Source organism: Peromyscus eremicus, chromosome 11 (genome assembly GCF_949786415.1).
Source record: "Peromyscus eremicus chromosome 11, PerEre_H2_v1, whole genome shotgun sequence".
Lineage (NCBI taxonomy): Eukaryota > Metazoa > Chordata > Mammalia > Rodentia > Cricetidae > Peromyscus > Peromyscus eremicus.
In genome coordinates, this window is record NC_081427.1 from 51,832,814 (window position 1) to 51,896,639 (window position 63,826).

The 63,826-nt window shown below is 44.6% G+C and overlaps 3 protein-coding genes and 1 long non-coding RNA gene across 4 annotated transcripts in view; 3 read left to right on the forward strand and 1 right to left on the reverse strand.

Moving 5' to 3' along the window:
• Positions 1-15,319: 15,319 nt before the first annotated feature.
• Ccnb1 (cyclin B1) lies at positions 15,320-23,131 on the forward strand. The gene is made up of 9 exons (XM_059276382.1): positions 15,320-15,540; positions 16,009-16,179; positions 16,274-16,435; positions 18,454-18,636; positions 20,105-20,263; positions 20,458-20,694; positions 22,006-22,146; positions 22,559-22,669; positions 22,920-23,131. The coding sequence occupies exons 1-9, from the start codon at positions 15,520-15,522 to the stop codon at positions 23,025-23,027; spliced, it is 1,293 nt and encodes a 430-aa protein (XP_059132365.1). The 5' UTR covers positions 15,320-15,519; the 3' UTR covers positions 23,028-23,131.
• On the reverse strand, positions 19,463-27,355 carry LOC131921655 (uncharacterized). Its single transcript, XR_009382051.1, has 3 exons — positions 26,417-27,355; positions 20,584-20,680; positions 19,463-19,620 (listed from the first exon to the last, which is right to left on the reverse strand). It is a non-coding gene; the product is annotated as an uncharacterized LOC131921655 (long non-coding RNA).
• Positions 27,356-27,438: 83 nt separating this feature from the next.
• Cenph (centromere protein H) lies at positions 27,439-41,646 on the forward strand. Its single transcript, XM_059276379.1, has 9 exons — positions 27,439-27,613; positions 30,570-30,625; positions 31,587-31,635; positions 32,035-32,109; positions 34,702-34,758; positions 37,144-37,207; positions 37,781-37,832; positions 39,981-40,144; positions 41,529-41,646. The coding sequence occupies exons 1-9, from the start codon at positions 27,495-27,497 to the stop codon at positions 41,619-41,621; spliced, it is 729 nt and encodes a 242-aa protein (XP_059132362.1). The 5' UTR covers positions 27,439-27,494; the 3' UTR covers positions 41,622-41,646.
• A 19,581-nt stretch (positions 41,647-61,227) lies between these two features.
• Mrps36 (mitochondrial ribosomal protein S36) overlaps positions 61,228-63,826 on the forward strand; it is an 8,516-nt gene continuing 5,917 nt past the window's right edge. The window contains exon 1 of the mRNA XM_059276273.1: positions 61,228-61,349. Within this exon, the coding sequence (XP_059132256.1) occupies positions 61,311-61,349 (39 nt within the window). The 5' untranslated portion in view covers positions 61,228-61,310. The remainder of the gene's footprint in view (positions 61,350-63,826) is intronic.

The following is a 63,826-nucleotide window of genomic DNA, read 5'->3' on the forward strand; positions in this document are numbered from 1 at the left end:
CTCATATATTACATCCTGGCTGCAGGTCCCCTCCTCCCCCCACCTCTTCTCTCCCCTAGAATTCCACCCATTTCTCTTCAGAAGAGAGCAGACCTTCCAGGGATACAACCAAACATGGCATAACAACTTACAAGTACCAGGTGGTGGTGGTGCACACCCTTAATCCCAGCACTCGGGCGGCAGAGGCAAGCGGATCTCTGTGAGTTCGAGGCCAGCCTGGTCTGCAGAGCAAGTTCCAGGACAGGTTCCAAAGCTACACAGAGAAACCCTGTCTCGAAAAACAAACAAAAAAAAAAGTTTAAGTTACAATAAGACTAGGCACATACCATCTTATCAAGGCTGGACAAGGCAACCCAGTAGGAGAATTTTCAGTTTTTAACTGGATGTATAAGCTAAAGAAACATTATGATAAATATGTGCAGTTTTATGACTACCAAAGAATGTTGTCCAGTGCAAACTTTTGAATATTTTCATTACAGTAGGAATTTTGATTAAGTAGGATGATTTAGAATAGGTACTGTTTTCCTATCATGATGGCAGACATTTTAAACCATATTTTGTCTTACCAATTTTAATATATGAGGGGTTTTAGAAATTTGTTGTAAGTTACTTTGGTACTCTTCTCTTTGTGTGTTTTGGTCCAGAATTTTCAGCACATATTAAAATCTTTTTTTTTTTTTCTTTAAAGATTTATTTATTACGTATACAGTGTTCTGCCTGCATGTACACCTGCAGGCCAGAAGAGGGTGCCAGGTCTCATTACAGATGGATGTGAGCCACCATGTGGTTGCTGGGATTGAACTCAGAACCTCTGGAAGAGCAGTCAGTGCTCTTAACTGCTGAGCCGTCTCTCCAGCCCCACATATTAAAATCTTAAGTGGTGGGGCTGGAGAGATATCTCAGCAGTTAAGAGTACCAGCTGTTCTTCCAAAGGACCTGGCCAGCATCCTACACAGCAGCTCACATCCATCCCTAACTCCGGTTTGAGGGGGTCCAATGCCCTCTTTTGTTTCCTAGGACACAGTATGCATGTGATACGCTGACACATGTACTGGCAAAACATCCATGCACAGATAGATACATTGATGGATAGATTGACAGATCAGACAGATAGACAGATGAGAGAGATTGTTTTCTAAAAACAGGATTTCTTGGTGTAGCCCTGGCTGACATTGAACTCTGTAGGTAAGGCTGGACTGGCACTCAGAGATCCACCTGCCTCTGCCTCCAGAGTGCAGGAATTAAAGGCAAGTGCCACTACCACCTAGCAAAAAAATTTTAAGTTAAAGAAGTCTTGAGAGATGAAAAAATAATTATATGTTAATTTTTTGGTTTTGGCTTATGACTAGTGTTTTATTATTTTTCCCCAACATTTTTAATTATTTGAGAATTTCGTGCAATGCACCCAATCACACTTCTCATTCCTTCCGAGTCCACCCTTGTGCCCCCCCACAAGAAAAAAAATACACCAAGTCCAATTTGTGTTTCCCATAGACTACCATTGGAGCATGGTCAAACTCCCAGTGGCCAGCATCTTAAAGACAACTGAGTCCTTCCCCACCCCTACCCCAGCCAGAAGCCATCAACTGTGAAGAGCTACATTTCACATGTTTATCACAGTTTTTAAGGACTCTTTTCAATAGCTCCCTGTCTGGACTGTTTTTGTTGAGGTGGAAAGGCACAAAGCTACACAGAGAAACCCTGTCTCGAAAAACCAAAACAAAAAAATTGGGAAAAAAGGAAAAAAAAAATATGCTAGACAGTGGTGGCGCACACCTTTAATCCTAGCACTCGGGAGGCAGAGCCAGGAGGATCTCTGAGTTCGAGGCCAGCCTGGGATCCTGTAACTTGGAATGGAAATGTGTGGGAGGGCCCTACTGAAGCTGACAACTTTGAACCCTCAGATTTTCAAGGCTCGATCTCACCTGAAGAAGTAATCATACTACCCTCAGCTCCACCCCACATCTTAGAGAGGGTAGGGGTCATTATTATAGGAGGTTGGAGGCCAGATTGAGATAACACTCAGAGGTCCGGATGTCCTCAGTGGTGTGAGATACAATTTGGTGTAGATGGTAGTGATTGATATCCTGTCACAATGCTATCTGTATGTTAAGGGCCTGCATTCTAGAAGATCCCAGTCGTAACAGAAAGCTGAGTAAGACAGGGTCAAAGACACTTGGCAAATTTAAAACAAGAGTCTATGAGTAAGAGTAAAACAGTCACAGTGGCTAGAAGTGCCACCATAGGGTGATTTCAAGACTATTAAGTATGACAGTAGTGACTATGAGGTTGAGAAGGAACATTATCCGTCCAGTCTAGGGCCCAGCAATGTAATGTAAGGGAGTAAACATGGGGTTCATAACTCAATGTAAGCAAATACCCCAGACTCTGGCCACTTGTTGGAGGAGGTATTTAAAGATAAGTTTCACCGGGGCTAGAGAGATGGCTCAGCAGTTAAGAGCACTGGCTGCTCTTCCAGAGGTCCTGAGTTCAATTCCCAGCCTCCATATGGTGGCTCACAGCCATCTATAGTAGGATCTAATGCCTTCTTCTGGCATGCAGGTATACATGCAGAGCACTCATACATAAAACATAAATAAATAATGAATGAATAAGAGGGCTCATTTATTTTTTTAAAAAAAAGGATAAGTTTCACACAGTTTCATTAATTAAAAAAAAAAAAAAGGGGGAGAGAAAAGAAAGAAAGGTCTCCAAGAGAGTCATAAAAGGACATTTGAGCTTTGGGTGTGGAATTCTCTTGACTCCGGACAGGTGACCCCATGATAACAGAGCATGCATCTTTGCATCTTGACCAAGCAGGATTTGATAAGGTCTGGTCCAGACAGCATCCAGAGTCGTTTTGGCCTGTGGGAAGATTTTAAGAAAAACTCAAACCTCCTGGGTTATATAAAGAAGTGACCCTGGAAAGGTATATCAATACCTGGGCTGTCCTTATCCTAGTATTCAGTGACAGCCTTAATCTGCCTTGGATAGGACTCTGAAATGGCAAGGCCTTCCACCTGGTCTGAGACATTAGTTCTTGAGAGTGTGTGTAGAAAGCCTGTGGCTTCCCATCCCAGGATGACTGCAGCCTGAGACTTCCTCCCCTACAGGGACCCTCACCAAGATTAGCTAACCTGCCTCCTTATCCTGATGCATAGAATAGACCTGCTGAGTTTTCTGGCTGCTGCAGGTGCATCACCCTAAGAGCCTACATTGCACCAGACCCCAGCTTTTCTGAACATATTTCTGTTGTGGATTCATTATCTGTGATCCCATCGGGTCAGTCCCAAAGCCATGCATGTCCTGGCAAACATGACGGATTCCAAAAGGACCATTCCTTTAAGTGCTATTTAAATGTTACCAGGAGCCGGGGGTGGTGGCTCACACCTTTGATCCTAGCACTCAGGAGGCAGAGGCAGGCAGATCTCTGTGAATTCGAGACCAGCCTGGCCTACAGAGCAAGTTCCAGGACGGCCAGGGCTACACAGAGAAACTTTGTCTCAAAAAAAAAAACATCAGCAGAGCTGAGTGAGGGGGTCTCCTTTTCTTGCCGGATGCTCCCTAGTCTGAAAGCCTGTCTGTGTGACTTTGTACACCTCCCAGAGACCAAATAATTCCAAAGGCAGTTGGAGATCACTTTGACAGCAGACAAAGACTTCAGTTCAGTAGCTGAACCAACTTTGGGGCCAAGGCTTAGAGCCTAGGTATGGTTTAGATGAGCTTTTCTATCCTGTCTCTACCTGGAGAGCACGGGAAGCATCAGATCGAGCAAGAAGACACAGGCCTGAAATTCCAACATGAATATTTCTTGGCTGATGACAGTTGACTTGGTTGCCCACAGAAAGGGAAGGTGCTTACTATCCTTCTAGAGGTGGTGTGAGACCTCAAACTCACTGTCTCAGACTGTGTCACAGGCACTGTGCTTGAAAGACCGAGATTTGAGTGGCTCCCCAGAGCCTCATCTTGTCTTACTATCTGTAACTGCAGCATGTGTTAGGAGCAACCTGCAAGGCTTCTAAGAACTTGACATTCCTGAGCGCTGGTGGTGTGCCATGCATGGTTCAACCTCGGACCCTGTGTCCAGGTTTACATACACAGTCCTCACTGGTAACTCCAGAGCGCCAGACCAACTGTTCTCAACCGAGAACTTCTGGTAAAGCTAAAGACCCGATTAAGAGCTGTGTCTAAGGAATCCCAGAATGTAAGAGCTTTTAGGAAAAGGGAAGGATTGGGGAAGTCTCAGCTAAGCAACCTGAGACACAAAAGGGGAAGTTATGGCAGAGAGACAAGCCCACTCCTGATTTCCTTCTATGTTCTGTACCTTCACACCAGACTGCTGGCTAGATCAATGATTGGCGTGCTGGGTTGTGGTGGTATTGTGTTCCCCAAAATATTGTGCACTCTAATAAACTTATCTGGAGCCAGAAAACAGAACAGCCACTAGATAGACATAAAGACCAGAAAATGGTGGCACACACCCCTTTAATCCTATCACTTGGGAGGCAGAGATCCATCTGGATCTCTGTGAGTTTAAAGCCACACTGGAAACAGCCAGGCATGGTGACTCACGCCTTTAATCCCAGGAAGTGATGGCAAAAAGCAGAAAGGTATATAAGGCGTGAGGACCAGAAACTAGAACTGGTTAAGGTTTTAGGCTTTTGAGAAGTGGTTCAGCTGAGATCCATTTGGATGAGGACTCAGAGGCTTCCAGTCTGAGGAAACAGAATCAGCTGAGGAACTGGCAGGTGAGGTTAGCTGTGGCTTGTTCTGCTTCTCTGATCTTCCAGCATTCACCTCAATACCTGGCTCCGGGTTTGCTTTTATTATTAAGACCATTTAAGATTTGTGTTACACTGGGTAGTTTAATGTCAACTTGATACAATCTAGAGTCACTGGAAAGGAGAGAACCTCAATTGAGAGAATGCTTCCATGAGATCTAGCTGTAAATGTCTGTGGTCTGTGCTGCCGCTGGAGACCGTGTGGATGCCCACAGTCTGGGCTGCCGCTGGAGACCGTGTGGATGCCCACAGTCTGGGCTGCCGCTGGAGACCGTGTGGATGCCCACAGTCTGGGCTGCCGCTGGAGACCGTGTGGATGCCCACAGTCTGGGCTGCCGCTGGAGACCGTGTGGATGCCCACAGTCTGGGCTGCCGCTGGAGACCGTGTGGATGCCCACAGTCTGGGCTGCCGCTGGAGACCGTGTGGATGCCCACAGTCTGGGCTGCCGCTGGAGACCGTGTGGATGCCCACAGTCTGGGCTGCCGCTGGAGACCGTGTGGATGCCCACAGTCTGGGCTGCCGCTGGAGACCGTGTGGATGCCCACAGTCTGGGCTGCCGCTGGAGACCGTGTGGATGCCCACAGTCTGTGCTGCCACTGGCTGTGACAAGCAAGGAAGCTTCTTCCGCAACGGTATGACGGCTGCAGACTCACAGCCGAGAATGAGAGACATTGAAGACTTTAGTGACAACCTCTCCCCTTCACCCACAAAAAGAGACAGTCCAGACGGGAAACCATTGAAGAAAGCCCTTAAAAACTGTTATAGGGCAGCTGGACCGTGGTGGTGCATGCCTTTAATACCAGCACTGGGGAGGCAAAGGCAGGTGGATCTCAGTGAGTTCAAAGCCAGTCTGGTCTACAGAGCAAGTTCCAGGATAGCCGGGTCTACACACAGAGAAACCTTGTCTCAGAAGAAAGAAAAAAAAAATTCGATAGGGATGCTGAAGTGTAGTCTTTCATAGTTGCTGGCTTCTGGCAGGTGTGAGGTGGGGAAGAATTCAGTTATCTTTAAAGGGTTGGCCGTTGGGAGGTTGACCACGCTGCAGTGAGTATATGGGCAACACAGGTTGGACTTGGTGTACCTTTTTCCTTCTTGGTGTATTTGGACCAAGCAGTGCCACAAGAGTAGGGAGGTAGACCTGGGAGAACTGGAAAGGAAGTATGATCAGGGTACATTGTATGAAATTCCCAAATGATCAATGAAAATATTATGTTGAAATAAATAAATAAATAAACGAAAGAACCTTTCACACTGACAGTTGGAATTATTTCCGTCTACCTGAGTTCTTCATATTTTATCTTCATTACTGTGATGACTGGGCAAAGGCTGTGTCATTCATTACATAGGAGACTATGTATTTTCTACACTCTGTAGCATGCAGGGTACACTTTGTGAGCCAAAGACTAAAGCGGTCTGTCCTAAAGGGTTTTCTCTGTTCTGTTTAGAAAATAGAAATTAAACTATTACAAAAAGAAAAAAAAATCCATCTGTAAGGCATTTTCACAGTTACTGATCGATGGAAGAGTGCCCAGCCCACTGTGGGTGGGGCCATCCTGGGCTTCCAGAACGAAGCAGAAGCAAGCTGAGCAAGCCCATGAGCAGCACTCCTCCTTTGTGGCAACTCCTGCCTGCGTTCCTGTCCTGACTTCCTTCAGTGATGGACAGTGATGTGAAAGCATAAGCCACACAGACCCTTTCCTCCCCAACTTGCTTTTGGCCACGGTGCTTCATCAAAGCAATAGTAACCCTAAGTAGGACAGAAATTGGTACCAGGATAGGAGGGAATTCTCAAGAGTTCATCTCACCTGAGGGAATAATCTCTGCCCTCAGCAGAAGTTGTACTGTACTGACACCCCCACCCCTGAAGCATTGACTGAGGAAATTAACCCTTCGTTGTCTGCTAACCCAGCAACGACTTTCTCTGAAGGAGATGCCGAATAAGACAATACTAACGTCCCGCAGTTGCTTCTAGACCTATAACAAGACTTAAAGCTAAGCAGGCCCCTAGAGAGGAGACAGAAAGTGTAGTCCATGAGGAGGTGTGCTACATTACTAAAGAGCTTGATGAGTTTGCTAACTCATTCAAGAAGAAGTCTGAGGGATATGTGTGGGTACGGCTTTCAAGCATGTGAGATAGTAGTGGGAGGAACATGAAACTGAATCGAGCCAGGCAGTAGTGGCGCACACCTTTAATCCCAGCACTCGGGAGGCAGAGGCAGGCAGATCTCTGTGAGTTCGAGGCCAGCCTGGGCTACAGGGTGAGTTCCAGGACAGGCTCCAAAGCTACACAGAGAAACCCTGTCTCGAAAAACCAAAAAAAAAAACAAAACCTGGATCGAGCTGAGTTTATTGATGTGGGGCCTCTGAGTAGAGATTCGAGGTTAATATGGAAGCTCACACAATTTTAAAAGAAGGTGTCAAAAGTATGCTTGAATGGTTGGCTAGAGCATTTGTCAAAAGATGGCCTCCTGAGAAGGAGTTGGAGATGCCTGGTATTCCTTGGCTTAGTGTTTCTGAAGGGAGGTTAAGGCTCAGGGAAAGCACAATGCTAGAGTGGTACTCTGTGTAAAATCTAATCCCCCACAATGGGAAGGCCCAGAAGACAAGCCCTTCACCGATCCTGTAAGACACAAAATGGTGAGAGGGGCACCACCAGGACATTTGAAGAGCCGTTTGTTGCTGCCCTGTTCCTTGTGCCAGACCTTAGGATTGGAGACGCTGTAGCTCAGTTGGATGGATTAAATGCATTGGGTTTAATTGGGCCTTGAGGCAGCAGGCACCAGGTGGCAGCATTGAATTGCCAAAGGCAAGGTGATTGAAGTTATCATAATGGGCAGCACAGACAAAGCAATGTCCATGATGGCCTGACCCGTCATGGTCAGCACAGGCAACGTGATTTGTACGGTGGCCTGACTCTATGGGCCTTTGGTGCTGGCTAATCAAGCAGGGTGTTTCCAGGTGTGAAATAGATAAGAAGCCTACTGAATTTTTGCTGATGAGAGGGAAAGGTCTTAAACAAATGAAAGAAAGCTTGGATCGTGGCAAAAGGGAATCTCAGCCCATGAGCCAATTTCTCGTCTTGAACCAGTTTGCAGACCCAGAACCCCTTGAATGAAGGGTTGGCCAGGTCCCCCTGAGGAAGGGCCTTGATGAAATACCTAAGAGTTTTACTATTAGCCTTTCCCCAGTCCTTCCTCAGAGGGACCTATGGCCTTTTGCAAGGGTATCTGTGTACCGAAGAAAAGGAAACAATCAGATTTTCCAGGGTCCATTGGATACTGGTTCTGAATTGACGCCGATTCTGGGATATCCCAAGAAACACTGCGACCCTTCAGTTAAAATAGGAGCTTGTTGCTGGGCAGTAGTGGTGCACACTTTTAATCCCAGCACTCAAGAGACAGACACAGGTGAGTTTGAGGCCAGCCTGGTCTACAGAACGAGTTCCAGAGTTCCAGGACAAAAAAAAAGGGGGGGAGGGCTTGTGGAGGTCAGGTGATTAATGGAGTTTTGTCTGAATCCTGACTCACAGTAGGCCCAGTGGTCCCAGAACTCATCCTGTGGTTATTTCCCCAGTCCCATAATGTATGATTGGGATAGATATACTTAGAAGTTGGCGGAATTATCACGCTGCCTCCCTGACCTTTGGGGTGGGGGCTATTATGATTGAAAAGGCAAAATGGAAGCCTTCAGAGTTGTCTCTGTCCTCAAAACCCGTATCACATTCCCAGAGGAATTGCAGAAATTAGTGCCACCATCACGGACTTGAAAGATGCAGAGGTTCCCACCACATCTCCCGTTAAGTCTCCTTGTCTGGCCAATGCTGGAGATAGATGGATCATGGAGAATGACCATTGACTATCAAAAACTCCAGTAGTCATCCTGATTGCAGCTGCTTGTGTCAGAGGTGGTGTCCTTCCTTGAGCAGACTAACGCGTCTCCTGATACATGGTATGCAGCTATTGATCTGGCAAATGCCTTTTTCTCGGTACCTGTCCATAAGGACCGCCAGACACAATTTGCTTTCAGTTGGTAAGGCCGGCCAGCAGTGTATCTTTACTATTTTACCTCAAGGATAGATTAATTCTCCTGCCCTCTGTCATAACTTAGAAGAGATCTTGATCAACTGTCTTTTCCAAAAAACATCACATTGGCCCACTATATTGATGACGTTCTGCTGATTGTACCGAGAGCCAGAGGTAGCAACCACTTTGGACTATATAGTAACCCTATATGTACATCAGAGGATAGGACATAAAGCCAACCAAAATTCAAGCGCCTTCTACCTCAGTGAAATTCTTAAGAGTTCAGTGGTGTGGGGCATGCAGAGATATTCCTTCTAAGCTGAATAAGTTATTGCATCTGCCTCTCCCCTCTGCCCACTCCCAAGAAAGAAATACATTTGGTAGGCTTATTTGAATTCTGGAGACAGCACATTTCACACTTGAGTGTGTTACTCTAGCCCATCAAGTGACTCGGAAAGGTGCTAGTTTTGTGTGAGGCCTGGGACAGGAGAAGGCTCTTCAACAGGTCCAGGCTGCTGTGCAGGCGGCTCCACCACTTGGATCTAGCAGACCTGATGGAACTTGAGGTGTCCATGGCAGATAGGATGCTGTTTGGAAGCCTTTGGCAGGCCCCTATAGGTGAATCACAGAAGAGACCTTTAGGATTTTGGAGCCAGGTCCTGCCATCATCTGCGGACAAGAATTCTCCCACTAAAAGACAGCTCTTGACCTGCTATTGGGCCTCAGTGGAAAGTGAACATTTGACAATGGGCCACCAAGTTACCATTCGACCTGAGCTGCCCATCATGAGCTGGGTGGTAGCTGACTCACCAAGTCATAAAGTAGGTTGTGCACAGCAGCAATCGATTATCAAATGGAAGTGGTGTATATGAGATTGAGCCTGAGCAGGTTCTGAAGACACAGGCAAGTTACATGAAGAAGTTGTCCAAATGCCTATGGTTTCTACTCCTGTTACAATGCTGTCTCCTGCCAAGCACCTGTAGCCTCATGGGGTGAGCCGTATCATCAGATGGCTGAGGAGAAGAAGACTAGGGCCTGGTTTACTGATGGTTCTGCATCTTATGGAGACCCCACCCAGAAGTTTACTACTGCAGCATTACAACCCCTTCTGCGGACAATGCTAAAAGACACCTATGAAGGGAAATCTTTACGGTGGGCAGAACTTCAAGTAATACACATGGCATGCATTTTGTTTGGAAGGAGAAGTGGTCAGATGTGTGATTGTTCACTGAGTCATGTGCTGTAGCAAGTGAATTGGTTGGATGGGTCAGGGACTTGGAAAGAGCATTGTGGTGGTGTGAAAGAAAATGGCCCCCATAGGGAATGGCACTATTAGGAGGTGTGGCTTTGTTGGAGTGGGTGTGGCCTTGTTGGAGGAAGTGTGTCACTGCCAGCTACACAAGGGCTTTGAGGTCTCCTATGCTCAAGTTCTCAGTGTGGCACACAGTTGCCTTTGCTGCCGCCCATGGATCCAGATGTAGAACTCTCAGCTACCTCTCCAGCACCGTGTCTGCCTGCATGCCACCATGCCACCTGCCATGATGATAATGGACTAAACCTCCAAACTGTAGGCTAGCCCCAATGAAATGTTTTCCTTTAAAAGAGTTGCTGTGTTATGTAAGATAACAAGGCATGTGTTTTCACTTCAGTAAACATGGTTGGTGGCCCCAACGGCACAGGATGTGCTTGATCATGTGTAGATAGGAAGTATGTCAGGATGTGTACTTGGTGCTGATTGGATGAGGTTGGGAAGTACATAGCCTTGTGCATTTTGCCTTTATAAGGCTCTGTCTAATGTGATTTGGGGCCATTCTCTGGGAATCCCAGGCATGGACCTGACCAGTGTCCATGGTCCTGGTCAGTATTTAATAAAGCTTGCTTCAAGCCGAGCGGTGGTGGCACATGTCTTTAATCCCAACACTTGGGAGACAGAGCCAGGCGGATCTCTGTGAGTTCGAGGCCAGCCTGGGCTACCAAGTGAGTTCCAGGAAAGGCGCAAAGCTACACAGGGAAACCCTGTCTTGAAAAACCAAAAAAAAAAAAAAGCTTACTTCAAATTTGGCTCAAAAAAAAAAAAAAAGAGTGGCTGTGGTCATGGTGTCTCTTCACAGCAATAGAAACCCAAACTAAGACAAACATTATTGGAAAATTGATGAGAAAGACATCTGGAGAAGAAGTATGTGGACAGATGGCTCCAAATGGGCAAAGGATGTGAAGATACTTGTGTCCTGGGTAAACGCTCATCAAAAGCTAACTTCAGTTGAGGAGGAGTTCAACAGTCAAATAGACAGGATGACTTCTGAGGACAGTCAGCCCTTTTCCTCCAACCATCCCTGTCGCCACCCATGGGCCCATGAACAAAGTGGCCATGATGGTAGATATGGGGGTTATCCCTGGTCTCCACAACATGAACTTCCACTCACCAAGGCTGACCTGGTCACGGCTGCTTTGAGTACCAGCTCTGCCAACAGCATATGTTGTGTTGACATACTTCAGTTTCAAGAACAGTTAGCTGGAAGTGGAACTACAGAAGCTAAAAAGCAAGGTTAGTACATTTAATTTCCCAGAGCTATATGGTCTTTGTTTTGTTTTGTCGACTTCAGGAGCTTTACAGTCTGAATGGTACTTCCATCATGGAGTCAGTGGTGCTAAGGTCTGGGGGCCTGTTACCAACTGAACTCAGGACCTCGGGAAGAACAAACATCAAGCGTTCTTACCCACTGGGCTATCTCTCCAGCCCTGCTGTTTTGAGGCAAGATCTTACTCTGCAGCCCAGACTGGACTTGAACGTGTGTAAGCTTCTTGCCTCAGCCTTCCAAGTGGCTGAGATTACCACCGTATTGGATAAATAAGGCTTTTGATTTGTCCTTTTCTGTTGTTTGTTTGTTTGTTTGTTTATGGTGGGGATTGAGCCCCAAATCTGTGTTGTGCACAGAGAAGCACATGCAACATTCTATACTCTGGCTTGAACTTTTTGAAATAATGTAACCTGGTTTTGGAGCATGTGCCTGTCATCCAGCAGTAGGGAGGTTAAAGCAGAAGGATCAAGGGTACATTGCAAGTTCCAGACCAGCCTGGACTATATAATAACCTGTCAAACTAACTAACGAACGAACGAACGAACGAACGAACGAACGAACGAACTCCCTCCTGGGCCTTAGAGACAGCTAAGCAGGTAAAGGTGCTTGCTGCTAAGTCTGACAGCTTTAGTTCAACCCCTGGAACTGACACGGGGGAAGGAGAGAGCCAACTCCAGCAAACTGTCTTCTAACAGGGCTGAGAAGTGGCTCAGTGGTTAAGAGCACTGGCTGCTCTTCCAGAGGTCCTGAGTTCAATTCCCAGCAGCCACATAGGGAAAAACCAAACTATCCTCTAACCTCCACACAGGGAAAACAGGAGCATGTTCTGTTCTCGTCATTAAGCCTTGGAAATGCTAAGGAAACCTTATTTTTATTTTCTTTTACACAATGAAGTGATCTTTGGTGTTATTGAAAAGGCCAAGAAAGTAAGGGATTTGAGAGGTGGAAGGGAACAATAAAGGGTAATAAGGGGTTCATAGGATCAAAATACACTGCTGGGGTGGTGCTGCTCCCCCCCTTTTATTTCCGACACAGAATTTCTCTGTGTAACAAACAGTCTAGCTGTCCTGGAACTTACTCTGTAGACCAGGCTAGCCTTGAACTCACAGGGATCTGCCTGGCCTGCCTCTGTCTCCCTAGTGCTAGCATTAAAGGCGTGTGCCACCACACCCAGTTTAAACAACAAAAAACCCGTAACAACCAAAAAAGTCAAGGATGTGAGGGCTTGCAGGAAGAAAGTAACTAAGATAGGGACAGTCTCGGGTAAGAATGTGCTTTATTCATGTATGAAATTGCCAAAGGACAAACTCAATAAGGTTTCTGATTTAATCTGATATGGGTCCATCCCCAGCACCAAAAAACAAACGAAAACAACTAAGTCAAAATACTACACACTTGGCACAGTGGCTAATGTGGAAAGCTTTACCATCAAATGACAAGGATTCGAAGCAACAGGAATTCTTGTTTGTTGCATGGACATGGAAATGGAAAATGACGTGCATGGAGCCATATATACTAATCCTAGCACTCAGGAGGCAGAGGCAGGAGGATTGCAGTAAGTTTGAGGTGTAGTCAGGCCAGTCCAAGCTTTTCAAAAGAAAGGGACAGCCAGTAGATGGTTCAGTGGAAAAAGGCACCTACCACTAAGCATAATGACCTGCGTTTGATACCTATGGGGACCATTGGCAGTTAATGGTTGCTGGAAGAGAGGAGGTTGGTTTAATGTTTATTTGTTTGTTCGTTGTGGTGTAGCCATCAAAAAGTTACCCATATGTCAGTAAATAACACCCTGCCCATGCTATGCAAGCAACCCTAATTCAACTCACTGAGGCACACACAAAACAGAAGTGAAAGAGGGGGAGAAAAAAGCATGCCACAACACCCAGGCTGTGGTGGCACACGCCTTTAATCCCAGCATTGGGAGGCAAAGGCAGGCGGATCTCTCAGTCAAGGCCAGCCTGGTCTACAGAGTGAGTTCCAGGACAGCCAGGGCTACACAGAGAAACCCTGTCTCAAAAAGCAAAATACAAACAAAAAGTTGAACAGAACTACTTGGGAGGAAGAAGGGGTTTTTTGTTTTGTTTTGTTTTTTAACATAAAAATAGGTCATAATTCAAAAGTCCAGGGTTATTTTAAACAGTAAAATATTTTCTCTGTACAAAATAGTATAGATGATAACATTTCCCAATAAGCCCTTTAGCCAAATGATAGCTGAATTATACATATAAATATTGATTAGATTCTGGGATACAGAAGAAACCTATCTTCATCTGTTCAGAGAACTATGTTTTACTTAAGTTGTGTAAGCAACCTATTCAACTTCTCCTTCACTGTTTGATTTATGGTAGACATTTTTCTATAGGCTAATCCATAATCTAAAAAGATTTTAGTCTCCCCTCCTGAAAGTATAGCCAGCATTTTCTTTCATCAGCTTGATACAGTACAAATTCTTATCCTAATAGGGAAATGTTTCACTGAAGCTTGCCCAGTGATGGGTAAAACCAAAACTTATAAGCCACAGTCATCCTAGGGTCCCCCCTTCTAGGTAGCCTCCCTGGATCTGTGGGTTGCAATCTGATTGTCCTTTGCTTTATACCTAGTATCCACTTATGAGTGAGTATATACCATGTTTGTCCTTCTGAGTCTGGGTTACCTCACTCAGGATATTTTCTAGTTCCAACCATTAGAAAGAAGGGTTTTAATGGAGGAGGGATAGGGATGAAGAAGAGTAATGGGGGTTGAAAATTACTAAGATTTATCATGTACATGTATGAAACTGTCAAAAATTAAAAACTAAAACAGTACACTTAAGTGGGATTTTTGTTTCAGGTGAACTTACTGTGTGGGTCCATTGTCTACATCAAAAATCCCTGGATCTTTTCTTTTCTTCTCTATTTTTTCTTTGAGGAAGGGCCTTATAATAGCTTTTGACGTTACTATGTAGCTGAAGACACCTCCCCGCTCATCTCACGATATTGCTCAGGCTAACCTATGTTCATCCTGTCTCAGACTCTCAGTGGTCCAAGGGAGGAACGGGGCTTCATAAGCCTCTCCCTCATCCATGATGAAGTGCTGACAGGCTCAATCTGAGGCTGGTTTTGTGCAGGTAACCATAGCTGCAGTGAATTCATGAGTGCAATAGTGAGCTCTTAAGAGTCGTTTTACATCACACCTGTTATGTGACAAAACTTTTCATGGGGAGATAAAACACACATCTGCTCACCCAGATAGGGAGGTCATGACAGACCAAAGTGCGAATACCACCAAACTTGATGAACCAATGAGTTTTTTTGGAGGTACAGGAGCAGAAATGACTCAAAAAACAGCTGCATCACCAAGGCCCAACGGAGGTCAGGTGACAGCTCACGGTAGGAAACCTGGAGAATCTTAACCTTACAGCAAAATTAAGCAGAAGGTACATTTCCTTTAATCACTGGGGCAGCAACTTAGGACGATTGATATGTTAACCTGTTTATTTATAGTAACTATTTACTATGTATATATGTCCTATAACTTCATGGTGTAAATCTCAAATATCCATCCCAGATAGCTGTTGGAAGAATCAAATATCCCAACAAATAATAAAGACGGTCTCTGTATCAAAGCCTTTCAGGAACCCTAAGTATCAGCACTTTTGTAAAAAGAGGATGAGGAACAGTAAGTAGAGCGACAGCCAAAATGTGCTACGTGCTCCTGAACCGTGAAGGCCCCACAGTTATTTCCCTAAGGCCCAAAGGGAGTCTCCTAGGCTAGCCAATACAGCACACGAGCGGGCAATGCACACCATGCCTACCTAAGGCAGGTGGCCTCACAGCAGCGAGTGCGCAGGCGCGGAGCCTGAGCTTGCGAGGGAGGGGCGGCGCTGCGCGGCGCAGCCTCGCTCTGGCCCCGCCCCCCGCCGAACGTGGTCGCGGGATCGCCCAGGAAACGCATTCTGCGGGAACTCGCAGCGCCAATGGGAAGAGAGCGAGTGCCACGAACGGACCAATGAGGAGGGGGCGGCCCGGGGTTTAAACCCAGGCCCGGCAGGCTCCTCCCGGCGTGCTGCGGAGGAACGGCTGTTGGTGTCTGCCCGTGGCCAGCCGGAGGCCGGGGTCTTTGCTTCTGATCGCCGAGCCTCTTCTTCAGGAGGAGCCATGGCGCTCAGGGTCACTAGGGTGAGCCCGGCGGGTGCTGCCGTCGTCGCTGCGGGAGCAGACCGCGGCGGCCAGGCGGGGGAGGGGGGTCCCGGGGGGCCCCGGGCGAGGTGCGGGAGCTGAGGACCGGCTGGATGGTGAGAAAGACCTCTGAAGTTATCCGGGCTGAAGGACTGGGAGGAGTGGAGGGTGTATTTTAGTGATGAAGGCCCCGGGGCGAGCACTTGGCCTTCCCAGAGAGCTGTCTACAACTTGAGGCTTTCGTGGTTAACTTTCCGATGTAAGTTCACGGTCTTCAGGATTGCTTAGGAAGTTGGATAATAGGTGAATGTGGAAAATCTGGGTGGAAACTTGGCGTGTCGCAGCCGGAGGCTAGACCCTAGAGCCCTGGCTTTCCTGCTGGGAGCCTCAGTTGGGTCCCGCCTTAATTAACCCTTGACTTCCTGGAGCCGCCGTGGATCCTCTCTCAAGTGGTCTTGCTTTTTTCAGAACACGAAAATTAACACAGAAAATAAGGCCAAGGTCAGCATGGCAGGCGCCAAGCGTGTGCCTGTGGCCATTGCTGCGGCCTCCAAGCCCGGGCTGAGACCAAGAACCGCGCTCGGAGATATTGGTAACAAAGTCAGCGAACAGGTACAGGCAAGGGTGCCTCTGAAAAAGGTAACTATCTTCCTGGCCCACCTACCCTGAAAGAGCCCATCTACCAGCTGTCAGCCTTGGAAAAAACATCGTATTTTCTCCATTCCGTCCACAGGAACTAAAAACTTCAGTTACTGGAAAGGTTTCAGCTAAAATCCCACCAAAACTTCTGGAGAAGGTGCCTGTGAGTGAGCCAGAAGTGGAACTTGCCGAGCCTGAGCCCGAGCCCGAGCCTGAACCTGTTATGGAAGGAAAGCTTTCTCCTGAACCTATTTTGGTAAACCTAGCATTTAAAAAAAAGTCTTATTTCTTCTCTGACCTCATTTCACTCTGATACACACAGTAGTGTTTGAGTATCTATCTAGTATTTATTGAGTGCTTAGCAAAAGCCTTTTATGTGCATGAACACACTCTGGGGTAGCTGTAATTCAGATGATAGCGGATAAATGTGGGGTTTGTGTGTGTGTGTGTGTGCAGACAGGGTCTCACAGTTCCTGGCTGGCCTGGGACTCAGGTGTGACTGCCTCCTGAGAAACGTGGGCACCGTCCTTTTTCCCTTCTGTGTCACTGTGTCGCCTGCACTGACACTGAACTTGAGAGTCCTCTGCCCCACCCCTCCGTGCTCGGATGGTGCGACCGGGCCAGGTCTTTCCATTGCTTTTTGATGTGAAGCTTCCTAAAGCAGATTTTTGTGGTAGTTCTGTAATTCTAACTCTGAAATTAACTGAATGAAACATAGATGTGTTCATGAATGAATCTTCTACTCCCTAATATGGCCACTAAATTAATAAACCTGTTAAAAGAGTAAAAGGAGTCTTTCCAGACAGAAAATGAGTTAAATAGGGTGTGTGGTGGTGCAGCCTCCAGTTCCTGCACTCTGAAGCAGAGGCAGATGGATTTCTTGAGTTCAAGGCCAGCCAGAGTAACATATAGTGAGACCCTGTTTCAAAAGGAAAAAAAGAAATGATGGGTTACCGCTTTAAGCCTAAAAATAAAGTTTTGCCTGGGATTGTAGCTCTGTCTGTTAGAGCATGTTCAGTATGTAGGAGGCCCTAGTTCATTCAGTCCTTGAGTACGCACACATGCTCACCAAATGTTACTACTGGGTGTGATGGTGCATGTCTGGAGTCCTAGCAGGAGTATTCAAAGGGCCAGCCTGGGCTCAATAGCACAGTTTATATGTCACTTTCTCTGATGTTTGTGATCAGGAAAGAGCTTGTATTCACCTGAAGAAAGATTAAAGCCTTGTCATTGTTTGAATTAACTCTACCTGTTGCTGATGAAGAGCTTTATTACCTATCCATTTTTCCTTTGACTTTCTTCACATGTGTGTGGGTGTCACCCAATGTGGGTGCTAGGATCTGAATTCTGGTCCTCATGATGGAGCAGCAAGGGTTCTTTAATAGCTGAGCCATCTCCAGCCCCCAAAGGCCCCTCCGCCCAATTTTTTTTTTAACATGGTATTTTGTGTGTGAGTTCATACTTGTAGAAGTCAGAAGACACCTCTTGAATCAGTTCTTCCATAACGTGGGTCCTGGGGGTTGAACTGAAGTTGTTAGACTTGGCAAACAGGCACCTTTACCCATCTTGCCCAGTTCTATTTTAAATCGGCTTAGTCTAAATTGAAATTTAACTTTTTTTTTTTTTTTTTTTTTTTTAATGAGTCCAGATCTCACTATGAATCCCTGGCTGGCTTCAAGGCTTCAACGCACAGAGCTCTGTCTCCCAAGTGCTGGGACTCCCAAGTATCCTTTTTTTTTTTTTTTAAAGATTTTTTGTTTTGTTGTTTTTGAGACAATGTTTCTCTGTGTAACAGTCCTAGCTGTCCTGGAACTAGCTCTGTAGACCAGGCTGGCCTCGAACTCAGAGATCTGCCTGTCTCTGCCTCCCAAGTAATGAGTCTTGCGCCACCACCGCCCAGGCAAGATGTATTTTCCATGGGCTGGGCTGGGAGTTGCACTTGAGTGCAGTGCCCGAGGAGGCCAGAAGAGGGAGTCTTATCCTGGATTTGGAATTCTGAGTCACCTGGTTCCTGCATAGAAACTGGACTCCAGCCCTTGGCAAAAGCAAGTGCTCTTTACAGCTAAGCTATCTCTCCAGCCCAGTATTTACTTTTACTATTAATCATTTTCCAAAAGGAAATTTGAAAAAAAGATCTGAACTGCTTTTCCATTAATAAAATGAATTACATTTATTCAGAATGGTTTCTTGGACTGCGAGGATACCAATACTGACTTTGCTTCCCAGACTATAGCATGGGCTTCTCTTTGTTTCATGGGGTCTCTCTTTTTTAAGGTTGATAACCCCTCTCCAAGCCCAATGGAAACATCTGGATGTGCCCCTGCAGAAGAATATCTGTGTCAGGCTTTCTCTGATGTAATCCTTGCCGTGAGTGATGTGGATGCAGATGATGGAGCGGATCCAAACCTCTGCAGTGAATATGTGAAAGACATATATGCCTATCTCAGACTACTGGAGGTCAGTATTATTGGTACAGTCTGCTTTACTAAATGCAGCTAGGTTTATTAAAAACCATTTTCTTGTTGTTTTGAGAACCGGTTTTCCTGTGTGCCCCTGGCTGTCCTAGAACTGACTCTGTAGACCAGGCTAGGCTCAAAAAGTTGTGCACCACCAACTCAGCAATTAAAGATATTTTATCAACAGCACACATGACATTTCTTGACAATAGGTAACACTTGAAGTTCTGTTTTTGAAACAGTAGAAATAAAGTCACTAACTCCATGAAGTGGACTTGCCACGTTGAATACAAAATGTCTGTGTTGGGGAGATGCTACTGTGACTCTTTTTTTTTTTTTTTTTTTTTTTTGGTTTTTCAAGACAGAGTTTCTCTGTGTAGCTTTGTGCCTTTCCTGGAACTCGCTTTGGAGACCAGGCTGGCCTCGAACTCACAAAGATCCGCCTGGCTCTGCCTCCCGAGTGCTGGGATTAAAGGCGTGTGCTACCACCGCCCGGCTGCTACTGTGACTCTTGTAGAGTAGACACACATCAGAGATGGGAAACGTCCCAGACTTGGGGTTGGAGGAGGAGGTAGATGAGAAAGCTAAAGCACTAGAGCTGTCCCAACACTAGGCGTTTTTGTCAGTGTGCTTGTGCTTGCCAGGGAAACTACTGTTTGTGCCCAGAAGGAGCACACTCAGAAAAATGGAAGTTGGTGGTTCTGTCAACTTGGCCCACTTGGGAAACTTTATATTAAGGACATTTTCCCTTTCAATTCTTTAAACAAGACAGTTCTTTAATGTAGTTTTATTGGATTTGCCACCCAGAGTCCCAGGAATAAAATACCTTGTGCATGCTAAGCGGGTACTTTCCCACTGAACTGCGTCCCCAGCGCTGTCTTCTCAGGTTAATTTGGTCCTCTGTGACTGGGTGGTGTGGGTGTGCGTCGGGGGCGGGGTCAGGACAGCTTTCAAGATTGGTTCTCCTTCCACCTTTACATGGGTTCTGGGAATTGAAGAGAAAGTCAGCCATCTTGCTGGCTCCCCTTCCTTTTGACATCTGTGTTTTCTAAAGGAGTCTAACTGCAGAACTGAGTTTGGTAGTTGAACATAGTGGTCCTTATTCTTTTCTTCAAGCTATGTTGGTGTTTTGAGTTTATAACTTATAATAATAATAATAATAATAATAACAAGGTTCCAGATGATCTAAAACTTAATGACTATTTTTTCTATATCCCAAAGCTCAGGTTCTATATTATTAATCTTGAGTGAAGATTAATAAGATCTATATTGATCCGAGATGATGGTAGGTGCTGGCTGTGGGCTGTAGTACCACTGGTTAATGGCATGTCACAATCTTCTAACAGTATGAAAAGCCTGTCATGCTGTTCTGATCCTTGCTCTCTTAGTGAAGTTTTGCCCCAGAGCTGTTCTCTAAGTTAAACTGGTCTTTATGGTCACAAATGGCTAACTGACATTTTCTTTTGCAGGAAGAACAGTCAGTCAGACCAAAATACCTAATGGGCCGTGAAATCACTGGAAACATGAGAGCCATCCTAATTGACTGGCTGATACAGGTTCAGATGAAATTTCGGCTGCTGCAGGAGACCATGTACATGACTGTCTCCATTATTGACCGTTTCATGCAGGTATGTGTAATCCAGTAATTGAGAGTTCTCTATTCGTGGGTTCTGTGAGAACCTTGGAGGAGGGGAAGGGACACTGACAGCTGAACCCAGGGTCCCACACATGGTCGGCAGGTACCTTAACCACTGAGCCTGAAACTAACATCTTTCCAGGGAGATGTTTAAGTACATGATGTTGATTGAAACTCCAATTGCAGGATAATTGTGTACCCAAGAAGATGCTGCAGCTGGTTGGTGTGACTGCCATGTTTATTGCCAGCAAATATGAAGAAATGTACCCTCCAGAAATAGGTGACTTCGCTTTTGTGACTAACAATACTTACACTAAGCATCAAATCAGACAGATGGAAATGAAGATTCTTAGAGTTCTAAACTTCAGTTTGGGTCGCCCTCTGCCTCTGCACTTCCTCCGTAGAGCGTCTAAAATTGGAGAGGTACACATTACTTGAAATTTTTGTGTTGCTCTATTAGAGACTTAGATAAAGACCTAACTGCATGGGAGGAGGAGAAGGATATGGCTGCTTCTGTCTTGTTTTATTTGGGTTTTTCTTATTTTTATTTAAAAAAAATGTATTCATTTTATATGCCAACCCAGATCCCCCTCTCATCCCTTCTCCCGCTCCCCTCTCCACTGCCTCCTCCATCTAAACACCCCCAATCCCCTCCTCCAGAAGGATAAGGACTCCCATGGGGGATAGCAGAGCCAGGTACATTCAGTTGAGGCAGGACCAAGCTCCTCCCCACTGCATCAAGGCTGAGCAAGGCATCCCACCATAGCTAATGGGATCCAGAAAGCCAGTTCATGCACCAGGGATAGATCCTGATTCCACTACCAGGGGCCCCTCAAATAGAAAAAGCTACACAACTATCTCCTGTATACAGAGGGTCTAGCCCAGTCCCATGCAGGTTCCACCGCTGTCAGTCTAAAGTTCGTGAGTTATATGAGCTTGGTTCAGTTGTCTCTGTAGATTTCCCCTTCATGATCTTGATTTCCCCCCAACTCCCCTTGCTTATAATCCCTCTTCCCTCTCTTTGACTGGACTCCCAGAGCTTGGGACTGGCGCTTGGTTGTGGACCTTTGCATCTGCTCCCATCAGTTACTAGATGAAGGCTCTCTGATGACAGGGTATTCACCAATCTGATTACAGGATAGGCCAGTTCAGGCATCCTCACCACTATTGCTAGTAGTCTAATCTGGGGTTGTCCTTGTGGGTTCCTGGGAATTTCCCTAGTACCAGGTTTCTCTCTTACCCCATAATGTCTCCCTCTATCAAGATATCTCTTTCATTGCCCTCAAACTGTTTATCTCCCAGCTCAGCCATCTCATTCCCTCATGTTCTCATCCCTCATCTCCTTCCCTCTCTTGCCCCCCTCCTTCCCCAGTTTACTCATGGAGATCTCCTGATAGGGCTGTTTCTAATCAGGCTGCATATTACATGGTTACTTTTTTTTTTTTTTTTTAATTTTGTTTTTCAAGACAGGGTTTCTCTGTGTAGTTTGCGCCTTTCCTGGAACTCACTCTAGTCCAGGCTGGCCTTGAACTCACAGAGATCCATCTACCTGCCTGTGCCTCCTGAGTGCTGGGATTAAAGGTGTGCACCACCACTGCCCAGCAACATGGTTACTCTTAGGGCCATCTTTGGACCATTGTATTAGAGTTTATAGTCATAGATAGGGCTTTCTGTGTAAGTTATTGCCAAAGTAAAATTCTGCATAAGAGCTCAGTGTGTATGGATCTGTTCCAGGTTGACGTTGAACAGCATACTTTGGCCAAATACCTCATGGAGCTCACTATGCTGGACTACGACATGGTGCACTTTGCTCCTTCGCAAATTGCAGCTGGAGCTTTCTGCTTAGCACTGAAAATTCTCGACAATGGTGAATGGGTAAGCCATCTCCAAACCACCAAGCGTTTCCACTGTAAACAGCCTTTGAATGCACCACTTTAGCCCTTAAGAGTCTTCTGCTTCCTAAATAGGAATGTGAGATGAATGCTTCATTTCTTAGGCTTTTAATCTTTATGATAACACCCTTTTGGAGTCTGTTAATCCTTGCACACATGGAAGCTACATCAAGTGGTCTAAGAAACCCATTCACATTCTTATGTACCGTCCTGACCTTGGGGTTGAGAAGCCAGCAGCTGTAATGCTGGGGTTAGATTAGATCACAGGCTCTTGCAGAAGCATACCTGGGCAGAGATGACTTAAATTTCAGTTGTGATTGCCATACACAACCCTCTGCCCGACTCTTGAATAGGATCTAGAAAGCTGGTGTTTTAACGTGTTTTTGTTGTCTTAGACACCGACTCTGCAGCACTACCTATCCTACACTGAGGAATCCCTTCTGCCTGTTATGCAGCACCTGGCTAAGAATGTCGTCATGGTGAACCGTGGCCTTACAAAGCACATGGTGAGTGAGTGAAACTTGATGGCCGGTTCAAGTCCTTTCATCCCAGCACTCGGGGGGGCAGGGAGAGGCCAGCCAGGGCTGCATGGAGAGATTTGGGGTTGTTTGGTTTTTCTTTTTCAAGTTAAAATATGATTACATCATTTCAATCTCTTCTCTTTTCCCCCCTCCAACCCCTCCCAATCAATGTATACTATACACCCCAGTGGGATGGTTTTTCTTCCTTGATTATGGTGCTTTTTTTCTCTTACAGACTATCAAGAATAAGTATGCAACATCCAAGCATGCTAAGATCAGCACTCTGGCACAGCTGAATTGTACACTAGTTCAAAATTTGTCCAAGGCTGTGACAAAGGCATAACTCAAGTGGACTACTACATCTGCAAATTGGCACCATGTGCCACGTGTACATAGTATACAGTGTTTACTTGCTCTTCAATAAAGGTTGACGTTTTTACTTTCAAAGCTTACCTCATTTGAATGTGGTCGATTCTGACTCTAGGATAACAAGTTGTCTGAAACATGTAGGAATATTTTAAAAACTGCTTTTAGTTTAATGGGATCCAACTAATGTATATAACTGTTGCCTTTTTGTTTATATACTTCCTTCACTTCATGTGTTCTGATCACTTCCTTCACTTTATCTGTTCTGATCTATCTTAAGTCGTCCTGCAAAGTCCTCTGCCTAGCTTTGGTTTAAACTACAGATCTCCCAGCTTGTCTGTCCTTCCTTCCGTTTTCTACTTTAGGTGGTTGATGCCCTTCACCACTATCTCTTGAGCTATAGACTTTCAAGTCTGAAACCCAGTTTTTTTGTGTAATTATTTATTTGTTCTTAATTGGCTTGGAAAAATAGGATGTTTAAAATTAAAGTTAACTTTTAAAAAGAATTTGCCCTTCAATCTCAATGTCCTGTACAAGTGTAATCATGCATATGTTTCTAAGGAGATATTTTTATATAGGTTCATTTTTCTCAACAATATTCCTTTCGACATTCCTTTCAATGCCTGTATTGCATTTCATAGTGTGCATTTCATACTGTATGTAATGTAATCATTCCTTTAATGACATTCAAACTGCATTCTCTCGTTGCCTCTATACACAATACTGCTTGCTAAAATGTTGTTTTATACCTTGCTTGGCTTTATGCATAGTAGCTTTCCTAGGGGGGTATGCTTTAAATTCTGACAAAGCCCGGTGAGACTTGTCACTGTATCAAGGTGCCATTTTCTCCTGTCTTGAGTGGCAAATATCCTGTTTTAATTTATACATCTGATGTCAAGTGGAATAAAATTTCATTAATGGGAAGCTTTCCCAATTTCTCATTTGCCCTTTTGACTGTTTAATGTTATCTTTTGCTGTATAGAAGCTTCATGTTGCTAATAAACATCTTATAGTTCTAGTTCTAGATTTACTTTTTTTTTTTTGGTTTTTCAGAGACAGGGTTTCTCTGTGTAGCTTTGCGCCTTTCCTGGGACTCACTTGGTAGCCCAGGCTGGCCTCGAACTCACAGAGATCCGCCTGCCTCTTCCTTCCCGAGTGCTGGGATTAAAGGCATGCGCCACCATCGCCCGGCTCCTTTTTGGTTTTTCAAGACAAAGTTTCTCTGTGTATCTTTGGAGCCTGTCCTGGAACGAACTTTATAGATCTGGCTGGCCTCAAACTCAGAGATTCCCCTGACTCTGCCTCCGAGCGCTGGGATTAAAGGCATGGGCCAACACCACCAGGTTTAGTTATGGGTTTTCAGTCTTAAGATCAACAACTGGGAAGTGGGCACACCTTTAATCCCAGTACAAGGGAGGCAGAGACAAGCCAACTTTTGTGAGTTCAAGGCCAGACCTGTCTCAAAATTTTTCTAAATGGCTTTCTCTTAGGTGTGTATTCCTTCAGTGAACTGTAAGTGACGTGATGAACACCCATTGTATCACTGAGATAAAACATCTCAAGTGAACATATATTGTACTCTGATCTAAACGGTTCTTCCCCCTGTGATGATAGGATGGTTTTTATGCTGAGTTTTAGGAGTTTGTAGGGCCAGATGTGGCTTGACTGTTTACAAGTACTTGGCATTATCAAATATTTGCCACATGAACTGTGTGTGAGGTTATGCTTTGTTGCCAGTACGAGGTTTTACCTGTGTACTATACTAGCTTGGAGTGGACGGGCATGTATCTTTCAACTTAGAAACTTCTTGTTGAGCCTTCATTATATAGTCCTGAGGTTCCTTAGCTTAGTGCTGGGCTCTTCACTTGTGAAAATATTTTACTACTTTTTTTTTATTAGAATATAATTACATAATTTACATTTCTGTCATATAACTCCCCCCCCCTTTTTTTTTAGACGGTTTCTCTGCGCAGCTTTGTGCCTTTCCTGGAACTCACTCTTGTAGCCCAGGCTGGCCTCGAACTCACAGAGATCCCCCTGGCTCTGCCTCCCAAGTACTGGGATTAAAGGCATGCGCCACCGCCGCCCGGCAACCCTCCCCTTCCATTATCAAATTCATGGCCTATTGTAATATGTTTGTTCATAAATACAATCTGCTTAGTCTATAAGTTACTTATATGAATATATGATATATAATTTCAGCATCGACCACTTTGGTGGTAGAGATCAATTAGAGAACTTCATAGGGAAGACTTTACCATTTTCGGTATTCCTTAGTTGGGGCCCCATGAATTTCTCCCTTCCATGTTAGCATGTCTGTTGGCTTCCTTGTTGAAGTCTTGTTTAGGCAGCTGTGTTGCCAAGACTTAATGGATGGAGCTTCCCTAACATTTCAAGGAGACTGTCTAAAACAGTCTTCCTGTTCCTCAGCTCTTAGCAATATTTATGGCCCCCTCTTCAGTGTTCCTGAAGTGCAGGGGTTGATGAGTTGGGGTGGGGCATTACAAGATAACCTGCTCTGAATTTTGATGGTTTGTGATTTCCTGTGGGTATAAGGATAAATATTTAGAATGTGGTACTTGTAACTGATGAGCTATCTCCAGCTGGCCTGGGTCTCAATCCTTCCTCACCCTCCTAAATGCTGGAGTTACAGTATGTTTTACTGCCTGCTTCATGTTTCTGTTGGTATGGAGGTGGTAGTGGGGAATCTAACTCAGGCCCCACATATGCTTGTAACAAGTTGAGCTACACTTAACCACTGCCCAGTAGAGATTTTATATCTAATTTTTGAGATTTTGGTATAAGGTGTTTTGGTCCTGTTTGCCACACACACACCTTCTTCTCAGATCCACCCCCTTCCCTTCCAATGCAACTTTGTGTCCTGGGGTCTGAGTTTTAACTTTATTCTACACAACCCCCCACCTTCCATCCCCCGGGGTTTCTCTGTAGCCCTGGCTATCCTGGAACTCCCTCTGTAGACCAGCCTGGCCTTGAAATCACAGAGATCCACCTGCCTCCACCTCTTGAGTGCTGAGGTTAAAGGGGTGCACTTTAGACAGGAACTAATACGTTGATAACTGGACAAGCATGGTGTGATCAACTTGGGGAATAGCTATGAAGGACCATCCAGCCCTTCAAACTTCAAAGAGCTGCTGTATTTGTTCAGCAAGGCAGTATACCTTAAGTGACCATGAAAAACATACAAGTCAATCATTTATATAGGTCCAGCATTTTCTCCATTCCTTGACTTCAAGGCTCAGTTGTAGCCTGTCAAGTCAGACACCCAATTCTCAATGATTTCCAATTTCAACCATACCCTCCATCCTGCAAACAGAATCTTGCCAGGTACTCTGTCCAGGTACTTACTGTGTATCCCAGGCTGGTCTTGAACTCATTGCAATCTTCTTGCCTCAGCCTCACCAGTTCTGGGATTGCAGGCTTCCTCCCTTATTTCTGCTGGGAATCTCAGTGGTAGCTGAATGGAGTTCCAATGCAAGGAATTGAAAGATTGTGGGTGTGGCCGTGGGAACTCTAGGGGCCATGTGCCAGCTCTGCCTCCTTGAGGCATTCATTTCTTCACTAAACCAGAGATATGGACCTTAGGGCTGATGAATAAAGGTCTAATAGGGATTGGGGATGAAGTTCCCTAGCTGAGAGACCCTAGACTTGTTCCCAGCACTGCAAGAGAAGATTTTTTTCTTTTCAGTACAGTACTGCAAGAGACTGATTCCACGTCATTCTCACTCAGCACTTGGAAGGTGGAGGCTGGAGATTGGGAGTTCAAGACCAGTTCTGAGCTTCATCAGATCCACTCTCAAAAAACTAAAGGCGGAGGGGAGAGCAGAAGCTGGAGAGACCCAGGTTCAATTCTCAGCACCCACATCAAGTGGCTCACAACCGCCGGTAACTCCAGTTCTGCAGGGAATCTGATGCCTCCTGGCCTCTGCAGCCACCTACAATCAGCCGGTTCACACATCCCGTTCTGCAGGGCATGCTCATCCTCCAAACCCAGACTTGGAGTGTAGTAGCAGGAGGGACAATAACAGCACCCAGGCAGGACTACTATTGACATCTGTTTAGGCCAGAGCTTCTCTCCCTCCGGGCCACTCTTAGTTTGAGTTAAATTATTCCCGGATTACCGCCGCTGGCTCGGTGCTGGGTCGATCCCAGGGAATTACACTTGCTAGGTAAGCGCTCTACCACTAAGATACGTCTCCAAAGGCTTCGAATCGACCGCGTGTGTCGGTGAGAGTTTAGGGGAATCGAATCTGTTTCTCCAGGGAAACCAGAGAAAAGAACGCAGCTCAGTAACCACGGCAACCCGACGCAGGGAGCGGCAGAAGGTGGGGCTTTAGGGCGGAAGGGGCGGGACGAAATGGGTACTTCCGGGTGTCAATTTCGTGGCGGGAATAAACGCTCGGATGTTCCGGTAGAGCTCAGACTCATGGCCTCTGCAATGGAGCAGCCGGGCGCTGCGGCCGGGGTTGAGGACTGCGGAGCGGTGAGGGGTGCGCCACAGGCCGCGGAGGACAACGTGGAGGACCGCATCCGCCTGCTGCTCAGGTGCTCCCGCCGGCATCCCGCTCGGCATCTCCTCCTTGCTCAGGAGGCCCAGGGCTCAAATGCAGACTCACGGGCTGATCTTACGGCTTCGAGCCTGACTCCAGTATTAGTTTAACCGCTGTAAGCTCGACAGTGGGGGAAGGGGGGCAGCAAAGGCTACCCTACGTGCAGAGCCGCTGGGGGCCAGGGGTTAGGTGAGACATTCGGAGGAAATGCTTAGCGCCGTGCTCCGTCCTTAGCTAGGCTTCGAACCTGTCCTATTTTGCCACTGTGGTCCCGGCTGATTGAGCCGTACATCCAAGCCAAGCTACAGGGAGGGGCGGGGGCAGTTTTTTCTTTTGGTTTTTCGAGACAGGGTTTCTCTGTGTAGCCCTGGCTGTCCTGGAACTCACTCCGTAGCCCAGGCTGGCCTCCAACACACAGATTCCCCTGTCTCTGCCTCCTGAGTGCTGGGATTAAGGCGTGTGCCACCACCACCCGGCCCAACCCACCTTTTATGGCTAAGACCCTTTACGTCCAGAAGCTTTGTTTGTTTATCATTCTACTAGGTTGGTGTTTAATATGCTCTCCACTCAGCAGTTTCTAGGGGAAATTTGATGTCGAGGAGCTGACTCAGTCTAAGGTGGACCAAATCCACTCTGCTGCTCTTCTAAGAAAAGCTGTCTTTTAGTACTGGAGATGGGACCCAGGGTCTGGTGTATTGGTAGCATGTGCTGTACCACTGGGCTTCAGCGTAGTTCTTCCATGTTTAAATAAGGATGGGAGCCAAAAATATTTCATAACACATGAAATCCAAATGTAATGCTCATAAAGTTTTATTGGGACACAGTTTTCTGCTACGGGGGCAGAATAAGTAGTTAAAACAGACAGACTGTATGGCTCCCAGATCCTAAGTTATTTGCTATCTGGTTCTTTACAGGAAAAATAATAATAAAGTGTTTTGCAGACTTTAAAAGTCATAACAAAGAGACTTGTTTGAATTTTTGAGACAGATTCTTGCTGTGTAGCACTGGCAAGCTGTAACTATATATACCAGGCTAACCTTGAATTTGGAGTAATCCTCCTGCCTCTACCTTCAGGGTGATAGAATTATAGGCATTAGCCACCATGCCTAGCCATACAAAGGCCTATCTCTTGTTTTTAACAAAATCTCAATTGTCTGATTTTACCAATAAAGATTTGGGAGCCAGATGCTGAGGTGAAAGCCTGCTAGCTCAGAGAGGCGGAGAAAGCACCCAGCTGACCTTCCTCCTCATCGGAGGTCCCAGAAACCTTCACTTTCTCCTATGCAGCCTCAAACAAGACTCCCCAAACTGAATGTCCCTCCCTTCTCTTCCTATGCGTCTCTCTATCCATTCTCCCGACTCCCTCTTTCTCTCTATGTTTTTTTTCCTAGGTTCACCTCCTGGTTGGCTTTATTTAATCCTGTTTACAATATTCAAGCAGAAAGCTCTTGGATTAATGATGTGTGCTAGGGCTGAGCCACATCACAGCTAGAAACGGGTTTTTCCAATAAATAATGCAATCTTGGGGTTCATAGTATGATCAAATATCCTGCACCACGTTGTCTGTCTGTCTGTCTGCCTATAACCATGACAACTTCTTCCCATTTCAGCTGAAGAAACTTTTTTGAGTGTATCTATACAACACTTCTACTTTAATCTATAATAACTAGTTGAAGGTGGGATTGTTTTTGGCAGTAGTAATGATTGAACCTAGGGCCTGAAGCATATTAGGCAAGCACTCTAAGACTGAGCTACATCATCAGTCCTTTTGCCTTTTTATTTTGAGATTGATAAGTTGCCAAGACTGGTCTGAAGCCCGTAGGCCTGCACTGGCTCTGTCCTTCTCCCTCAGCCCTCCAGGTCACTGGGATGACTAGCCTGATTCCCGGTGTGAAATTGTTTTCATTTGGAACTTTGTCACTTAAAGAACTTGCTGTAACGTAAGCTTTCATCATCTGTCAGATGTTTCTTAGGTGTTGAGTCGGGTCTCTGAAGACCGTCTCAGGACTGTGCAGCTGGCCCTGGAAGCATGCGTTACCATTCTCAGCTTTTTTCCTATTATTTTATGTTGGATTTTGGATTAGGAATAATAGAACTAAAAAAATCTACTAGACATTAATTACTTACCTCTCCACAAGTTACGTTTTGTTCCCTTTTTTGTATTTACTGAAAATGCTTTGTAAGATTTTATGATTTTTTTTTTTAAGATGTATTTTCAAAACTGGGAGTGGTAGCACATGCCTTTAATCCTAACATTTGGGAGGCAGAGGCAGGCTGATCTACAGAGTGAGTTCCGGGACAGCCAGGGCTACACAGAGAAACCTGTCTCTAAAAAGAAAGAAAGAAAGAAAGAGAGAGAGAGAGAGAGAGAGAGAGAGAGAGAGAGAGAGAGAGAAAGAAAGAAAGAAAGAAAGAAAGAGAAAAGGAAAAAGAGAAAAGAAAAAATTTTTCATTATTTTTAGTTAGGGGTGTGTGTGTGTCTGTCTGTCTGTCTGTCTGTGTGTTATACATGCAAATACATGCCCTTGGAGGTCAGAGGTGGCAAATTCCTCCTGGAGTTGGATTGCAGTTGATTATGAACAGCTGGTGTTGGTGATGGGAACCAAACTTAATGTCCTCTTACAAGAGCAGTACCCACTTAATGGCTGAGCCATCTTTCCAGCCCCTCCTGAAAATATTACAGTCTGTATGTAACACTAATAGAGTCTGGAGGTGTCATCACTTTTGGTTACCTACTTATAGCAGTTTTCATTAAGTACATTTCGGTCTGGCCTATTAATGTGTGTAAGAATTACATTTTTAACTTTTGTCTCCAACATGCCCTTTTCCCACTCTATTCCATTTTATAAGGCTAAAGGCAAAGATGTCAATGTCAAGTTTCATGTATTGCATGATGATTGTAACCACCATCCATGAACACTCTCCTGTCTGCCCTGTGTTTCAATTTGCAGGCTGAGGGCACAGACTAAACAACAACTCTTAGAATACAAGTCGATGATTGATGCAAGTAAGTAGTTTCATTTTCTTTTTTTTTTTTTGGTTTTTTGAGACAGGGTTTCTCTGTGTAGCTTTGCGCCTTTCCTGGGACTCACTTGGTAGCCCAGGTTGGCCTCGAACTCACAGAGATCCACCTGGCTCTGCCTCCCGAGTGCTGGGATTAAAGGCTTGCACCACCACCGCCCGGCCCCAGTAGTTTCATTTTCAAGTAAGTTTTTTGAGTTTGCTGATGAGTGCTATTGGTTTTAAAAATTATTTATTTTTATTACATGTGCATCTGTTTTGCCTGCTGTATATCTGTACCATAAAGCTAAAGAGGGTATTGGGTCCCCTGGAACTGGAGTTGCAGAGGTTGTGAGCCACCATCTGGGCAGTGGGAAATTGAACCCAGATCCTCTACAAGAGCAGCCAGTGCTTTTAAACGCTGAGCTGTCTCCAGGCTCCAGATGAGAGGTATTCTTGGGAAGAAAATCAGCTTTACAAAAAGTTGTCTTTCACAGGCATGGTGACTCATGCCTTTAGTTCCAGCATTCAAGAGGTAGAGAGAGTCGGATCTCTGTAAGTTTGAGGCCAGCCTAATTTCCACATTGAGTTCTGGGCTAGCCCGAGCTACACCGAGAGATGCTGTCTCAAGAGAAAAACAAGTTGTTTGTGTACATTCTGTGTAGCAAACCAGGTAAACAAAGAAACATGCAAGATACTTATGAAATGGGGGCAGAGGAGGTAGGTGGGGGGGGGGGTTGCAGCAAGATGGCTCAGCCAGTTAAAGTGCTTGCCAAATAAGCTGACACCTGGGTTCAGGGCCTAGAACCCATGTGGTGGAGGGGAGAACTGACTGACAAGATGTTCTCTGACTGTCATGTGTTCCCTCATATGCACACACACACACACACATACACACACACACACACACACATTAAATATTTATTTAAATAAAATTGTTGCTGACTTAGAAAACTTTTTACTTGTAGATGAAGAAAAAACTCCAGAACAGATCATGCAAGAAAAACAAATGGAATTGTACGTCATATTTTAATATTTTATCTGTGGCTTTTACTAAGATTTGATCATACGGTGCATGTTACAATGCTGTCTTTCTTTTCCTTTATGATTCCAAATGAATAAGTCATGCCTTTGTTGGGAGGTTGTTGATTTGCAGTGGGGTATTTGGTGCTAAGGGGTGGTTGCTTCTCTGCTGTCTGGCATTCCCCCGACACTGTCTAGATCGAGCTTAGTGAAGAAAGTCAGCCATCAGCTCCCCAGCTGTGTAGATAGGCTCCTGTGTGGTGAGCCTGTGGTCTTCTTCTGTTCAAATGGAGGTGTTCAACCTTTTCCCCAACCTTTTAATTTCGTATTTACTTAATACGAATTTCAGTAACAACTTTGACTGACATTCTTTGGTTCATGTTTCTTTAACAGTAAAATTGAAGACCTGGAAAATGAAATTGAAGATGTAAAAAGTAATTTTGAAATGAAAAATCTTGCACTAAACAGGTAACTTTTACCTTAATACTACTAAGAATTGTGAACTAAATGCAAAAATGAGCATGGAGAGACGTTTGAGGGGATTTTTTAACTAAGCTGAATCAAATGATGATTAGAAGCCAGCCATAGCCTGTGATCCCAGCACTCAAGAGGCTGAAGTTGGAGGGCCATGAGTTCAAAGCCAACCTTGGCTACAGAGGGAGATCCTATCTTTAAGTGGAGGGTGTAGAGGGAGGGGAATCTGGGAGTGGTTGGAAGTGCATATCTTTAATCCCAGCACTCTGAATGCAGGGGCAGGTGGATCCTTTTGAGTTCAAGGTCAGCCTGGTCTACATAGCAAGTTCCAGGACAGCCATGACTAAGTAGTGAGACCCTATCTCCAAAAAAAGGAAGGACACTGGAAGAGAAGAGGGAGGGACAAAAAAAGATGATTAGGTAATGTTACAGAAACTTCTAACCCTGAGAGAAGAATTACATTATTCATTAGTATCTTCCTTTGAAGAAGGTATGTAGGATAGGGATGATAAGGAGTCTTCATGAAGTTAGTGGAGAATTTCAAACACATTGGTGTTTAAAAGCGTTACATAGATCCATTTATTTCAGTAACTGTTAATACATAGACTTGTCATAAAGTTGTTTTGAGACAGGGTCTTACTCTATAGCCCAGGCTAGCCTGGAAATTGATATGCAGTTCAAATTGACCTAAAACTTATAGAAGTCCTCCTGCCTCAGCCGTCCGTGTTCTGGGATGACTGGAGAGGGCCACTTCCCTTGTTATAAAGTTTAAATATGCTTTAATTACTGGTTTTGCATTTGGGGTTTTCATTTTTTTTAGGTTTGGGTTATTTTGTGTTGTGTTGTATTTAGAGATAAGTGCCTGGGCCTGGAATTCATAAAACCTCCTTTCTCCTGATGAGTTCTGGGATTATAGGCATATTGATTGTGTCTAGCTCTATATTGGTATTTTTAATATTTGAATAGGGGTTTGAATATAAATATAATATCATAAGCTCTGTGCTAAGTACAGTATCCATGCATTGTGTAGGAATTTTCTGTCAGTGACAAGACTGCATATATGAAAGTAATTCCCTAAAATTCTGTCACCTAGTGATGCTGTGGCTGCTTTGTGTACCTTCTATTATATTCTTATAGTGATCAGATTGCAAATGACGCAGGTCTTAGTATGTCTCCCTATGGTGATGTATATTGATAGAGAAACATGACCACTTACAGGCTTGTGATTTAGTAATTGAAAATGAATGACTCTTACAACTACTACTTTGTAGTTTTGACCTTTCCAGATTACTTTAAGTTCTAAAGGGGCTTGCTGACGAGTCTGGTGACCTGAGCTTGACCCCTAGAGCCAGCATGGGTAGACAGAGAGAATCAGCTCCTACAGGTTGTTCTCTGACCTTCACCTGTGTGCCCTGACGTGTGCATTACACACACACACACACACACACACACACACACACACACAGAGAGAGAAATACATAAAAAAAATAATTCAAGCTATTTTAACCAGTTATATAGAGAGGGAAGGAAGAAATAACTCTGCTACCAGTGCATGTAATTGCCCATTCTCTCACCCAGTTCAAGTTTGCCTCCAACTCTAGGTCCTCCCGCCTCCTGAATGGTAGGGACGATAGGCGTATATCCACTATGCCCAGCTGTGTGCCCTTTGTGTGTGTGTGGTGGTGGAGATGAAGTCCAGTGTCTTGCATAGCTCACTCTGCCAGCTTAAAGTGGCGTGCTTTGACATTCACGGTCAAGCTGGTGTGGGAGTGCACGTGCATGGAGAGGCAGGAGGGTCAGAAGTTCAAGGTCATCCTCAGCTGAAAAAGAGTTTGAGGCCAGTCTAGGCTACATGAGACCTTGTGTCAGATGGGGAAAAGGGTGTAACATTTCCAGCCATACCCCCTGCATCTCCTCAGCAGGCCCATGCTGATGTCCCCAAGGCTTGGCTGCTCTTTCTTATTTCCATGACTTAATTCTTTACTTTAGAATATTCCCTGGGGTTGCACTGATGGCTCAGTGGTTAAAAGCACATGCCCTTCTTGCGGAGGACTTGCATTCAGTTCCTAGCAGGACCTGAGTTCAATTCCCAGCACCCATGTCTGGCAGCTCACAGCTGCCTGTAACTCCTGCTCTAGGCAGTCTGACACCCCTCTGCCCTCTTTACTCATGTGCAAACATATACATGTATCCTTAAATAAATGATAATAAAAATATTTATTTTTTAAAATATTTCCTGTGCAATGCTGTTTTAAAACATACTGTTTTGTGTATATTTGAAGGGAAATCAATCTTGTTATTCTGAAAATTTTTTTTTTTTTTTTTTTGGTTTTCGAGACAGGGTTTCTCTGTGTAGCTTTACGCCTTTCCTGGAACTCACTTGGTAGTCCAGGCTGGCCTCGAACTCACAGAGATCCGCCTGGCTCTGCCTCCCGAGTGCTGGGATTAAAGGCGTGCGCCACCACCGCCCGGCCTGAAAAATTTTAATGCCTTATAAATGTTACTTGTTCTGTATAATACAAACTTTTTCTCTAGGATGTCATTTTCTTTTTTGTTATTTAATGTTTTCTTTTTCTTGTTTTTTAGGATGAAACTTTCAGCTGCGCTTAAAAATAACATGGAAAAGGTGGGCGTTGAGAGTAGGTATGACTTTTTATTTTTTCCAGGATTTGGAAAGAATGGGGGCGATAAGGGAGGTATGCAAATTATTTTAGATTGTGACTTTAAAAAAATGTGCATGAGCCAGTTGTGGTGGTACATAGCTTTAATCCCAGCACTGGGATGCAGAGGCAGGAGGACCTCTGTGAGTTTGAGGCCAGTCTGGTCTATTGAATGAGATCCAGGACAACCAGGGCTATGTAGAGAGAGACCCTGTCTCAAAAAACTTAGACAAATAAACGTGTGTGCGTATGTATGTGTGTGAGGACAACTTGAAGGAGTCACTCAGTTTTCTCTTGACATATGGGCCCCAGGAATTGAACTTAGGTCCTCCAGTAACAGCTTAATGAAACAGGACACTCCTTGTTTTTCATTGGTAGAAATGAGCTTGTTTTACCTGCCTGGGATACAGGGTGAGTTCAAGGATAGCCTGAACCACTTAATGAGACCCTGTCTCAAAAAGTTTTTAAAAAAAAAAAAAAAAAAGGAAGGTCTGGGATGCAGCTCAGCCGTAGATCACCTAGCTAGCACGTATGACACTAAGTTCAGTCGCAGTGCTGAAAAGGTGGGAGGGAAAGAAGAGGGAAGGAAATTAGATGCTGGTTCTGGTTAGAGTTTGTTAAAAAGTATAAATAAAAGTTCTGGAAATCCTAAGAGTCTCCCCTCAGGCCACATCTGCGATCTTTCTTCCCAAGGCTCTCAAAATCTTAAGATCTAATATACCCTCCCATGAGCACCAGAGCTCTGGGATGGATCTGGGCACCTCTCCCATCTGGATGTCTTCATTCAGGCCGATTTGTAACCTCTTGATATTCCTGCTGACTCAGATTACAGATCCTAAACTCTGAGGTTTCAGAGCCAGGTGTGGAGACACACACCTTAAGCTCAGCTCTTGGGAGGCAGAGGTTGGCAGATCTCTGTGATTTTGAGGCTAGTCTTGACTCTGGTGAAACCCTGTCTCAAAAGAAAATTTTTTTAAACATTTATTTATTCACCTTGTGTGGGGATGAGTGGGTATGGCACCCCCTTGGTGATCAGAGGACAACTTGCCAGAGTCACATCTCTCCACCATTGGTGTCCAGGGATCAGACTTGGCTCATTAGGCTTGGCAGCAGGCACCCTTACTTACTCAACCCTCTCACAAAGCCTTAAAACACTTTTGTAGTGAAGCTGGAGAGATGGCTCAGCAGTTAGATCTAGCCGCTCTTCCAAAGGACCCAGGTTCAATTCCCAGCACCCACATGACAACTTACAGCCATCTGTAACTCCAGTTCTAGGGGATCCAATGCCATTTTCTGGCCTCTGAGGGCACTATGCACATTTGATGCATGCACATACATCAGGTGAAACACCCATACACATAAAATAATAATTTAAAAAACAAAACAGTTTTATGTTACAGGAGCAAAGTGCATGTTAGACTCACCGTACATACCGGATACCTCATGAAAACAGAAAGTTCAAATAAGCCAAGCAGTGTCTGTAGCATATTTTGGAGCTTACAGCTGTTAACAGTCACTTGAATAGGGCCATTTTTAGTGTGGACATCTCTCGCTCCTGGGTTGTGGCGCCTTAGATTATTGTGTGAGCAAGCTGGAGCCCAGTGTAAACAGTAAAACCACTTGGCTGGTCAAAAATCACCGGCAAGCCCTTAATTAGACACTGTCATCTCACCATTAGCCAGCCAAATGTTTCTGTAGTTGGCTTCAGTAAATACGTTACAGAAGTCCCTCCTCTGTCCCCTGGCTCTAGAAAACCACTCAACCGCTGGAGCCTGGGGTGTCCCAAGCCCAGGTCCAGGCTGCTCAAATAGCTCATTTTTTATTGTTGTTTGGGTTTGGTTTTCTTGTGTTCTTTCCTTGATTTTGAGATAAGGCCTTCCCATGTAGCCCAGGCTGGCCTTGAATTAATTATGTGGTACAGGCTGGCTTCAAACTCAAGTCCTGCCTTACCCTCCCGAGTCCAGGAACTGCTGGCTTTGGCCACTATGCCCCATTTATGCAGTCAGGGATTAAATCTAGACCATGGTTCATTCAAATGTGTTCATTCTAGGCAGGCAATCTGCCAACCAAGCTACATTCCCAGCCCCAAGGTTTACTTTTATTACTTGATATGGATAAGTGTTTGTGGGTGTGTATGTATGTGCATCACATGCATGCAGTGCCTGCAGAGGCCAGAAGAGGGCATCAGATCCCTGGAACTGGAGGTACAACTGGACTATTGTGTGAGCTATTCATGTGGTAGCTGGGAACCCAAACTGGGTCTTCGGCAAGAGCAGTAAGTACTCTTAACCACTGACCTACCTCTTCAGCCCTGAGATTTATTCGTTTTAACTGAAGTAAATAAGTCATATTTTTGTTCCCTTTGCAGTGTGCTCACTGATGACCTGAAGCACATATTAAAGCTACAGAAGTTGATAATGAAGTCACAGGAGGTAAGCTGGAACATGGGGTGCTTGCGTGTTTCATGATTTTGATGACATCTTGCTGCTAACTGTATGACACAAGATTGAGACGTTCAGTGGGACTGTGTGTCTGCAGATCGCTTTCCTTAGGTTGTTTTATCATAGAGCTTACTTGTTACTGATGTTGCAAATTATCAACATAATTTAAGTGACTGTTTCCTTCCTTTGGCATTGTGGAAATAGGGGAATTGAAAATCTCAGCTTCAGGGCAAGTATTAATGCATACGCCTGTGATCCTAGCACTGAGGAGGCAGAGGCCGGGATCAGTTCAGTCTTTCTTGATTCCATAGTGAGTTGAGGCTAGCCTGGGCTATTTGAGAGATAGCTGGGTGTAGTGGGACATGCCTTTGCCTAATCCCAGCATGCAGAGTAAGTTCAAGGCCAGCTATATAGGAGATTTCTTTCAAAATAAAGCACAAACAAAAATAAAGATAAAGAAAAAGGGAGAAATTGGAGCTTAAGAAAATCAGACTATGTGAAACTCAGTGATGTATTATTGATTTATCATTGAGTGACATGCTTTAATTTCATTTTGATAAACAGGAGTCTTCGGAATTAGAGGCAAAGCTGCTTGATGTTAGGAAGAAGAGACTTCGTATGTAGACTACGTTTAAAATTTTCTTGCAGTTTTGTGTGTGAGTGTGTGTGTGTGTGTGTGAGTGTGTGTGTGTGTGTGTGTGTGTCTATGTGTGCAAACACATGCACATCCCCTGAGACGCTCCCCGGGAGGTCGGTGACAACCCTTAAGAGTCTTTCCTTCTGCCGCGTCAGGTCTCAGGTTGGGAGCAAGGACCCTTACTCACTGGTCCGTCTCACTAGCCCTTGTTTTTGGTTTTCCAGACAGGTTTTCTCTGTGTAGTCCTGGCTTACCTAGAACTCTCTCTGTAGACCAGGCGGGCCTTGAACTCACAGAGCTCTGCCTCTGAGTGCTGGGATTAAAGGTGCGCACTACTGCCACCTGGCCTCACTGGCCCTTTTAATTATTTAATTACTTATGGAACACATTTTTATCTACTTTAGCTTTTAACAGGGACAGATTTCTCAGCAGCTGATAAATTTAATTTTCCAAATTTCTGAACATGGCAGTTAAGGAAATTGGGTGTGAGATGCATTTTGCTTAGGTTTTGTTGTTTTAGAGCTTTAGACCACAGTCAGCTGTGGTGGCACATGCCATAAAGCCAGCACTCTGAAAGCTTAGACGCAAGGATCAGGAAGTCAGGTCATGTTCTACTTTATAGTGAGTTCAAGGCCAGCCGGGATTACATGAGAGCCTGTCTCAAAATAAAAAAAAAAAAAAAATTTAAAAAAATTACAATATGAGTACATTCTCTCAGTGAAGAATCAAATGATAGAGAAAGTATAGTAAGAAGTCATGCCCCTCTCTTTGCGACTTTAGTTTCGTGTATGTCGTTGTAGAGTCTTTCCATAGGAACATGTTTACAGTATAATTTCTCAGTTATCATTATAGATGCTTCCACGGTCTTAGCACCTAATTTATTACAATGTAATTGTACTAGCACTCAAAAGGACAGAGGTTCGCCACTTGTTCAAAACCCAGCCTGAGCTGCATCGTGTATAGCAGGCTAGACAGGAATTTATAGCAAGACTTTTAAAATATATATATATTTAAATATATGTATGTATATGTGTGTGTATATGTACATATATATGGCATGAGATTCCTTTTAGTTGAAACTATTGAAATGTATATTTCTTTTGTTTGTTTGTTTGTTTTTCGAGACAGGGTTTCTCTGTGTAATTTTGGTGCCTGTCCTGGATCTAGCTCTATAGACCAGGCTGGCCTCGAACTCACAGAGATCTGCTGGCTCTGCCTCCTGAGTGCTGGGATTAAAGGCGTGCACCACCACCACCCGGCCTTGTTGTTGTTTTTATGTCCAGACCGCAGTTTCCCCTCCCTTTTCTCCTCCCCCATCCACTCCTGGGTTTCTCTTCAGAAAGGGCAGGCCAGCCATGGTATATCATGTTGCAATGAGACTGGGCACCTCCTCTCCTGTTGAGGCTGGATGAGGCAACCCAGTAGGAGGAAAGGGTCCTAGAAGGAGATAACAGAGTCAGAGGCAGCCCCCTGCTCCCATTGTTCGGAGTCCCACAAGAAGACCATGTTACACAGCTGTAACATATATGCAGAGGGCCTAGGTCAGTCCCATGCAGGCTCCCTGGTTGTCGGTTCAGTCTCTGTGAGCCCCTGTGAGCCCAGGTTAGTTGATTCTCAGGTTTTCTTGTGTCCTTGATCCCTCTGGCCCCTACAATCCTTCCTCCTAGGGCAGGGATTTATGTTCATTGGTGTGGAGGTCTCAGGCAGACTCTAGACTGGGATTACATGTATAGGCTGTCTCATTGGTTACTTGTTTATGAAGTTGTCCTATGGGTCATGGGAACACATGCCTTTAAGTAGGTAACTCTCCATAGTGAGTTCCAGGCCAGCCAGGACAATAGAGAGAGACCCTATCTTTAAAACAAAACAAAACATGCTGGGCAATGGTGGCACACGACTTTACTCCCATCTTTTGGGAGGCAGAGACAGTCGGATCTCTGTGAGTATGAGGCCGGCCTGGTCTACAAAGTGAGTTCCAGGATAGCCAGGACTGTTAGACAGAGAAACCTTGTCTCAAAAAACCAAAAATAACCAAAACATGCCAGGTAGTAGTGGCACACACCTTCAATCCCAGCACAGCGAGGCAGAGGCAGGCCATATAATATTGTTTTATGTTTAACCTAACAGAATTAAAACAAACTTCAAGAAGCAAGCTTTTAGAAATACAAACTGAGAAGAGCAAACAGAAAGAGGATTTGGACAATATGGAAAATTCAGAAATAATAAAGACCATGCAAAAGAAGCTACAGATGGAGATAAAGATTACCACAGTTATTCAACATGTGTTCCAGGTAACATTTATATAAATTAAGAACAGAGGTAGCTGGACATGGGGCACACACCTATAATCTGAACACTTGGGAGAGAAGAGCAGGAGGATCAGGAATTCAAGGCCATGACTCAAAAAAACAGAAACGGGCTGGAGAGTTGGTTCATTAGATAGGAACACAGGCTGCTACTCCTCCAGAGGACTCAGGTTCAGTTCATAACTCTGTGTAACTCTAGTCCCAAGGGATCTGATCTCCTCTTCTGGCCTCCAGGCAATAGCTCTGATGAGCAGATAGGCATGTAGATTTAAAAAAAAAAAAAAAAAAAAAAATTCATACATATAGAAACAAAAGGGTTTTTTTTGTTTTTTTGGTTTTTTTTTTTTTTGGTTTTTTTGAGACAGGGTTTCTCTGTGTATCAGTGGCTGTCCTGAAACTCACTCTGTAGACCAGGTTGGCCTCGAACTCACAGAGATACACCTGCCTCTGCCTCCCAAGTACTAGGATTAAAGGTATGTGTCCCTACCACCTGTCAAGAATGTCCCTTCTATAAGCCAAAATTCTTAATATTTTTGTACATAACATTATAACACTTTCTAAAATCCATCTAAACGTTATTGCAATCAATAATTTACTATCATAGAGCCATTGTTTTTCAAAAGGTAATGACCAGAATTCTCATTAATTATGATCCTAATCATTTCTTCATTGTCTACTCATTGTCTGCCATAAAAATGTTTTTTACTGTTCTTAAAGGTTTGAAACATTGATGAACTAAACTTTTTTTTTCTCTTTTGAAAATAAAATGTATTAGTTATAGTTCCTGTTTCACCAGGGAGGGATGAGAGTGTACACGGGCCGTGCAAAGTTAGCCTGACCCAGGCAACAGTACTTTCCCTGTAGTCTGGGGAGCTCTGCAAGTGTTCTTAGTGAGTAAAAGCTATCCAGGGAACCCACAGGTGAACACTGGAATACATACCATCCAGTGTCAGGCAAGGTGAGGATGCCACTGTTGCAGGGGAAAACTGAGGGTGTGGTACTGTTTTTCCTCCTGATCATAGTGCTGCATACCACTAGATGCTCAGTATACGTTAGATGAGATAGTCCAAGGACGCTGGGATATCTCTCAGTTGATAGAGTGTTCACCTGGCAGCTACAAAGCTCTGGGTTTGGTCCCCAGCCCATGGGACCTGGACATATTGGCAGAGACTTATAATCCCAGCACTGAGTGAGTGGAGGCAGGAGGGCCAGAAGTTCAAGGTCATCCTCAGCTGTATAGTTGATGCATAGTAAGTTCGGTGCCAACCTGGGCTACATGGAACCTGTCGGGGGGGGGGGGGGGGGGGGAATCAGGAAAGATTTGTTAAAATCTTGTTAAATTAAGTATTTAATTTTCTTTTAATTGCAGGGCCTTATTTTGGGGAGTAAAATCAACTGGGCAGAGGATCCTGCCCTCAGGGAAATTGTGTTGCAGCTGGAGAAGAATCTCACCACCGTCTAATAAGAATCCTGCTTTGGCATTTGAACATTGTTTTTGTGCCCAGTCTGTCCTTTAAATAGCGGAGTTCGTGGGAAATGTAAGAAGTGGTTTTGGAGCTGTTCTGATGCTTCAGTTCTGAGGGCTTGAGTTGATGATATGACATGAAATCTTTTATTTTTAATATGATCACTAAAGTGACTGGCATACTCTGCAGGAGTCTGAACACTGTAGTCTTGGAAAGAAGGCATCTGTCTGGTCCAGCTATCACAGAATGTGGACATCTTCACAACCATTTTCCCGGTAGTGCCTTTCAGGATGTATCTGTGCATTAGTCTGTCAACCAGCACATTAGAAAAGCATCCACAGTGTAAAGGGTCGTTGATTGTTTAAGTAAGGTTGTGGGTTGTGACTTTTTCTTTTTTTTCCCCTTCTCTATTTAGCAAGCATTTTATTTTTATAAGTTAATGAATAAAAAGAATCAGTGTTACTATCTTATTAATTAAAAAAGAAAATTTACAGTGGTTAAGATCTCTGGCTGCTCTTGTTGCAGAGGACCCAGATTCAGTTCCCAGCACCCACATGGCTGCTCACATCCCTCTGCAAGATGTCAGGGACTCTGACATCATCTTCTGGCCCCAGCCAGGTACCAGGCATACATGTGGAGCATGTATATACATGCAGGCAAAACACACATACATATAAAAAACAAATCTTTAAAAGAATTAAAACTGGACATCTTATAGACTCCATGTTCTATTTTTGGATAACTCTTGAATATTTGGAAGTTGTGCTGGTCAGTGTTAATTATCTGCCTGACAAAAATCTGCAGTCATCTGGGAGATGGGTCCGTGGCACGTCTGTTGGGGATTGTCTTGATTGCCTTAATTACACTGAGAAGACCTGCCCGCTGTGGGTGGCCCCATTTACTGCCCGGGCTCCTGGGTGGTGTAAGTAGAGAAAGGGACTTGAGCAGCAGCATGCAATCACTGCGGTCTTGATGTTGGACTTGCTGCTTCAGACCCTGATGCCGGGACGTCCCCAGCATGACAGACCTTGCCTTTACTGTGAACACACCTTTTATCCCAGCACTCAGGAGGCAGAGGCAGGCAGAGCTCTGTGGACTGAGGTCAGGAGAAAGAAAGGCAGGCATGAGGACGGGAAAGGAGGTGTTGCTGTTTGAATCTGAAGTGGTCCCGTACTCAGTCACCAGCTTGTGACACTTTGTGGCTGCAGTGCTTTTAGATGGTAGGTGCTGGCTGTGGCTGTAACTCAGAGGTGTTGCACTTGCTTAGCATGCACAAGCCCAGGGTTGGATCTCCAGCACTGGGTGTAGAAGGGACTGCTAAAGGAGGCCACCAGGGGTGGGCCTCAGCCTGCTGATCTTTGCTTAGCTGCCTGTGCCAGGAGAAGCACGTGCCCATGAGTCACATGGTTCCTGCACATCTTCCATGTAAAACTGTGAGCCTAAGTCAATCCTTCCTTCCTCCCTCCCTCCCTCCCTCCCTCCCTCCCCCCTTCCTTCCTTCCTTCCTTCCTTCCTTCCTTCCTTCCTTCCTTCCTTCCTTCCTTCCATCACTGCTAGCTGTTTTACACAGCAGTGAGAAAAGGAATGAGGGGGGTTACTGCATCTTTAACATTTCTTTGTGCTCAGGACCTTGGAAGGGAATATTTATTTGGACTGATGGTTTCAAAGGTTTTAAACCATCCATGGTTTCGATTTGAATCTGTGGTGTGGCAGACAACATGGCGGAGAGGGCCTGGGGAGTCAGAGCTGCTGAAGAAGTAAAAGAGCAAGTGCTCACTTCTCGTGATTCATCTTTCTCCCACTGGGTCTCACAGCTTAAAGGTTCCACCACCTCCCAGCAGTTCCTCAGACCAGTGACTGAGCCTTTAATGCATGAGCTCTGGAGGGACACTTCAGAATGTAACCCAGACTGGCCTTGAACTCACTCTAACTGACTTCTTCTGTGTCTGGCAAGTGAATCTCCTGTGCCTCAGATTCTTTCCCAGAGTTCCTATCTCTCTCCAGAAGTCCTGCCTATCCTCTCCTGCCTAGCTATTGGCCATTCAGCTCTTTATTAAACCAATCAGAAAGTAAGAAAGGACAGAGACATATCTTCATGCAGTGTACAAAAAGATTATCCTAACATCTCCCCCTTTTAGTCCAAAAAAGGCTTTCGCTAACATCAATAAACTATATACTATAAGAACAATTATCAGGTAAGAATTACATTCACAATGTCCAGTTTATATTCGGCAAATTTGGATAAAGTGCTCTATTATCTATCTTATCTTGGTGAGTCCAAAGTTTGGTACATAAATCACTTTCTATCATAACTTGTATTGCTAACCTAAAAAAACTTTTTAGACCTTAAAACATTTTCTTAGATAAACAATTTAAGCTTTTATGTCTCTCAACTTTTATAAACTTTACATATTTTTTGTAAGTTTCTTTTCTGAATTTGGTAACAAGGAAAACTTTAAAACCATAACTGTCTAGTCTTGAACCCCTGACCTGAGACGGATGTAATATTACCTCTTCCAAACAACTTCCAAAAACTAAGAAATGACAGAGACAGCTTGCTAACTGGACAGTCGAGTCACCCAAGGTTCCTCTGCAACACTGGAGCATCCGTCTTCAGCCTACAAGCCCAGAATATCTGACAGACTTTTTTGTGAAGCAGGAATTTTGAAGGACTGTCCCCTCTTGTCTTGATGAAGTTTAGCAGTTGACTTCCTTTGTGACCTACTTGTCCAATTTGGACAGCATACTGTCAACAGTTGAGGCAAGGGCAGTTTCTTGCCCAGTGGCTAACTTGGCCACATTTAAAGCAAACTCTATATGGGGGTTCTTTGGTGCCTACCATCTTCTTTGAAGTAGATTGGTGCTGCCAGGAGCAGATGTATCTCACTGTCATGAAAAGCATTATGTTATTAAAACAACTTAAATGCCACATTCTGTAGATCTCTGAAGTGTTTGAAGACCATCTATTTGTCTCAACTGTATCTTTATTTAACCTTGAAAACATACCTAACATGACTATAAGTTTGATTGTTATAGGTGACTAACTACTAACTTGCATTTCCTAACTATCCTAGTTTTGGTTATAGTTTTGGGGTTTTTTGTTTGTTTGTTTGTTTGTTTTTGAGACAGGGTTTCTTTGTATAGCCCCAGCTGTCCTGGAACTCACTCTGTAGACCAGGCTTGTCTCAAACTCAGAGATCTACCTGCCTCTGCCTCCCAAGAGCTAGGATTAAAGGCATGTGCCACCATTGCCTAGCTAACAGTTTGTTATTATGTATACAGTGTTCTACCTGCATGTATGCCTGCAGACCAGAACAGGGCACTAGTTCTCATGATAGATGGTTGTGAGTCACCATGTGGTTGCTGGGAATTGAACTCAGGACCTCTGGAAGAGCAGCCAGTGTTCTTAACCTCTGAACCATCTCTCCAGCTCCCACCAGTTTGTAATAGTAGCTTTCAAGGACTAGAACTTTACATTACATTTTTTTAATGAGTTGTATAGGTACAATGCATTAACCAAGGGTAAAAACATATACATTATGTTGGAACAAAAATCTTAAATTTGTATCAATATACAAAAATCCATACCAATGTAAAATATTTGAGACTAGTAGTTGCTTTTTAGTTTAAAAGTAGATTCAATAATCTACCCTTTTATCCTATCATTCTTATATTTCTTCCCTTTTTTCTTTTCATCCCTCATCCCCTTTCTCCCCCAACACTTTATAGGAGAGAAAAAAGGATAGAAGAAAGAAAAAGAAAGAGATTCCTTAATCTAACCTCCTATGCTTAATTTCCTCCCTGACCATGACCAATAACAACTTGCAACTAACCCCCCTAAACAACAACAAATATCCATAATCCATCAAACATCAAAAAACCACCTCTTGGGAATGTGTGTGTCTTGTTCTTAAAATTGCTTCCTGCTGTCTGGAAGTAATGTCATCTTTAGGGGACCCTGAGAAAATTAAGATAATGGTCAAGTCCTAGGAAAACTAGCTGTATCATTCATTGTCTTGTCTCTGTGTGATCGGAAGGTTCAGGGATTAACTGAAGTCCTGGCTGGAGTAGTCTGAGGCTGGACCATTTTAGCTAGCCACTTTGAAGTTGTCCTGGATGCTGATTTTTGAGGAAATGGCAACATAGGCATTGTGAGAGGCTGGATCACCTAGGCTACTTGTCTGTGGAGGCCCAAGTTACTGAGGGTCAGAGAATCTGAGCTTACTTTACCCAGCAGGGCTGGATAAGGGGATGATTTGACCACAGGCCTGGTTACCAGGTGTTTGGAAGGGTCTACACTTGGCTGTGAAGTATGCTTTGATCTAGCAAGGGGGAGGTCTTTTGCCCCGTCCCTTGGCATTGTTATAAAAAGCCCTTTTGAATAAATGGAAAAGGCCGTTGGGTATTGATCCAGGTCCTCCCGAAGCTATCCTGTGTTTCTGTCTGTCTCCTCTTTGCTATCTTTTTATTTAATATTTTCTTATCCCTCTCTCCTCATAAGAACTTGGAAAGGTGGGAGCTGGTCTCCCACACTTGTCTTCATTGGTGTCTGGTCCTTTTGTTCTGAAACCACACAAACTTTTAAAGGTAACATATATATTTGCATTAACATAAGTATGGAATGTGTGATATGCACAAATCAGCTAAAGATGAATCTCTGTTCTATGAGCAGGTAAAAGGTATCTGTCAACTTTATAAATCCATTTGGACTGCATAACAAAACTGTAACTTAAATCTCCATACCATATGAAAGGATAGCTTGTAATAATAAGTCATGAGGACTCTGTAGCCAACAAGATTTATCATGTCTCATCCAGTCTCAGAGTTGTTCCCATGTAGAGGGATCAGAATATACAATTACATTAGTTTTTCTTGTTTTTTTCCTTCATGTCTGAAGCCAAGATATTCAGGAGGTCTCTCCCAGTCAAATATGATCTTTATTAATTTTGAAGGAATCCATAGCTTTTTATTTCCTTATGGAAACAAAGGCATAATCATTTATTATATAAACAAATGCAACACATTTCCTTAATTCCATTCTGAAGTTAAGAAATCCTTAAAATATATAGGCTGGTTTAAATAAGCAATTTTTTCCACAATCCAATGTCTCTCCTCAGCTGTTGTTTATTTTGTGCTCATTAGCATTTTAAAATGTAAAGTTAATAAAGCACTATTAATCTCTCTGAGGGTCTTTGTTACCCCTTCCTGTTTATTAAGCATCTCTGTAAAGTATAATTGGATCTTTCTACAACTGCTTGTCTTGTAGGATTGTGTGGTATGCCTGTAATATGCTTTATGTTGTAATATGTAAAAAACTGTCTCATTTTCCCTGGTTGATCTGCACTCATTAGTCCAATGTTGGCCTTTACCACACCTCTGCATACTCCAGTAGGCTGGAGCCTTCTTTTTAAATTATCTCTTGAAAAAACATTATTTCTAGGAATGCCTTGTCTACAGTCCCTTTTGAAATCATCTTGCTTGCCAAAGCCAACACATTTGACAGTTTGGCTTTCCTTAAAACCTTCAGAGATTACTTCTCCTATTAAAGTTGCATTATTAGTATGAGATACCATATCAGTCATATTTCTAATCCATTCATCTGTTGGTACTGATCTTGCCTTTAGAGGCCTGATCACCTTTTTGCATTCAGAATTAGCATTTCAAAAGCCAAAGATTTGATTAATATTTGTCTGACTTCTGGATCTGATACTATTCTATTTACAGCTGAGGTCAATCTTTGCATAAAATCAATGACAGCTTTTTTGGGGGCCTTGTATAATTTTAGTAAATGACTCAGACCTCTTTCCTGATTCTTCAAACTTATCCCAAGCATTTAAGGTTGCTAAACAACATAGCACCAAGGTGTGGTCATCAAATTCAAATTGCCTTTGCAATTCATCATACTAGCCTTCACCTAGCAACTGATCTTGGGAAATATTAATACCTCTAGCCCTATTTCATTGTTCTATGCCCCTAGCTTCCCCTTTCCACCGTGTTCTCCATTGTAACTGAGGACCAGCTTCCAATATTGCTGATGCCAAATCTTTCCAGTCTTGGGGGCTAATTCTATTCTGAGTTGCCTATGAGTTTAATATCTGCTTCATATAGGGTGAATGCATACCATATGAAATGACCTCTTCCTTAAATCTCCTCAAATCTAATATTTCTATAGGATTCCATTTAACTTCTTCATAACCTAAATTTGGTTCAAATAACTTTGGGCTGCCCTTCTTCAGTTTCATCATGCAGTGATGTGGTAGGTTCTTGTCTAAATTCTTGTCTGTGTCTGAGTGTTTTTCTTATTTTCATTAATAAGTCTTTTTAAGACTTGTATCCTATCAGTCAACATTCATATTTGGCACAATTATCAAACCACATTTTATATTTGACACAAAAGAACACTGTGGCTATTAAGGATAAAATATGAATTAACCAGACTCGTAGTTACAATTGTCATTATGTCAATCCCAGCTAAGTTGTTTATCTCCTCATATATTGCTTCCATTTTTAAGCCATCCATAGTAGCACTATACAGGGTCATAACACCCTGTATTATGATATTTTCCATCCTTAATGTGGAAAGGATTTTTCTTTTTAATGTTATTTAACTCTCTCCTAAAGGACTTGCCAAATGTCTTACCAAATCTACTGACTTTTCAGTTTGTCTGCAGAGGCATAGGTGGCAAACTTGGGCCCCTTCCATGATTTCCAAAAGTGAGCCACTTTCCCGAGTACCCAAGAGCGGCAGCAGCAGCAGTACCAGCTGGGCTGGCATGACCTCTCTGTTCTCAATAGAGTGCCAAAAGTTGTGAGTCTTTCTTTGGACCACCAGCTCCCAAAAAATGACATGGAGACTTTTTACTAATTATGAAAGCTTGGCCTTAGCTTAGGCTTGTTCCCAACTAGCTCTTATAACTTAATTAATGCATTTATATTAATCTGTGTTCTGCCACATGGCTCATTACCTCTCCTCAGTACCATACATCTGACTTCCTCTGTGTCTTGCAGGTGAATCTCCTTTGCCTCAGATTCTTTCCCAGAGTCCCTATCTCTCCCCAGAAGTCCCACCTATCCTCTCCTGCCTAGCTATTGGCCATTCAGCTCTTTATTAAGCCAATCAGAAGGTGCCTTAGGCAGGTGAGGAAAGACAGAGACACATCTTCACAGAGTGTACAAAAAGATTACCCCAACTAACTAGAAAGATGGCTCAGTAATTAAGAGCACTGACTGCTCTTCCAGAGGACCTAGGTTCAATTCCCAGTGTCCACATGGTGGCTCACAACTGTCTGTCATTCCATTGCCAAGGGATCCAGTGCCTTCTTCTGGCTCCCATGGGCACTAGGCATGCGCCTAATATGAACGTAGACAAAATATCCATACACATAAAATAAAAATAAAAAAATAAAGAGCTGGATGTTGGTGGCTCATACCTTTAATCTCAGCACTTAGAAGGCAAGTGGATCTCTGTGAATTCAATGCCAGCATGGTCTACATAGTGAGTTCCAGGGCAGCCAGAACTACATAGAGAGACTTTGTTTCAAAAATAAATAAATAAATAAACAAGAAAATCCTTGCCAGCATGCTTAGAAACTTTTGTTGTATTTCTGACTTTCTGATGTCATCATCTGGTACTCCCAGGAGACTTCTTGGGCTTAGAGACTTGCAGGGTTTATTTGTGTGTAAACTCTGTTCCAGGATGCTCCTGCCTCATTTTGTTCTTCTTATAGTCATTTAAAAAGTAAAGCTAATTTGAATCAATCTTGAGGTTCTTTTGAGATAGGGTCTCACAGTGCATTCCACACTCAGCTGGAGCTCACTGTGTAGCTAGCTCGGACTGGCCTCAAACATGTGTTCTTCCTGCCCTATACCCAAGAGTGCTGAGATTGCAAGAATGAGCCACCGTGCCCAGCCAGTTTATGTAGAAGGTTACTCAAGACAGTGCCTTTCAAATGACTTCAGGATGAGAAGCTGTTTCTTTGTTTGTTTGGTTGGTTGGTTGGTTTTGGTTTTGGTTTTTCAAGACAGGGTTTCTCTGTATAGCCATGGCTATCCTGAAACTCACTTTGTAGAGCAGGCTGGCCTCAAACTCACAGACACTCCCCTGCCTCTGCCTCCTAAGTTCTGGGATTAAAGGAGTGTGCCACCACCCGGCGTATTGGGACATTTGATTGCCAGCTGATGGCTCTATGTTTTGGAAGGTTGTGGAATTTTAATTTATTTATTTTAAATATTTTTTAGATTTAATGTGTATGAGTGCCTTGCCTGCATGTATGTATATATGTGCACCACAGGTATGCCTGGTACCCTGACGTTCAGAAGATGTCATCAGATCCCCTGGAACTGGAGTTATGGATGGTTCTGAACTACCATGTGGATGCTGGGAAATAAACTCAAGTCCTCTGCAATAACAGCCAGTGCTCATAGCCACTCAGCCATTCTCCAGCCCCAGTTGTGGCATTTTCAAGAGGTAGCATGTCACGGAGGACCTAAGTCACGGAACCAGCCTTTAATAGTCTGCCCCTACTTCCTGCGGGTTCTCTGGTTCCTGGCTGCAGATGTCATGGTACCAAATGCCTCACACTCCTGCCTCCATGCCTGCCCTGCCAGCGTGAACCATATTCCCTCAAACAAATGAAACCTTCCTCACTTCTTGCCAGTTATTCGGTCAGAGCAACAAGAAAAGTAACTAATGTAGATGCTATCTGCTGGCATTTTCAGCTTTAGGGTTGGTGGTAGCTAGTGGTCCAGTAATTTAGTGAATGCATTCCAAAGATTTACCTAGTAGTTAAAAACATGGTATTTCAGACACAGAAGTGGATGATAATGGCTATTGCTAGGACTAAAGATAGCCTCGGATCATTTTTGCTCTTGGTCTGCAGCATTCCAACTCTCCACAAACCACGCAGGCTCTGGCCAACCAGCCTGCAGCATCTTGAACATAGTGTGACTTTTGCAGGAGACTTCAGTTCATACCTGAGATGGAACATCTAGGTGGATGCTTCCAGAGGTTTAAAGACCTGACTTCTCAGACCTCAGAACTCTCAGCCTAAAGAGCAGCTGTCCCTTTAAAAGCCAGTGCCCTTCCTTTACCCTTCCTTTCAGCACACAGCTGGCCAGAAGCCACTTAATCAGACATGCCACCCAACCCTGCCGCCAGTCTGATAACAAGACTACTGTTGCATCACAACCCAGATGGGGAAAGGGGAGAATGCTCTAAGGAGCAGTAAGGGTTAGCTGAGATACACAGGAGGGGGGCAGGAGATGCCTGTGGAACTGGATTTTAAGGATGCTTTATTTAGAGAAGCCTTGCCATGAGATTGGATCAAAAGGTGGTCTGCATGGGTATCTGCCTTGAAATACAAGGCCTAACACTCTGCCAAAGACCCCAAGGTTTGGTGCACACTTAGTGATAGAGTGGCTTCTAGATGCCCAAAGAAATTATCCAAGACTGAGCTAAACTAAAGCACCTGGATTGCTGTAGCAAATGTGGAAGAAGGGACTGAAAAGCCCAGAGTAGTGGGCTGCATGACCCTTTCGCAAGGTCGCATATTAGGTGTCCTGGATATCAGATATTTACAGTATAATTCATAACAGTAGCAAAATTACAGTTATGGAGTAGCAATGAAAATAATTTGGTGGTTGGGAGCTGAATGGGGAGCAACATGAGGAACTGTATTAAAGGTCCCCAGCACTGAGAAAGTTGAGAAGCACTGGCCTAGAGAATGCTAGGCATGTAGAGTGTCTGCGTGAGGCCCTCAGATCAATCCCTAGTACCATGTAAACCAGGCTTTATGGTCCATGCCTGCCATCCCAGCACTCAGGAGGAGCAGAAGATCAAAACCGTGCTCACATGCCTTTGTAGCAAGTTTGAGACCAACCCAGGCTACATGAGACCCTGTCTAAAACAAAGCCCAGGGAGGGCCTGGAGAGGTAGTTCAATTGGGCACTGGCTGCTCTTCTAGGAGGCCTGGGTGTGATTTCCAGCACACAACCATCTCTAACTCCAATTCCAGGGGGACCTGGTGCCCTCTTCTGGCTTCCATGCGCACAAGAGGATTCCCTGACATTAGCACAACTGACACCATGATGCGGAAGTGCCATTCAGGCCTTGGAACCCAGCATGTAGGCAGCATCGCCTGCCAAAACAAAACAAAACAAAACAAAACAAACAAACAAACAAAGACCTGATCCATCCAAGTCCATAGTTCTGGTAAAGTCCCTAAATGTTCTAACCTTGCTTTTGACTTCTGTAGTTCCTTTTCAAACAACGGTTCTTGCTAATTGAGGTATGTCAACCAGAATATGGTTTTGTGTTTAAAAGCTCACCCTGACAAAGGCTCAGGACTGCACTCTGGCCTTCAAAACCTAGTGTACTCACCAGCCAGCTAAGAAAGACTCTCTGTTGGCATGAACCACGTCCAAGTGGTCTTCTCTGTTGAATACCTCACAACACAGACGGTCTAATACTCAGAATTTTTTTTAATGTTTCAAACGTTCAAGGAAATGGGCCTACCGGAGAGAATATGCTGTTTGAGATAGGGTCTCACTGTGTAGGCTCGGCTGGCCTGGAACTCACTATGTAGCCCAGGTGGCTTCTAACTCGGAGAGATCCACCAGCCTCTGTCTCCTGAGTGCAGTGATTAAAGGTGTGCCTCACCATGCCCAGTGAGAATATGCTTACTGAGGCAAGAAAATACAGTGAGAAAGGTGGATGTGCCCTGTAATCCCAGTTCTTAGAAGACTAGCGATACAGGAAGGTCCAAGATCAGTATAAGCTCCATAGCAAGACCCTGGAAAGACAGAAAGAAAGGGAGGGAAGGAGGAAATGTGAAAAGATATGAGACAATGTACCAAAAAATGAGCAATTAAGTACACGAGGTGGGGCAACACTGTAAATTAAGCACCTGGAAAGATCTCAAAAACCAGGTGGAAGGGCAGTGCCCCCAGGGACTCCAGATGCAGGTGACACAGGATCATAGACCTGGGCTCTGCCTGACGCCTAGAGGGATGTGAGCCACAGCTTCAGGCAGCGATCTGATAGGACCAGGTGGTGCCTTGCCCCATGTCCCACTTCTGACCTGGACAGGCCTGGTCTCCCTTGACTCTGGTTAGCTCCCCACAGGGATGACTGGCAAGGAAGTGAAGCGGACAGGGTGCATATTCCCACTCAGCCGGTCCTGCAAGCCGCATCATCACAGGTCCCTCCCTGCTGAGATGGATGGATCTACCTACCACACAGGTATAAAACCGAAGAGCTCTGGATTAAAGGGCTCATTGAACGATACAGATTCCAGGCAAAAAGTGAAGGGCCAGTCCTGAGACAAATCCCCACAGCCACCAGCAGCTCAACCAGACAACACACAGGAAAATGTCTACTGGACCGAAGGGGCCATGGTGTCTCCTAACATTTCATTGGGAGAAAACATCAAACGTTCATTTTAGCTCAAATTGGCTGTACACAAGACAGGAAGGACAATGACCAAGGGACAGTCCTGGAATAGTTTAGTTCCTAAAGAGAGGATTGCTACTTCTTGGTTGTTTGGTTCCCAAACCAGAATGCAATACGACCTTCATGGTTAACCTCCAGTGTCTTCCTCCAAAGGGAGTAAGAGATCTCTTGTTCTGAGCCAAACATCAGTAACCATGCCCAGAGAACACCGATTCAGGTTGCCTGGAATGATGTGTTCCATGGTGGAGAGGTCACATGAACGTCGGTAGTCACAGGGCAAAAGAAAGTCACAAAGCTTTTGTCAAATACAGTGTTGGGAACATCAGGGAGGCAGTTCCTGCAAAGCAGAAAACTTTACCTCGGGTTTCTGGTACTATCTGATGGCATTCTTAGCTTGGTGGAAGCTACTGGTGTTCTGGATTAGTATGTTCCAAGATTCTTCTCTTAGTCACAGACTGTTCCCTCAGATACAGAGGTTGGTAATGTTATGTAGGAGGTTAGTTCTGGGTGGGACCGACCAACAGGCCACCAAAGATAGGTCGGACACACACACACACACACACACACACACACACACACACACACACACACACACGATGGGTGGGCCAGCTAAAGGCCTTGAAACAGGGTGCAGAGACAATGGTGGTGGTTGGCTGGTGGCTGAGATATAAAGATATCGAACAGTCAAGTAGAGATAGATAGGCCAGCTCAGGCCAGGAAAAAAGCTAGCAAGCAGGCCCATGCTAGCCAGGCAAGACGGAAGGCGCTATAAGATCTCCCATCTGCAGACAGCTGTCCCTTCCCCTGGTAAAATCTTCAACTTTAGGTGTACTTAAACCCTATGCATACTCTTGAATTTCATATATTTATATAAAATAGGCTGAATTCTGGGTTAAAAAGCTTCTGAGAAAAGCATACCCCTCTCCTAGAAGAACCAGCCTAGAGCAGGAGGGGAACAGAGGGAGAAGAGAAATATGAACTCCATGGCTGCCAGGGTGGAGGCTGTTGCCGCCTGGCTTAGCCTACCTTTTTTTTTTTTGATGGGAGGGTACATTTATTTATTTTTTATGTATGTACATATGTGCGTGCATGTACACAGGTCACAGCATGCCTTCGGAATCAGAAGACAACAATGCTTCTACAAAACATAGGTCCTGGGGATTGGATTGAACCCAGATCATCGGGTTTGGTGGCAGGTACCATACCTCATGGTAGTTCTAACTGAATTCTTGATGCCTCCTCTACTAACTGGGTCCCATCTGAATTCAGGAGCATAACAACCCAGACTGATTCTGGGTAGAGGCCACAGGAAACTATAGACTCCTCTATAAACCAGTGATTCTCAGTCTGTGGGTTGCGACCCCCTGCCCAACCTCTATCTCCAAAAATATTTACGTTACCACTCATAACAGTAGCAAAATTCCAGTTATGAAGTAGCAATGAGAATAATTTTGTGGTTGGGGGGAATCACCACAACATGAGGAGCGGTATTAAAGGGGTGCAGCGTTAGGAAGGGTGAGGACCGCTGCTACGAACAGTAATGGCTGCTCTGCGGATTAAAGATAGCGTCAGATGATTGGGCTCTCGATCTGCAGCAGTCCATTTCTCCATCGTCATGAAGTCCTGGTGTCAGACTTCAACATCGATGTGGCTTTAGGAAACCTCAGTTTAATTTAGCATACTAAAAAGAACACGAGGGGTTTCCCCTAGGTGGTAAGGCACACCTGTAATCCCAGAATTTGGAAGGCGAAAGCAGGAAGATCAGAAGTTCAAGGTCATCCTTTTACATGAGATCAGCGTGGGCTACACGAGACCTTTAAAAAACAAACAAATGAAAAGGAATGTGAAGTGAACTCCATTGATCTTCTTCTACTCCTTTACTCTTTGCTTTCTCCTTTTCTGCCTCTCAAGAGTGCAGCTGTGGCGGCAGAGCACATCTGCACTTCCGTCACTCAGTGGCAGGCAGATCGCTAGTTTACACCAGCCTGGTCTACAGAGTGAGGCCCAGGTCTGCCTGGGCTATGTAGCTTGACACCGTCTCAAGGAAAACAAAACTGCACAACTCAGATCTCAGATCTTTTCCAGCAGAGCTCCACGGCCATATCTAGGAAGCACTGTTCTTCCCTTGGAAGCATGTCCTCTAACACAGAATTGGGCCAAAGGGCAAGGCGGAGTCCAGGTTGAGTGTCTGAGATCTGCCAATGCTGGGCTCAGTTCTGCTTTCAAAGCGGAAAGTCTTTGCTCTACTCATACAATCCAGCTGGATGAGCCAAAGGCTCATGCCCCCCCAAACCTCCAGTCAGGGAGGATCTGCCAAACTCCACCCCTTCTTGCAGGGCAGAGGACCTGTTCTTAGTCCTCTAGCTAAAGTGTGTGTGTGTGTGTGTGTGTGTGTGTGTGTGGTCAACCTCATGTGGCATTCCTCAGGAATCCACTTTACTTTGGAGACAGGGTCTCTCACTAACCTGGAACTCACCTGATTGGTTAGACTGGCTTGTTTCCACCTTTCAACACTGGGATTACATGCACACACCACCACACCTGTTCTTTTAATGAGTTTCAGGAATTGAACTCGAGTTTTAGGAATTGAATTCAAGTTTTCGTGCTTGCATAGCAAATACTTCCTGGCCTTGGAAATACATATTTTTTAAATGTTATTTACTTTTATTTTTAAATTTTTTAAACTTATTTTTATTTTATATGTATGGTTGTTTTGCCTGCACGTATGTCTGTGCACCATGTTTGTGCCCAGTGCCTTTAGAGTCCAGAAGAATAAAGACAGTGTGAGCCACCAGATGGTACTGGGAATCAAACCCAGGTCCTCTGGAAGAGCAGCCAGTGCTTTTAACTGCCGAGCCCTCTCTTCTAAGCCCTGGAAATACATTTGAGTGGCTGCCTCACAGATGGATCAACACTCTCCTGGTTTTATTATAGAACTTAGGACACCAGAAGTGTTTGGAGGCATAGCTCTTGACATTTTAGCCTCCATTTCTGATTCACGAGAAGTGGTAAAGGCAGCATTTAGGATGTATCTGCTATCTGCATTTTCATGCAATCCTCACAAAGACCATCTCAAATACGATGGTGGAAATTGCATCGCTTTAAACGCCCCCCCCCCCAACAGAGTCAAACTATATTGTCCAGATTGGCTTTGAACTCAAGATCTTCTTCCTGCTGTACCCTTCTGAACGCTGGGGTTCATAGGCTTGCATCACTACACCCAATTTAAACTATTTTTCCTTCAAGGCTCTTTGCTTATTAAGTGTATATAAAATATTTCTATGCTGGCCGTGGTGGTGCATGCCTTTAAACCTAGAACTCAGAAGACTGAGACAGATGGACCTCTGTGCATTTGAGGCTAGCTGGTCTACAGACCATGTTCCAGGCCAGCTAGGGATACACAGAAAGACTCTTCCAGTGTAGTAGGATGTTTTTAAGACAGTGACATGTGAGCTAGGGAAATGTCGCAGAAGTTAAGGGCACTTACTTCAGGGGACTCTGATTTAGTTCCCAGCACACACATGGTAGCTCATGACTATTTTCCAGCTCCAGGAGATCTCATGCTCTATTCTGACGTCCACTGGCACAGCAGGCACATGATGTACATACATGCATGTATGCAAAATACTCACATACATAAAATAAAAATAAATATAAATACATTTTAGTTTTTTTTTTTTTTTTTTTTGGTTTTTCGAGACAGGGTTTCTCTGTGTAGCTTTGTGCCTTTCCTGGAACTCACTTGGTAGCCCAGGCTGGCCTCGAACTCACAGAGATCCGCCTGGCTCTGCCTCCCGAGTGCTGGGATTAAAGGCGTGCGCCACCACCGCCCGGCTAAATACATTTTAAAAGACATATATTCTACCATTCCTGATGGAAAAGCATCCTAATTCTTAGCTAATTTGTGTAGACATGACTCCATAAAGCTCTAAGCTAGTTCTCTTGTTCTTACGAGCCTCTAAATATATTCTTTCTATACATCCTAATTAATATTTTATGTATGAATTCTCTGCATGCCAGAAGAGGGCATCAGATCCTATTATAGATGATTGTGAGCTACCATGTGGTTGCTGGGAATTGAACTCAGGTCCTCTGGAAGAGCAGCCAATGCTCTTAACTGCTGAGCCATCTCTCCAGGTCCCCAAACACATTCTTGACTGTCTTTTTGGTTTGGTTTGTGTGTGGGTGTACACACACACACACACACACACACACACACACACACACACAGAAAGAGAGAGGGGGTCGTTGTGAACTGTCATGTGTGTACTGGGACTTGAATCTGGGCCTTCTGAAGAGCAGACAGCATGCTTACCCATTGAGTCATCTCTACAAGCCCCTCCACCTTATTTTTAAGACAGGGTGTCTTCTTGAACCTGGAGCTTGCTATTTCAGTTAGACTAGCTGATTAGTAAGCCCTTGGGATCCATCTGTCTTTCCCCTCCAGCAATGAGGTTACAGATTCATGCCCTTGTGCCTGGCTTGTGCATGTGTTGTATGTGTGTGGTAAATGTTTGTGGCGTATGCATATGTTGGGGTGTGTGTGTGCATGCCCATGTATTCCTACTGAGGCTAGAAGAGGATATGGAGGACAGAGGAGGATTTGTGTGTTTGTTTTATCACTCCCTGCCTTATTCCTTTGAGCAGGAACTCTCACTGAACCTGGGGCTAGATGGGCAGCCAACTATCCCCAATGATCTGATTCTTCTGTCTCCATCCCTACACAGCACTGTGGCTACAGGTGGGGGTGGGGCCACACCCAACTATCTACATGGGTTTTGGGGATCCCCAGGTCCTCATGCTTGCTCAGTACCACTGTACCACCCTGTACCTTCCCAGCCCTAACATTTATATCTTACAGTTGCGTATTAATCTATACTTTTCTTAACATAAAAAAAAAAAAAAAAAACGATAACCAGGTGACTGAAGAGACAGCTCTGTGGTTAAGAACACATACTGCTCTTGCAGAGGACCAGAGTTCAGTTCCCGTATACATGTTGATGGTTCACAGTCAGCTATAACTCCAGGTATAGAGAGATCCAATGCCTCTCAGCTCCAAGGACACCTGCATTCATTTGTACAACCCCCATACACGTAATTGAAAATAAATCTTACGAAAAAATGATAACTAAGAGGCTGGAGAAATAGCTCAGCTGCTGAGAACGCAAACTGATTTTGCAGAAGATCAGAGTTCGGTTTCCCAGCACCTAGATCAGGAAGCACACAGCTGCCTGTAATTGCAGGGAATCTGATGCCTCTAGCTCCTCGGGCAACTGTACTCACATGCATATATAAATAGACACACAGGCCGAGCGGTGGTGGCACACGCCTTTAATCGCAGCACTTGGGAGGCAGAGCCAGGCGGATCTCTGTGAGTTCAAGGCCAGCCTGGTCTACAGAGCAAGATCCAGGACAGGCAACGAAACTAAACAGAGAAACCCTGTCTCAGGGGGAAAAAAAAAAAAGATAACTGAAAAATTCATCTCTGGCATTTAGGAGCTAAGAAGCAATCAGCTGGCCAACTCTGAAAGCCTTTGGATTTAGGAGGCGATCTCTTTTGTGTGCTCGCTTGCAGAAGGGCCAGCCCTGAGTTTCTCTTTAGCACACAGGGCAAACCGGCAGAACTTCTGACTTCAGTGCCCTTTTCCAGCTTCTTACCTGCAATGCTGGTCCAGGTGTCACTTGCTTCTACTCTCCAGTTAGCACAACAGATGCCTTTTGCCTGGTGAAATGATTGTTTTTCAAGCTCTGATAGTATTTACCTTTCTCCCCGTTGCCTCACCACCCAGTGCCTTATAGTCCAGGCCTTTGTTGTGTGGGCTTCTCACTTGTGTACCAATATCCCAGATTTGAGATCAGTAATTTGCATTTCTAAAACGATCAACAGATTTAAGAATCACGAATCATTAATTTTTATCATCAAAATTAATTGGCAACTCTCAATATTTACAGCCGTTTAAAGCTATATTACTTACAAAGTTATGCTAAAATGGCCACATCTGTTATAGTGAGATAAGCATATATATACATTTATATATGTAAGCATATATATACATTTATGTGCACACATATTTTTGTATACTTGTGGTACTAAGAATTAAACTCGGGGACTTACACGAGTTTAATTGTGTCTTATGTGTTATATGTGTCTTATGGGTTATATACCTATCCCTTACATATTAAGATGGGCCCATGCTGTTGCCCTAGCTGGCCTCAAACATTCAGCTATAAGCATGAATAAAACAGATGTGAATATAATAATTTGAAGTGGCTGGCTATGTTTCAAAATTAGACTATGATCCAGGAGTAATGGTGCATACCTTTTGTCCCAGCGCTTGGGAAGCGGGGCAGGTGAATCTCTGAGTTTGAAATCAGCCTGGTCTACATAATGAGTTCCAGGACAGCCAGGGATATGTGGAGAGACTCTGTCTCAAAAAACAAAAACAAAAATTAGACCATGAAACTTTTGAATACTCTCAAACTGGGAAAAACTGTAGCTAATTATCAGGAATAGTGAGTTATAGAAAACAGAAATAAACTGAAACCAAGCAACACCGATCAGCAAGGGAAGAGGGTTTGGCCCCATGCAATCAGAACTGACCCTTTCTTTTGTGCTCTAGGTAAATTCAAAGGGTTTTTTTCCCCTTTAATTACATTTTTTTCATACAAATTCTGATTATGATTTTTCCTCTGTCTACTCCTATTAGTCTCTACGCAGCTCACCTCCCTCCCATCCAGATCCACAGCCTTTCTGTCTCTGGTTAGAAAAACAGGCATCTAAGGAATGATCATAAAATACAATAAGATAAAACAAACAAATTGGAATAGGACAAAATAACCAAACAAGAAAAACAGCCCAAGAAAAAGTACAAGAAATGCATAAATATGCAAAAACCGCATAGGCTCACATACACAGGAATCCCATAAAAACACAAAACCGGAAGCCATAATATAGATGCAAAGGACCTGTAAGGTTTAAAAAAAAAAAAGTGTCCTGGGGCTGGAGTGATGGCTCAGTGGTTAAGAGCACCAACTAGACCCCAGGTTCAATTCCCAGCACTCACATGGCAGCTCACAACTGTCTGTAACTCTAAGATCTGACACCCTCACACAGACATATATGCATACACCAATGCACATAAAATAAATTGTTTAAAAAAAAAGTGTCCTGACTTAACATCATTAGACAAAGGACCTCCAAAGACGCTGTTGAGTCCATTTCGTGTTGGCCACCTGATGTTTGGCACAGTGCCTACCCTTAAGAGTGGTTTGTTTCCCCAGTGAGACTCCCTTGGAGAAAATTAATTTTTCATTTCCAAGTGGCTGTCAATAGGAGGTAGGTTCTGGGTTAGGAATGGTGGCACAGATCCATTTCTCCTTTTCGGCTCTAGAACCCCATCTGGTGCATATCCTATCCATGCTGCCACGGTCTTGTGAGTTCATATGTGTGCCAGCCCTGTTGGATCCAGAAGACCTTGATTCATTGGTGTCCTCTGGCTCCTAACGCTTTTGCCTCCTCTTCTGCAGAGTTCCCTGACCCCTGAGGGGAGGGATTTGATAGAGACATCCTTTTTAGGGCTGAGTGTTCCAGGGTCTTTCATGATGCATGTTGTCTGGCTGTGGGTCTCGGTATTTGTTCCTATCTGCTGCAGGACGAGACTTCTCTAATGATGGCTGAGCAAGGCAGGTATCTTCCAAGGTTTTTGTTTTGTTTTATTTTGTTTGTTTGTGAGACAGGGTTTCTCTGTGAAACAGTCCTGGCTGTCCTGGAACTCACTCTGTAGGCCAAACTGGCCTCGAACTCACGAAGATCCTCGTGGCTCTTCCTCCCGAGTGCTGGGATTAAAGGCGTGCGCCACCACCGCCCAGCAACTTTCAAGTTTTAATAAAATTATTTATGTTAGGAAGCCACAGGAGATTGTATGACTTATGTTTCAGATTAAATTTGGAACTGTACTGAAATTAGAAACTAGCTATCTGGAGGGCGGGGAGAATGGCCCTAGATAACTTGGGTTGGTGAACCAGATAGTTCAACCAGTTGCTGCAAAACGCTACAATAGAAAAGGCCGGGGCTGAGCGCCTAGCAGGGAAGAGGGGCGGGGCCGGGCGCGGAGTGGGTGGGGCTGGCCCTTACAGCTCCTCAGTGACGTCACACAGGCTCCGCCCCACGCTGCCCACTCCCGATACTTCTGCGGCTCGCCGGCGCCCCGGAAGCTGCCCCTGTTCGGGGGTCACGATGGGCAGCAAGATGGCTTCCGCCACCAGGGTCGTGCAGGTAAAGCCTGGGCCACTCCCGCGCGTGGGAGGGAGGGAGGGTGCAGCTGCAGCAGCAGCGGCAGCAGCAGCGCCCGGAGGCGAGGAGCAGAGGCGGTGGCAGAGAACGCGCTGTGACCGCGGCCCTGAGCAGGGCTAGCGGGTGTGTGTCTGAGAATGGGACCTCGGGCTCCAGGTGTCGGCGAGTAAGTGGAGTCTGGCGCCGAGGGTTCGAGCCGCGCGGCAGGAGGTAACTTCTGGGAGTACAGGCTCGCGCTCGTCCGAGGTCTATGGATTCCCCAGCACTTCATTAGCCCTAGGAGTCCGCGGACTTAACGCTGCCCTCCATCAGTTTAGCCAATCGCCGTTTAAAATTGTCCGTGATGTCCCCTCGGTCAGCCAATCCGAAGGAAGGCCGTAGCGGGGCGGGGCAAGGAAGCAAATCCTAGTTCTGACCTGGTGTCCCTTTCAAGGACTTGGGAATGGCCGGATACCTGGCCTCTTGGGCTGCTCCCTCACCTTGAACCTGGTCAGATCTGATTCTCTTGGGGGCGCCTGGCTGCGGATGTGGAAATGTGTGAAATGTCATGCTAGTTTATTGCCGACTGGTGTGTGTGTGTGTTTCAGGGTTGGTTTGCCAAGCCTTTTCCCATTGTGCTTAGATAGGCAGCTAGAGTAGCATTGCTAATCCACCCATCAATTACTAACTCCTGACAGCTTTTGTGTCTGCTTCCCCAGCTGTGGCCTCTAACTTAATAGGAGAGGTAAAAGTCATGAATATGTAGACACAGCCTTTTGTAATTAGGGAGTTTTTGAAATTCGGAATATGGAGTATTTTCTGATTAACTTTCACTTTTGTTGTAAGTACATTTTCCTTTGCACGAACACATCTGGGTAAAGAGCTTTCCCCTGAAGTTGTCTGAATGGTGACCTTTGGTACCATCGAAATGACTGATCTTCAGTCACTTGTTCAGTTGATAGGCACGGAGCATCGAGGATTCCGCAAGTACGGAATAGCCGACGAAAGTCTGCCATCCATACCGTATAACCCCATATATCAACAATGCATGTATAACTCAGTTTGAAATGAGTAGAGGAGCGGGCTTGTTGGCACACACCATTAATCCCAGCACACAGGAAGCAGAGGCAGACAGATATTCCTGAGGTAGAGGCCAGGCCAGCCTGGTCCACAGAGCCAGTTACAGCCAGACCTGCATAGTAAAACCATGTCTCAAAAAAAAAAAAAAACAAAAAAACAACAAAGTTGGGGTGGGTGTGTGTGTGTGAGAGAGAGAGAGAGAGAGAGAGAGAGAGAGAGAGAGAGAGAGAGAGAGAAGGAATTGATACAACAGAAGAAGATATCCACTGGAGTGCAAACATGAAAAAAAGATGCTTAGAAATGCTTACCAAGAAGATACAAATTCAAACCAGAAGGTATAACACATTCACCAAATAACTAAAACCTATTTTTTTGTTGCTGGGATTTGAACCCAGGGCCTCATGCATGCACCCTGCTTCTGAGCTACACACAGCCTTGCGTTTTATTTTATTTTATTTTTTTTGTTGTTTTTTGTTTTTTCCAAGATAGGGTCTTCTCTGTGTAGCCCTGGCTGTCCTGGAACTCGCTTTGTAGACCATGCTGGCCTCCAACTCTCAGAGAGCCTCAGGCTCTGGGAGTGCAGGTATTAACGGTGTGCACCACCACCTCCCCGACACCACCCTGGTTATGAAAAGATTGACTTGACCCAGTGCTGACACAGGCAGGAGCACCTGAAACTCAAAGTATTGTATAAAAAGAAGTGGACCCCTCTGGAAAACTGTCAGTTTCTAATCATTAAAGTAAAAAGCATTTTACTACTAATGTATTATCCAGGAGATATGAGTGTCTCTACCTACAAAAAGATTTATCTGGGAATGTTCATGGAAGATCGAGGAGAGTTCAGTGGGTCAAATGCTTTCTGTAATACGTTCGACTAAGATCAGACCCCCAGCGCCCATGTTTGAAATTGGCTATAACCCCGGCCTCGGGAAGTGAGAGGTGTAGACAGACGAATCTCCAGAGCTTGCTGGCTGGCTAGAGTAGCCAAATGAGTGAGTCCTGGGTTTAGGGAAAGACTGTCTCAAAATATAAGACAGATGGGTGGTGGTGGTGCATGCCTTTAATCTCAGCAGTTGGGAAGCAAAGGCAGGCAGATTTCTGTGAGTTCCAGGCCAGCCTGGTCTACAGAGCGAGTTCTAGGACAGCCAGGGCTAAATAGAGAAACTCTGTCTTGGGGGGGAAAAATATATAATGTGTGTGTGTATACACACACACACACCAAAAAAAGATATTCATCACCACCACTGCCGAGCTAACATTTCAACTTACACTCCTCCCCACCCCCTCTTTTTTTTTTTTTTTTTTTTTTTTTCCTCTCTTTTCTTTTTTGAGACAGGATTTCTCTGTAGTTTTGGTGCCTGTCCTAGATCTCGCGATGTAGACCAGGCTGGCCTCGAACT

Excerpts from the sequence above, each read along its gene's own strand:
- Cenph (XM_059276379.1), top strand. The coding sequence starts at position 27,495 with ATGGCCTCTGCAATGGAGCAGCCGGGCGCTGCGGCCGGGGTTGAGGAC. Across the intron at positions 31,636-32,034 it reads CAAGAAAAACAAATGGAATT|TAAAATTGAAGACCTGGAAA; the intron begins GTACGTCATATT and ends TTTCTTTAACAG. Across the intron at positions 37,208-37,780 it reads TGATAATGAAGTCACAGGAG|GAGTCTTCGGAATTAGAGGC; the intron begins GTAAGCTGGAAC and ends TTTGATAAACAG.
- Ccnb1 (XM_059276382.1), top strand. The coding sequence starts at position 15,520 with ATGGCGCTCAGGGTCACTAGG. Across the intron at positions 15,541-16,008 it reads TGGCGCTCAGGGTCACTAGG|AACACGAAAATTAACACAGA; the intron begins GTGAGCCCGGCG and ends TGCTTTTTTCAG. Across the intron at positions 18,637-20,104 it reads CCTATCTCAGACTACTGGAG|GAAGAACAGTCAGTCAGACC; the intron begins GTCAGTATTATT and ends TTTCTTTTGCAG.